Here is a 65,018-nt window from a genome sequence, read left to right on the forward strand (position 1 = left end):
ACATAATTGTTAGAGTGCATTCACACTCTGCATATCTGTCAGTGAAATTATTGTTTCTGTCCCTTTCATCTGAATGGGGCTTGCAGAAATCCATGCACATGTTGCATAATTATTTTTTTACTTGAATGGGAGCGGAGCTGCAGCACCCTGGCATGGCCACTACACAGTAGATTCTGCTTCCAGCTCCGTTCACTGTATACTTCCTGTGTCACGGTGGGGAGTGGGGGAAACCCCCCACCGTGCAGTGTCAAAGGATAAAAGGGGATCAGCCTGGCCAAAAGGAGTAATAAGGGAGCAGGTCACCTCCTACAGCGTCCCTAATCCTCTCCCTGACTCCTCACTGTATGAGCGGACCCCGATGGTAGGATGACTCATACTCAGGATTCCTAGAGACCCTAAGTCGCCCTGGTAATCCCTCACCAAGGAGCAGGGAAGAGACGACCTGTTCATCCCAGTCATGGAGGAACAGGAGTCTCTATCTGGGGCCAGGCTGCAAGGAGAGGGGAACACATACAGCATATGGAGATGGACGGTAAGCGACACCCATAACACACATACCTGCCACAGACACAGTGACTGGAACCTGTGCAACAGTGCTGCTGTCCACACCAACATTAAAAGGACACAGCACCACCACAAACCACACAGGACCCAAGACACCCATAGTGCAATAAACATAAGACAGGGGAATGTCTAGCAAACATGACACCAAACACCACCAGACATGTAACGCCAAACTAGACATACAAACACCCTGAACTTAACCCACTCCATACAAATAGGGACAGGAAGGGAAGGAGACACCGCGATAACATTGATCACCACAAGGGTGGCCCTCACTGGACAGATTGCACACCCTGGACTGGAGCAGAGCTCCAGCACCAACCACAGCTGAAGTACCACTGACTCCAGCCAGGAAACCACAGAAGATATAAGCCAAGTGACCACACCCAGTCAGGGAGTTAACCCTTACAGCACCAGACAGAGGGAGGCTACAACTTAAAGGGGAAGAGCACACACAAGCATACCAAACACGTTACCACCGGCAACAGCATGCGTGGCAACCATGTCATGGCAATCACCCAGAAGGCCAAGACACTGCCAACACATGCTCTCACAGCAACACATTGCCGCGGGCAACCGCAAGTGTGGCAACAGTGTCACGGCATACACCATAGGCCGTGATATCCTGCTGCTGGTGGCTGCCCGAAACAGCCGATCGGCCGGGGTCCCCGATGTCAGACCCTCCATCGATTCAATATTGATGACCTATTTTGAGGTCAGGTTGTAACAGCTACCTCTGTGCGGTGCTGTTCCCCCACTCATCACTGTGGTCCCGGCGCTGTGATCTCTACTTCCAGCCTCTACTGTACAGACGTGGACAAAATTGTTGGTACCCTTTGGTCAATGAAAGAAAAAGTCACAATGGTCACAGAAATAACTTTAATCTGACAAAAGTAATAATAAATTAAAATTCTATAAATGTTAACCAATGAAAGTCAGACATTGTTTTTCAACCATGCTTCAACAGAATTATGTAAAAAAATAAACTCATGAAACAGGCATGGACAAAAATGATGGTACCCCTAACTTAATATTTTGTTGCGCAACCTTTTGAGGCAATCACTGCAATCAAACGCTTCCTGTAACTGTCAATGAGACATCTGCACCTCTCAGCAGGTATTTTGGCCCACTCCTCATGAGCAAACTGCTCCAGTTGTGTCCGGTTTGAAGGGTGCCTTTTCCAGACTGCATGTTTCAGCTCCTTCCAAAGATGCTCAATAGGATTGAGGTCAGGGCTCATAGAAGGCCACTTTAGAATAGTCCAATTTTTTCCTCTTAGCCATTCTTGGGTGTTTTTAGCGGTGTGTTTTGGGTCATTGTCCTGTTGCAAGACCCATGACCTGCGACTGAGACCAAGCTTTCTGACACTGGCTAGTACATTTCTCTCTAGAATTCCTTGATAGTCTTGAGATTTCATTGTACCCTGCACAGATTCAAGACACCCTGTGCCAGACGCAGCAAAGCAGCCCCAGAACATAACAGAGCCTCCTCCATGTTTCACAGTAGGGACAGTGTTCTTTTCTTGATATGCTTCATTTTTTCGTCTGTGAACATACAGCTGATGTGCCTTGGCAAAAACTTCGATTTTTGTCTCATCTGTCCACAGGACATTCTCCCAGAAGCTTTGTGGCTTGTCAACATGTAGTTTGGCATATTCCAGTCTTGCTTTTTTATGATTCGTTTTCAACAATGGTGTCCTCCTTGGTCGTCTCCCATGTAGTCCACTTTGGCTCAAACAACGACGGATGGTGCGATCTGACACTGATGTTCCTTGAGCATGAAGTTCACCTTGAATCTCTTTAGAAGTCTTTCTAGGCTCTTTTGTTACCATTCGGATTATCCGTCTCTTAGATTTGTCATCAATTTTCCTCCTGCGGCCACGTCCAGGGAGGTTGGCTACAGTCCCATGGATCTTAAACTTATGAATAATATGTGCAACTGTACTCACAGGAACATCTAGTTGCTTGGAGATGGTCTTATAGCCTTTACCTTTAACATGCTTGTCTATAATTTTCTTTCTGATCTCTTGAGACAGCTCTTTCCTTTGCTTCCTCTGGTCCATGTCGAGTGTGGTACACACCATATCACCAAACAACACAGTGATTACCTGGAGCCATATATATAGGCCCAATGGCTGATTACAAGGTTGTAGACACCTGTGATGCTAATTAGTGGACACACCTTGAATTAACATGTCCCTTTGGTCACATTATGTTCTGTGTTTTCTAGGGGTACCATCATTTTTGTCCATGCCTGTTTCATGAGTTTATTTTTTTACATAATTCTGTTGAAGCATGGTTGAAAAACAATGTCTGACTTTCATTGGTTAACATTTATAGAATTTTAATTTATTATTACTTTTGTCAGATTAAAGTTATTTCTGTGACCATTGTGACTTTTTCTTTCATTGACCAAAGGGTACCAACAATTTTGTCCACGTCTGTAGCTCTGGACTCTGCCTGTGCGGTTGGTATTACTTATGTGGATTCCGCTCCACAACTTCCATTTAACCTTGACACTGCTTATACTGGCTACGTCTCTGCCTCTTCCTCCGGTTCCTGTCTTGTTGCTCCTGGTAACGACCCTGCCTGTCTGACCACGTCTGTACTGTCTGGACCATCTGCCACTGACTGGTTTATGCTCTGGAGTAGCCCCTTGCAATTACCGACGGTCAAGCCTATCCTCACCATCTGAGGCTCTAGTGAAATCCAGGTAGTTGCTTAGTTACTCCCCTCCAGAGTATTGCTAGTCAGTGGCACAGTGGGTTCACATCTGCTGATCCGTGACACAGGTCTTTCATATCTGTAACCTGGAAAATACTTTGTGTCATTAGATTATACAGTAGCAATCCTTATCTTTAAAAGTAATGAGGTTGTCCCAAGTGTCTGACCTCTGGGGCCCCCACTGATCACTAAAATGGAGGCCTGTGTTCCCCTGTTTGAATGGAATAACATGCATGTGTGACGTGATATCACAGTGAATGTTAGACCTGCCCCATCCTGTAGATCAGTTTAACCATTAATGAATCTTGTCTTTCAGTGTCATTTTGGAGTGTGAATCTCAGCAAGTCATTCAAAGATTCAACTTCAAGGTAATAAGTGTCCTTATGTACTTGGCAGTGTCTGATGTGACATTGTTTTTCTCTCAGCCAAGCATATTCATCCTGCATATTAAGGCATGGATGTTAATCTGTGGGGCGTTAATCACATGCACAGGACTGTAAATTGTTAAGGCTTAGACCTTTCACACTTCAAGCTTACAGACTTATGATGTGTGAAATAGAGCAGTATTGAATATCATTCTACTTCACAAAGTCTTGGATTGGTTAGCACAGTTGTGTTTTCCAGCGGAGCTGAAACCAAGCTAAAACCAAGGAAAAGACTTTAATCCAAAGAAAACCTCCCAGACTACATACAGTACGCCAGGCATACAATAAGGCAGTTTTCCACAGGGTTTCACTTATCACCTTCAATACTGAGTGGGTGTCAAGTGGTGCATGGTAGACAACTAGACACAGGTCCAACACTTTAGTCCCAAGTCTCTTGTCCAGTCTTTCGCAGTGGTGACCATTTCACATGACACTCCAGTTAAATGACATGCTGAGACAGTAATGCATATTATATAAAAGTTTAAAAGATTACATTTGGGATCCCAAACTCTCCCGCCCGATCCAGGGTTTTGCCTCCAAAACGGCTTCCTTAAGAGTGTGCCCCAGAAAAAGACATTTTGGAGGCAAAACCCTGGCTCAGGTGATGTAGTTTGACTTCATGCTGTAGTCTGTCATACTACCTAAAAATTGTGCGGCTATGGGCAGGGTTTTGTTTGCGTATGGCTGCAGCAATGGTACATTACAGCCTTAGGCCTCTTTCACACTACAGTATGTTGAATTCAGTGTTTTGCGTTCCGTTTTTCACGGATCCGTTGTTCCGTTTTTTGCTTCCGTTGTGGTTCCGTTTCCGTTCCGTTGTTCCGTTCCGTTTTTCCGTATGGCATATACAGTATACAGTAATTACATAGAAAAAATTGGGCTGGGCATAAAATTTTCAATTGATGGTTCCGCAAAAAACAGAACGGATACGGAAGACATACGGATGCATTTCCGTATGTGTTCTGTTTTTTTTGCGGACCCATTGACTTGAATGGAGCCACGGACCGTGATTTGCGGCCAAATATAGGACATGTTCTATCTTTTCCACGGAACGGAAATACGGAAACGGAATGCATACGGAACACATTCCGTTTTTTTGCGGAACCATTGAAATGAATGGTTCCGTATACGGACCGTATACGGAACGCAAAAAACGGACCGCAAAATGGAAAAAAAAAACGGTAGTGTGAAAGAGGCCTTAAAGAGGACCTTTCATCAATATAATTTTATTTAAATGACCCCCCTACCTAATAGTCCGGCATCCACTGATGTTCCCCCTTATTTTTTTTTTTCAAATCGACCCCCGAATCTTGAAATAACAGCCTTTTTCTTCTGCTGCAGCGTCTGTCAATCAGACGCTTTTTTGTAGGGGGCGTTGCTCAAGTCTTTTCTTTTCTATTCTCCTTGGCTGAGAGCGCAGCCAATCGCAGCGCTCTCTCTCAGCCAGGGAGAAGGAGCTCAAGTTCTCGCGAGAATCGCGAGAACTTGAGCTTCCTAACATCCGGTTCCAGCGCCATCTTGGATTCCCCTGACGAGGATCGCGGCGGGTGAGGAAGCAGCGCAACGAGCGGCAGGGTAAGTATTAGAATATACCCCTTTTGCTCGATGTCTAGGGGTATATTCTAATACTTACCCTGCCGCTCGTTGCGCTGCTTCCTCACCCGCCGCGATCCTCGTCAGGGGAATCCAAGATGGCGCTGGAACCGGATGTTAGGAAGCTCAAGTTCTCGCGATTCTCGCGAGAACTTGAGCTCCTTCTCCCTGGCTGAGAGAGAGCGCTGCGATTGGCTGCGCTCTCAGCCAAGGAGAATAGCAAAGAAAAGACTTGAGCAACGCCCCCTACAAAAAAGCGTCTGATTGACAGACGCTGCAGCAGAAGAAAAAGGCTGTTATTTCAAGATTCGGGGGTCGATTTGAAAAAAAAAAAAAAGGGGGAACATCAGTGGATGCCGGACTATTAGGTAGGGGGGTCATTTAAATAAAATTATATTGATGAAAGGTCCTCTTTAAGGGGGTTTTCTGAGACTTTTCTACCGATGTCCTATCCTCTGAATAGGTCATCAATATCTTTTCCATTGCTCAGCCTAGGCTAAGCTGCGAGAAGATCGTGGCACTACTGCGAGCACCTGTGCCTTCTCAAACCGCTAATTGTCGGGGGTCCTGGGTGTCGCCCCCCCCCCCTCCCCCCCCCGCCGATCTATTCCAGAGCATAAGTCATCAGTATAAAAGTCTTGGAACCCCTTTTAAAGCCTATGGACGCCTTCAAGGCAATTTTTTAATGATTGTATTTACTCATTTTGGGCTAAAAATAATTTTTTCAATTGGTCTTTATTTAAAAAAAATCTGCAGTTTTTGTGATACATGTGGTTAAAAATCAGTGTATTTGCTGACATTCCTGAGTTCTGAGCTGACAGCTCATATTAAGCCTTAAGGCCTCATGCACACGACCGTTGTGTGCATCCGTGGCCGTTGTTCCGTTTTCAGGTTTTTTTTTGCGGACCCATTGACTTTCAATGGGTCCGTGGAAAAATCGGAAAATGCACCGTTTTGCAGCCGAGGCCGTGATCCGTGTATCCTGTCCGTCAAAAAAATATGACCTGTCCTATTTTTTTGATGGACAACGGTTCACGGACCCATTCAAGTCAATGGGTCCGTGAAAGAACACTGATGCACACAAGATTGGCATCCATGTCCGTGATCCGTGGCCGTAGGTTGCTTTCATACAGACGGATCCGAGGATCCGTCTGCATAAAAGCTTTTTCAGATCTAAGTTTTCACTTCGTGAAAACTCATATCCGACAGTATATTCTAACACAGAGGCGTTCCCATGGTGATGGGGACGCTTCTAGTTAGAATACACTACAAACTGTGTACAAGACTGCCCCCAGCTGCCTGGCAGCACCCGATCTCTTACAGGGGGCCATGATCAGCACAATTAACCCCTTCAGGTGCGGCACATGAAGGGGTTAATTGTACTATCATATCCCCCTGTAAGAGATCAGGGCTGCCAGGCAGCAGGGGGCAGACCCCCCCCTCCCCAGTTTGAATATCATTGGTGGCCAGTGCGGCCCCCCCCCCTCCCTCCCTCTATTGTAATAATAGCTTGGTGGCCAGTGTGCGCCCCCCATCGGGCCCCCCCCTTCCTCCCTCTATTGTAATAAATCGTTGGTGGCACAGTGTGTGCCCCCCATCGGCCCCCCCTCCCTCTATTGTAATAAATTGTTGGTGGCACAGTGTGCGCCCCCATCGGCCCCCCTCCCTCTATAGCAGTAACAACATTGGTGGCCAGTGTGCGGCCTCCCATCTCCCCCCCCCTCCCCCTTCCCGATCATTGGTGGCAGCGGAGTTCCGATCGGAGTCCCAGGTTAATCGCTGGGGCTCCGATCGGTAACCATGGCAACCAGGACGCTACTGCAGTCCTGGTTGCCATGGTTGCTTAGCAATAGTACAATAGTAGAAGATTCATAGTTACCTGCTTGCTGCTGCGATGTTCGTGTCCGGCCGGGAGCTCCACCTACTGGTAAGTGACAGGTCTGTGCGGCGCATTGCTAAATGAACTGTCACTTACCAGTAGGAGGAGCTCCCGGCCGGTCACAGACATCGCAGCAGCAAGCAGGCAAGTATGAATCTTCTACTATTGTACTATTGCTAAGTAACCATGGCAACCAGGGCTGCAGTAGCTTCCTGGTTGCCATGGTTACCGATCGGAGCCCCAGCGATTAAACTGGGACTCCGATCGGAACTACGCTGCCACCAATGATCGGGGGGGGGGGGGGGGGGAGGCCGCACACTGGCCACCAATGTTGTTACTGCTATAGAGGAAGGGGGGCCGATGGGGGGCGCACACTGTGCCACCAACGATTTATTACAATAGAGGGAGGGGGGGGGGCGATGGGGGGCGCACACTGTGCCACCAACGATTTATTACAATAGAGGGAGGGAGGGGGCCGATGGGGGGCGCACACTGTGCCACCAACGATTTATTACAATAGAGGGAGGGAAGGGGGGGGCGATGGGGGCGCACACTGTGCCACCAACGATTTATTACAATAGAGGGAGGGAGGGGGGGCGATGGGGGGCGCACACTGTGCCACCAACGATTTATTACAATAGAGGGAGGGAGGGGGGGGGGGGCCGCACTGGCCACCAATGATATTCAAACTGGGGAGGGGGGCGGGGGTCTGCCCCCTGCTGCCTGGCAGCCCTGATCTCTTACAGGGGGATATGATAGTACAATTAACCCCTTCAGGTGCGGCACCTGAGGAGTTAATTGTGCTGATCACGGCCCCCTGTAAGAGATCGGGTGCTGCCAGGCAGCAGGGGGCAGTCATGTACACAGTTTTTTAGTATATTCTAACCTCAAGCGTCCCCATCACCATGGGAACGCCTCTGTGTTAGAATATACTGTCGGATCTGAGTTTCACGATGTAGCTCATATCCGACAGTATATTCTAACATAGAGGCATTCCCATGGTGATGGGGACGCTTCAAGTTATGTTCGGGTGTCCGCCTGGCCGTGCGGAGGCAAGCGGATCCGTCCAGACTTACAATGTAAGTCAATGGGGACGGATCCGTTTGAAGATGACACACTGTGGCTCAATTTTCAAACGGATCCGTCCCCCATTGACTTTCAATGTAAAGTCTGGACGGATCCGTCTGAGGCTACTTTCACACTTAGAAATGTTTTAACAATATAATGCAGACAGATCCGCTCTGAACGGAGCCACCGTCTGCATTATATGAACGCAAGTGTGAAAGTAAAGGGACTCCTGACTTTACATTGAAAGTCAATGGGGACGGATCCGTTTGCAATTGCACCATATTGTGTCAACGTCAAACGGATCCGTCCCCATTGACTTGCATTGTAATTCAGGACGGATCCGTTTGGCTCCGCACGGCCAAGCGGACACCAAAACGACTTTTTTTTCATGTCCGTGGATCCTCCAAAAATCAAGGAAGACCCACGGACGAAAAAACGGTCATGGATCACGGACCTACGGACCCCGTTTTTGCGGGCCGTGAAAAAAAACTGTCGTGTGCATGAGGCCTAACTCTGATCTCCTGACTCCATAAATACTCATTTTAGGCCACATGCACATGACCGTATGTGTTTTGACGTCCACAAAAGGAAGATCTGCAGAACACAGATACCGGCCATGTTTCCTGCATTTTCCCCTCCCGCATTATTGTAAAAATGTCTATTCTTGTCCGCAAAACAGATGAGAATAGGACATGTTCTACCTTATTTGCGTTCTGCCTGATTTTTGCAGCCCCATAGAAAATAGTGGCTCTGCGTTCCCTCCCTAAAAAAAAGCAGATAGGACCAAATATATGGTTGTGTGCATGAGACCTAAGCCATATTCTTATCAGTTTGAGTTTATCTATAACTAGTTTTTTTGAGGTCAGGAGATCAGAGATAAGGCTTCACATGAGCTGATGAAACCCAGGAGGGACAGTCTGCAAATACACTGACTTTTAACCACAGGTATCACAAAAGATGCAGAATTTTTTTTATAAAGACCAATTGAAGAAATTATTTTTAGCCAAAGTGATTAAAATGCAATAATTAAACAATTCCCTGAAGGTGTCCATAGCCTTTATTAACATTGCTGATAATTACTAAAAGTAGTAACAAATGACACCACATCAGCATTGTAATCTTCCATTTTTACTAAAGAAGCCACACTTTTTTCCTATAGACCACACTTCTGGACAGCAGGGATTTTAGATAAATATTTGAACATTTGTCCAATGTGAGACTGCAACTTTTTTAAGCCAGAATTTTGGCGTTCAGGGCTTAACTAATGCCACCCAAACTTTCTATTTCTTACATAATTGATTGCTTTATTACAGATGGTGTCAGAACAAGCATTCGGCTTCGTGCTGTTTGATTACATCACAGGTAGCAATGAGCAAAGGGAATGCCAGAAGAGAACGGCATTAGAGTGATTGATCGACATTATTGACCCCAGAATGATGACGCGAGGAGTCATTTCACTGTCCACACACACACTAACTAAGAAACCATGTGCCTCATATATAAAAAAGTATCATGTCGAAGTGTCCCCCATAGAAAACAATCAGTTCTGATTGGTTCCTGTTAGCAACTTCTCCGGCCTTTTATCTATATGACTAATATTAATAATGGAGGTGGGCACTGCAAAATATAGGAAGCGGGGTGCTAATCATGCGGTATGCACAAATGTGTAGAAGAAAGAAGGCCACATGTAGAACAAAATAGACCCAAAATATGAACAATATGCATCAAATTTTATTCACTTCATCACAAAATATGAACCAACAACTGACACATTTGGTACATTTTCTGCATATTTTGGGTGTGTTTTTTTTTGTTATACATGTGGCCTTTTCATCTTTCTTCCACATTTGGTCTATATGGCTGCGCAATGTGCCATAGCTGTAATTTTGTACGTGAGGCTTATTTTTGCGCTGTCACAACTGCTCTCATCATGAAGTTTGGAAATTATATATCACAAGGTCACACACTTATCTGAATGCATTATTCAGTTATGTATCTTTCTTTTTTTAATACAGTTATTTACAACGTACAATTTATATAATCATTTTTCTGCTTAAAAATGTTATGACATGAATTAGATAACCATGATCGGCAGAAGCTTGACTGCTGGAACTGTAACTATATATATATTGTGTGTGTATATATAATCATATATTGCATTTGATTTATTATTCATTTAATAGATTTATCTGCATCATTTTGTTTAGTGTTCTGTAGATCCAATCACATACGCAAGAGCAGCTATAATGTGATAATGCAATATATAAATACTTCCATCAAACTCAGTTTTTCCGAGTGTGTGTGTTTTTTTTTTTCCCCCCTCAGTGTCTATTCATTCATAGTCCTCTACTGCCATCTAGTGTTTAGTATGGGAACTACTTAATATTAACCCTATAAAAGCCATATATGGCTATAGTACAACAGTATACATATTGGAACAATTTAAACATTATTAACCCTATAAAAAGTATACCATTTAAATGGAAAATATTCAGCAGATTGTGGTTAGAGGCCTATTAGGCCAGTCTATGGTGGGCTGAGAATGGACAGCCATGGCAGTTTTTAAATTCTGCAGCCATCTGGACAGCTCTAATTCTTGAATGGAGCATGTCTGCTAATGTAAGTAATCAGAGATGGATATAACAATATGCAGCTCCACAAAAGAACACTAATTCAGTTAACTGGGTGTGAACGGGGCCCATATGTGCACTACAGTACAGGGGCATAGCTATAGGCTCATTCATGGGCCCTGGTGCAAGAGTTCCATTTGGGTCCCCCCCACCCTCAATACCGTTTCCTAACACTATCAGACCCCTGCACGTCCACCATGACCAATGGCGGAACTAAAATCTCACGAGAAAATACATTTTAATCCAATATATGCATAAGGATGCCATCTATATACTATCATACCCATCAATATAGTCACAGGCATGGAAAGGCAGAGTGTTAGCTCCGCAGCCAAGGGAGGGCTATATATTGTCATTCCCATCAATATAGGCACAGACATGGAGAGGGAGAGTCAGCTCTGCAGCCAAAGAAGGGCATAAACCTATGCACTATATCCTATCAGTACAGCTGTAAAAATGTCAGCTCTGCAGCCAATATAATCCCAGCTCACACCCATCAACTCTGAAGACAAGAGGACATAACTAGTATGTTATTAACCCTTCTCTGCCCATCATAACAGCATGAGCATAAGACCCTCTGACCCCAGGAGATAGTGCTGCCTCTTCACAGCAGAGTGTGCTAAACGATCAGCTCAGCAGCTGGGCAATGCCTGCCGTACCAGTGCCCTACCATGCAAATAAACACAGCCACCAGCCTGCTGCCAGATACTGGTCGCCCCTGCCCTGTCATACTGAGGGTGGTTGGAAGGGGTGGTCCTCATATCTGAAGCCTGGGCACTGAGGACTGGCATGCAGGGGCGTTGCTAGGCTAAAACTTTCGGGGCCTGGGACCTGTGATGACATGACAGGTCACGTGATCAGTGCAGAAGGCAGGGGTTGAGAAGGACCTGCGATGATGTTACCATCATGTGACCAGTGCAGGAGAGGCCCACAGTCAAGAGGAGAAGTCCTGGGGAACAAGCTGTGGTGATGTCTGCTACATGAGGAGAGGTAAGTGAAGGTAGAGGCAGAGCAATGCTGGGAGTTGTGGTTATTTAACTGGGACTTTTAAATGGGCTGTTAGGGCTGAAGGGAGGGATGTTATTTAAATGGGACTGTATATTGATGGTGGCTGGGGGAGGGAGAGATGTTATTTACATGGAACTGTATATTGATGGTGGCTGGGGGAGGGAGTGAGGTCATTTACATGAGGCTGTATGTTGAAGGCGGCTGTGGGAGGGGGTGATGTTATTTACATGGGACTGTATGTTGAAGGCGGCTGTGGGAGGGAGTGATGTTATTTACATGGGACTGTATATTGATGGTAGCTGGGGGAGGGAGTGATGTTATTTAAATGGGACTGTATGTTGGAGGAGGCTGGGAAGGGGGCGAGGGTTTGGTGTTATTTACATGGGACTGTATATTGGGGGGCTGTAGACAGAGAGGGATGTTATTTACATGTGACTATATATTGGAGGGGGCTGGAGAGAGGATGTGATGTTATTTACATGGGACTGTAGGTTGATGGTGGCTGGAGAGGGGGTGGTGTTATTTACATGGGACTCTATGGTGGAGGGAGGGAAATAGTGTTATTTACATGGGACTGTATGGTGGAGGGGCTGAGGAATTATAATTTCTTTTATTTTTTTAAACAATCTTTTTTATTAAGTTTTGCAACGTAACAGTCAGTACAAAAGAGAGCATCATAAAATGCAAGATGATACAGATACAGCTTATAAGACTGACATGGGTATGAATACAAGAAACACAACAACCCCCCCTCCCCTTCCCCCCAACAGTTTGTGCAATGACTATAAAAAATCTGCTGCTGATGCACCCCACTACACCGGCGTCACGGACAAGGGAACACGTCCGTGGAGTGTTTCGTACATATACCAGGTGGTGTTTTCAAAGTGAGTGATGAGTTTGGATGTCATGGAAGGTGATAGAGTATGCATAAATAAAGACCACTTTTCAAAGAAACGTTTGGTTAGTTTTTCTTTTTCAGACAGAGTAAAGATCCAGTCCATCTGGAAGAGAAAGTGTACCTTGGTCAATATAAAAGGAATAGTAGGAACATTGGGGTCCAGCCACAGGTGCAAAATGCTTTTCCTTGTAGCTGCAGCCCAAGTATGGAGCATGGCTTTCTTCCCTCTGGAAAGACCACGGTCCTCTTCTGCAAGGATATTGAAGATGGCCCATTGGGGAACTACATGAAATGAAATGTTATAGGTGGATAGCATGTGAGCTTTGACCTGGTCCCACAGATCTTTAACCTTAGTACAATCCCACAGATGATGAAAAAGATCTGTGTTGGGACTGCCACACTTGGAGCATGAGTAGCTGCCATCCCCCGACATTTTATTTTTAAGGTATGGAGTTATATAGGCCCTATGTTATATTATAGGGATATTATAGGAATTATAATTTCTGAGGACACTAAGAGGAGGAATATAACTACAGGGGGCACTTCAGGGGAGAGCATTATAACAGGAGGGGGCAATATAAATACTGGGGGCACTTTGTGGGAATTTTAAATCCAGGGACCATTAGGCATTCTTATTACTACTGGGGGCTCTATAGGAGGGACTTATAGATCCACCTTATTTCTACAAAGAGCACTATGGGGGCCTTATTACTACTGAGGGGTCTGTAAGGGCATTATTAATACTGGAGGCACTCTTGGGGAGCACTATCACTGTTGGGGGCACTGTAGGGGCAGTATTATGGGGCGGAGTTGCGGTGGAGGCACGGCAGTGCACGGCGAGAGGCTGTGGGAATAAATGTTTGGACATATCATAGTTTTATTCCGGCAGCCTCTCTACGTGCGCTGCCGTACCTCCGCTGCAACTCTGCCCCCACCCCCATTATAGTCAAAGGGGACGGAGCGGCAGTCCGGGGCACACGTTCACTAACGACAGGATGGATCCGACACGACAGGCTGTTCACCCGATGGAACAGCCTGCCGGAGGTCCGTGCCGCTAGTGTGAAAGTAGCCTAAATCTTCAGTAGCCTAAAATTCCGTCAGAGATGAGAGAAAAAAGTTATGCGTGGAGGGCCCCTGACTGCTATAGCAACTGATCATCATCTTGTTATTGTGTCTCAGGTTTGACAGGTGGAGGACATAGAGAGCTCCCTTCCTCTGTCTACCTACTCAGTTACCTCTGATCCCAGCCGCTGCAGGTGGATGTCATCTGTGTAAAAGAACGGGCACTCGCCATATATGGAGCAGGCACAGCCTATGATGCCTGAAAATGTTAAATATGAATTATGAAGGTGTAAACACAGCCTTAGGATCCATACACAAGCATATAACTATTTCCTGCAGGAGCCAAGGACAGGATTAGATTCCATCCTGTAGGATGTGTAAAGCCCAAGGCCCCATGCACTGTAAGCTTATTAGGATCCTGTAGGCACACCATGTACAGCTGTATGGTGTCTCAGTGAGATACCTTTGTAATATAGCACATTTTTTTCTCATAGATTCCATATAAATCCATGAGATTGAGGGAGGGAAAACACCATGGGCCAGATTTATCAGATTTATGATCGGCCCTTTAAGACTGTAATAAATGTGGTTTGACGGTAGCAGTTTATCCGTCAGTAAGCAGCTTTACAAAAAAGTCGCACGTTTTTATGAAAAAAGTCGCACGTTTTTATGAAAAAAGTCGCATGTTCTATTAAAAAGTCTCATAAGATAAGCATGGTCCTCACTGGAGTGAAATAGTCCCAATAGAAAATCTGTCTAGAGATTCATTTACATAAGAAAACACGCCCACTTTCAGAAAACTGGCGAGCATAGTGCAGAGCAGAAAAAAATCGCAAATTTGTGCGCAGTTTTAGCGTTTGGGACTTTTTTGGGGACTTTTTCACTCCATTATTCTGACCTGAGCTAATGATAAATCTGGCCCCATGTGCCTTTCATTTTATATGGAGGGAGTCGTATAGAGGCACTTTTATGCAGATCCAGATAAGGATACATAACATGTGTATGAAGCCTTATACAGTATATACAATATATCTGCGTATATATCCATACGCAGTGGTGTAGCTATTGTGGTAACAGTTGCAACCAGGTCCAAAAACAGAGCCTGGAAACTATAGGCCGGTAAGTTTAACATCTGTTGTGGGTAAACTGTTTGAAGGTTTTCTAAGAGATGCTATCTTAGAGCATCTCAACGGAAATAAGCAAATAACGCAATATCGGCATGGCTTTGTGAGGGATCGGTCATGTCAAACAAATTTAATCAGCTTCTATGAGGAGATAAGTTCTAGACTTGACAGCGGCGAATCAATGGATGTCGTGTATCTGGACTTCTCCAAAGCATTTGACACTGTTCCGCATGAAAGGTTAGTATATAAAATGAGAATGCTCGGACTGGGAGAAAACATCTGTATGTGGGTAAGTAACTGGCTCAGTGATAGAAAACAGAGGGTGGTTATTAGTGGTACACACTCAGATTGGGTCACTGTCACTAGTGGGGTACCTCAGGGGTCAGTATTGGCCTTATTCTCTTCAATATATTTATTAATGATCTTGTAGAAGGCTTGCATAGTAATATATCAATTATTGCAGATGACACTAAACTGTGTAAAGTAATTAACACGGAAGAGGACACTATACTGCTACAGAGCGATCTGGATAGATTGGAGGCTTGGGCAGAGAAGGTTTAACACTGACAAATGTAAGGTTATACTCATGGGAAGGAATAATGCAAGTCACCCGTACATACTAAATGGTAAAACACTTGGTAACACTGACATGGAAAAGGATCTAGGAAATTTAATAAACAGCAAACTAAGCTGCAAAAACCAGTGTCAGGCAGCTGCTGCCAAGGGCAATAAGATAATGGTTTGCATCAAAAGGGGCATAGATGCCCGTGATAAGAACATAGTCCTACCACTTTACAAATCGCTAGTCAGACCACACATGGAGTACTGTGTACAGTTCTGGGCTCCTGTGAACAAGGCAGACATAGCAGAGCTGGAGAGGGTCCAGAGGAGGGCAACTAAAGTAATAACTGGAATGGGGGGACTACAGTACCCTGAAAGATTATCAACATTACGGTTATTCACTTTAGAAAAAAGACGACTGAGGGGAGATCTAATTACTATGTATAAATATATCAGGGGTCAGTACAGAGATCTATCCCATCATCTATTTATCCCCAGGACTGTGACTGTGACGAGGGGACATCCTCTGCGTCTGGAGGAAAGAAGGTTTGTACACAAACATAGAAGAGGATTCTTTACGGTAAGAGCAGTGAGACTATGGAACTCTCTGCCTGAGGAGGTGGTGATGGTGAGTACAATAAAGGAATTCAAGAGGGGCCTGGATGTATTTCTGGAGCGTAATAATATTACAGGCTATAGCTACTAGAGAGGGGTCGCTGATCCAGGGAGTTATTCTGATTGCCTGATTGGAGTCTGGAAGGAATTTTTTATTCCCCCTAAAGTGGGGAAAATTGGCTTCTACCTCACAGTTTTTTTTTTGCCTTCCTCTGGATCAACTTGCAGGATGACAGGCCGAACTGGATGGACAAATGTCTTTTTTTGGCCTTATGTACTATGTTACTATGTTACGTCCGTAGTGTATTGCGGATCCGCAATACACCCGGCCGGCACCCCCATAGAACTGCCTATTCTTATCCGCAATTGCGGACAAGAATAGGACATGTTCTATTTTTTTCCGGAGCTGCGGACCGGAAGACCGGGGCCGCGTTCCGGAAATGCACATGCGGAGAGCACATATTGTGCTGTCCGCATCTATTCCTGCCCCATTGAGAATGAATAGGTCCACACCCGTTCCGGATATTGCAGAACGGATGTGGACCCATTCCACAGATGTGTGAATGGACCCTAAGACCCATCATCAAACACTGACTTTCACCAAGCCTGGAAAGATGAGTAACCACTGGACTCCAGGGATGCAGCATTAACACATCCACTACCCTCCAACACAGATATTAATCCTTTCACTGCCCTAGAATGCCATGAAAGCTTAGATTAACTTCTTCAATGCCATAGACCCCCAGGGATACTGAAATTAACACCATCGCTGCCCTAGGCAACTAGATATACTGACATTAAAGGGGTATTCTCATCACAGACAATGGGGGCATATCACTAGGATAGGTGACCTCTGGGACCCGCACCTACGCCAAGAACGGAGCGGGGAGACTGGTGGCTGGATTCCTGGGGTCCGGCTACCGCCAAGCTATCTGCCCATACAAGTGAATGGGAGTGCACCGTGCTCGCATGGCCACTGCTCCCATTCATTTCTATGGGGCCGATGGAAAATAGTCAAGCCAGCGCTTGCCTATTTTCGGCGGCCCCATAGAAATGAATGGAGGGTGGCTGCGCATGTGCAGTGTGTCCTCTACCACCTTTCCTGCTCGGTTCTCAGTTGGGACCTGCACCTATCAGACAATGGGGGCAAATCCTAACGGTATGCCCCCATTGTCTGTGATGGAAAATCCCCTTTAACCCCTTCACTGCCCTAGAATACCAGGGATCATTACATTAAACTCTTCACTGCCCAAGACTAATAGAGATCCTGAATTTAACTGCCCTAGATCACCAAGTATGCTGATATTAACCCTTTCATTTTCACAGACCACCAAGAACACAGATAATAACCTTCATTCCACGAGAGTTAGATACTGTTTAGTGCTATTTACTTGGATGCTAGTTGACCCATCTTCTCCGGCAGACATGTCGTAGTTTTATTCCGGCCGCCTCTCGGCATGTTTGCCGTGCTGCCGCCAGAACTCCGGCTCGCCCCCATTATAGCCAATGGGGCAGGAGCAGACCACCGACGGCACGCGTGCACTAGCGGCTGCACAGAGATGGCTGCCGCTAGTGTGAAAGTAGCCCAAAGCCAGCTATATGCTTTAAATGGCAGCTACTATTACTCCTGACTCCACCATGAACATGCAGGCTCCTCTGGTCTGAGTATGCATGTTTTTTGTGTTTTTTTCAATGAGAATGGGGAATAAGCTGAACTCAACACCTCCCTCATGGGAACAAGGGACTGGAATAACACGCCCTATCCTTCTCTCCCCCAATATCTGCCAGTAGGGAAGAAGAAGTTTGGAAGGATTAGGCGAGATAGTCTGAGAGTGCCGGAGTGAACTTGCCTCTATATGTATTGATTCAGGAATCCCCCATGCACATCAGAGACTCTGACAATCCCGCTCAAATCTGTGGGTTCAACTCAAATTTATTTTAAGGGGTTTTCCCATAAGCAACACAATATTCACAGTGTAGCCGATCAATTGATTGTCGGGGGTCGGATCACTTATCACCGATCAAAAAAAAAGGGGGCCTAAGTCCCTTGTGTTGACAGAGCATGCATATCAGACCAACACTCCTTTGGATTTGTGTTGCGCACCCTGTGGCATAAATAATGCGGCACTTTTCTATGGCTCGTAACAATTTCCACATTACCAAATAAGTTTCATTTTTTTAAGCCTAACTGCTTTTGCACAATATTATATTGTGATCTTCTGATGGCTGATATGTTTTGATATACTCAGTATACCAAAGCCTGTCATGGCACAGCCTAATAGGCATACAGCCATGACAGATCCGGAGGCAACCCAGAGGTGTCTATTAGAGATGAGCGAATCAAAGTTGACGAAGTGGAATTCAATCCGAATTTCAGGAAAAATTTGATTCGCTCAAAATTTCATTACGCTTCATGGTAACGAACATGTTTGGACATGGAGCAAGTAACTCTGGGAACGAACGATCACCCACAATGCCATGCATGCAGCTAAACAGCAGCCAGCCAGCCCTGTCATTTGTCAGTCCTATAAATAGCCTCAGACATCTTGGATTCAGCCATTTTCCAGTGTACTTAGTGCAGGGAGAGACGTCAGCAGGTGCTAGAGACAGTGGTAGAAAACTTTAAAACTTTTATTTTGCTGTATAGAAGTTCAGGGAAAAGATAAGGAGGAATCATTCCACAGTATTGAAGCAGAACAGGGTTCAATAGGGGAGTTTACAGCCTGGGTAATAGGAACAATCCTATTACACCTTGCTGCACTGACTGCGGATCCAAATTGCCATTATACAGCTCTGTAATTCCAGCAAACCGTTCTTCTTATTGGGGTGCAAGTGCTGTTTGATACAGCCTTTCACAGGGTTTATTACAAGGAAATATTTCTACGTCTAATTTGCCCTTGTGAGGTGCAGTTATATGTTCGAAAGCATTTTTGCCTTGTATTAGTGGGAAAAAGGCTTATTTGCTGTGTGGTGAAGTGAGAAAATTAGTCCTTTTTGGCATGTATTAGTGGCAAAAAATATATATTATTTGTCATTCAGCGGTGTAGTTATATGTTCTAAAGCCCTTTTTAGTGTGTATTAGTGGCAAAAAATATATTTGCCGTTCAGCGGTGCAGTTATATGTTCTAAAGCCCTTTTTGGCATGTATTAGTGGCAAAAATACATGTAATGTGTAGCGAAATGGGTGTTTTTTTTTTTTTACACAGGAGAGGACGAGCAGGAGCAGCCAGAGGAGCTACAGGGCGATGAGGAAGACGAGGCAGAGGACATAGACACACTGTGGCACTATGCAGTGGAGATGGAGGCAGGGAGTCTCTCCGAGTCACTTGCACAAATGACCGGATGCATGCTCACTTGCTTGCGTAGTGACAGCCGAATTGTCACCATTCGTCAGATGGATGACTTCTGGCTCTCCACCTTGTTGGACCCTCGTTACTGGTCCAAAATGGGGGCCTTTTTTACACCCGCTGAGAGGGAGGACAAACTGAACTACTATAGAGACATCCTATGTAGTCAGTTGGCCGCTGCCTATCTGCGCCATCGTCCATCCTCTGGCAAGTCTGACCGGGGGGACCCTCTGCGCTCATGTTCCTCTGCCATGGTGCTGTGGCAGGGGGGGGGGGGGGTAGGAGAGACCGGTTTCTTCTGGCTACCTGCCTCAGCTACTATTCTGATGCTGCCACCCGCCTGATGCCACACATCTGATGCCAAGTGCTCCTTCTTTCACTCATCTTCAGCTGGTACTGGTAGTGCCACCCATCTCCCCACTCTGTTACAGGGTCACTCTGTGGTCTCCTGATGCTGCTGCCACCCCCACACTCGTATTGTGCCTCTCTGTGGCCTCCTGATGCTGCTGCCACCTCCACACTCTCATTGTGCCTCTCTGTGACCTCCTGATGCTGCTGCCACATCCACACTGTCATTGTGCCACCCTGTAGCCTCCTCCTGATGCTGCCACCACCTGCAGACTCTGTGCCACTCTGTTGTCTCCTGATGCGGCTGCCACCTCTACACTGTCATTGTGCCACCCTGTGGCCTCCTCATGATGCTGCCACCACCTCCACTCTCTGTCATTGTGCCACTCTGTGGCCTCCTGATGCTGCTGCCACCTCCACACTGTCATTGTGCCACTCTGTGGCCTCCTCCTGATGCTGCTGCCACCTCCAGACTCTGTAATTGAGCCACTCTCTGGTCTCCTCATGCTGCTTCCATCTCACCACTATGTCATAGGGCCACTCTGTGGACTTCTCATGCTGTTCCCACCCTCCCCACTTCATGACTGGGCCACTATTTTGCCTTTTGGCCTGGCTGACATAATTATTTATTTGACCCTTCTTCTAAACTGTCAGATTTGGTAGCCAAATGCAAGAGTGGGTACAAAACACAGAAGACATGCAAATATTCCATTCACATGCCATCTCTGTTTTGGATCCATGTTTTTTTGGCTTTAGCAATACTGATGGATTACTGACCAAATGCTGACCGAGTGAAGGCGGATGCTCCACAGACAGCATCCGTTTTTTTGGGGTTATTGTTCTGACGGATCAGAGAAAGGGCAAAATAATCAGTGACGTCAACACAAACTTACTGCTGAGACCCTCTCCACTCTGTCAGGGAGGCTCTACTTGTATAAACGTTTAATAGAACAGGTTCTGTAGACATCTATGTGGAATCAGCTGCCGACCGTGTAAAAGAAGTGCACTGCTTCTTTATGCTTACATCGACCTGTAAGGCTGAGTTCAAATTTTAGTTATTTGGTCAGTTTTGGCCCCGTAATTGCCCAAAAAAGTGAAGTGTGCAGTGATTCTAATAGGGACGCCTGTCATCTGTTTCACTACCACAGCAGACTTCCTATGCGTGTTACTGCAAGGCACAGTGTTCTACACCACTATAAAGGCTCTCTGCAGCCAGGAAATATAAGTTTTTTTTACAAGATTCGCCGCAAATAAATTTGGATCAAAAATTCAGCGAACCGGCCAAATTGAATTTTTGAGAAACTCGCTCATCTCTAGTGTCCATGTTTGCATCTGCGGACTGCTGATGAGTGAGAGACCGAGGCTTCTCCGTCTAACTACCTAGATGCCGCAGTCACTACTGAGTTGGGAATCTAGGGAGTTTAATAGCAGAAAGCTATTTCTGATCGCAGCAGAATGTAGGCTGGATAGAACAGTTGGCACCTGCAGCTGATGTGTGTGCACAGCTTCTTGTTTAAACTGATGATCTATCCTCTGGATAGATCATCAGCATCTGATCGGCGGGGGTCCGACACCCGGGGCCCCCACCAATCAGCTGTTTACTGCAGGCCCAGTGACATCACGACTAGTATCAACTGGCCTGGGTGCGGCTAAGCTCTGTTCAGTTGAATAGGGCTTAGCCGCGCCCAGGCCAGTTGATACTAGTCGTGACGTGACTGGGCCTGCTGTAAACAGTGAGAAGGCCGCGGCGCTCCTGGAGCGCCGCTGAATTCTCAAACAGGTGATCGGCGGGGGTCCCGGGTGTCGGACCCCCGCCGATCAGATGCTGATGATCCCTCCAGAGCATAGATCATAAGTTTAAACAAAGTTCAGAACCCGTTTAACTGTATGCCCTTATACGGAAACGTTTTTGCAGCTCGGATGCGGACCCATTCACTTCAATGGGGCCGCAAAAGATGCGGACAGCACTCCGTGTGCTGTTCGCATCCGTTGCTCCGTTCCGAGGCCCCGCCAAAAAAATATAGCATGTCCTATTCTTGTCCGTTTTGTGGACAAGAATAGGCATTTCTACAATGGGCCACCCGTTCCGTTCCGCAAATTGCGGAAGGCACACGGACTGCTTCCGTATTTTGCGGATCCGCGCTTTGCGGACTGCAAAAAACGGCACGGTCGTGTGCATGAGGCCTAAATGTGTAATGGGTTAATGGGGGGGGGGGGGGAATTCAGGTTTAGTGCCAGTAATCCTTTACTTTTTTGCACTAAAAGTAAGGCTACTTTCACACTAGCGTTTTTACTGGATCCGGCAGGGTTCACTAAAAACTCTTCCGTTACTGATAATACAACCGCATGCATCTGTTATGAACGGATCCGGTTGTATTATCTTTAACATTGCCAAGACGCATCCGTCATGAACTCCATTGAAAGTCAATGGGGGACGGATCCGTTTTCTATTGTGTCCGAGAAAACGGATCCGTCCCTATTGACTCTGCATCCCAGGATGGAAAGCAAACTACAACATGTTGCGGTTTGTTCTCCGGTCTGGGAATGCAACTAAACGGAACAGAATGCATTTTGGAGCATTCCATTCTGTTCGGTTCAGTTTTTTCCTCATTGACAATGAATGGGGACAAAAGTGAAGCGTTTTTTTCCGGTATTGAGGCCCTATGACGGATCTCAATACTGAAAAACTAAAATGCTAGTGTGAAAGTAGCCTTAGCTAGTAAGTTTTGTTTTTTTGAATAAAAAAAAACTATAAAATATATTTACAAATATATAGACAAATTTAAATACAATTTTCTTTAAAACTGTAATAATGCATATTTTTATGTACGGTACATATTGTATACATTTCTAATTTATTTTGACAGCAAAGCATTTGATGCATTGTACAATTTAATTCAAGCAGGAAATTACCCCATTTTAAGAAACTACATGGCACATGGCAGCTACATCAGGCAGAGGATTGGGTGTATTCAGGGCCGTTTGAAGGAATTTGGGGGCCCCAAGCAAAATAGACATGGAGGCCCCCCCCCCCCCCCCCCCCCCCTCCACACCTTACGCACGCAAAGCCTACAGGAACCACAGTATAGCCATACAGTTTAAGTTCACCCACACTTTATACAGGGAGTGCAGAATTATTAGGCAAGTTGTATTTTTGAGGATTAATTTTATTATTGAACAACAACCATGTTCTCAATGAACCCAAAAAAACTCATTAATATCAAAGCTGAATATTTTTGGAAGTAGTTTTTAGTTTGTTTTTAGTTTTAGCTATTTTAGGGGGATATCTGTGTGTGCAGGTGACTATTACTGTGCATAATTATTAGGCAACTTAACAAAAAACAAATATATACCCATTTCAATTATTTATTTTTACCAGTGAAACCAATATAACATCTCAACATTCACAAATATACATTTCTGACATTAAAAAACAAAACAAAAACAAATCAGTGACCAATATAGCCACCTTTCTTTGCAAGGACACTCAAAAGCCTGCCATCCATGGATTCTGTCAGTGTTTTGATCTGTTCACCATCAACATTGCGTGCAGCAGCAACCACAGCCTCCCAGACACTGTTCAGAGAGGTGTACTGTTTTCCCTCCTTGTAAATCTCACATTTGATGATGGACCACAGGTTCTCAATGGGGTTCAGATCAGGTGAACAAGGAGGCCATGTCATTAGATTTTCTTCTTTTATACCCTTTCTTGCCAGCCACGCTGTGGAGTACTTGGACGCGTGTGATGGAGCATTGTCCTGCATGAAAATCATGTTTTTCTTGAAGGATGCAGACTTCTTCCTGTACCACTGCTTGAAGAAGGTGTCTTCCAGAAACTGGCAGTAGGACTGGGAGTTGAGCTTGACTCCATCCTCAACCCGAAAAGGCCCCACAAGCTTATCTTTGATGATACCAGCCCAAACCAGTACTCCACCTCCACCTTGCTGGCGTCTGAGTCGGACTGGAGCTCTCTGCCCTTTACCAATCCAGCCACGGGCCCATCCATCTGGCCCATCAAGACTCACTCTCATTTCATCAGTCCATAAAACCTTAGAAAAATCAGTCTTGAGATATTTCTTGGCCCAGTCTTGACGTTTCAGCTTGTGTGTCTTGTTCAGTGGTGGTCGTCTTTCAGCCTTTCTTATCTTGGCCATGTCTCTGAGTATTGCACACCTTGTGCTTTTGGGCACTCCAGTGATGTTGCAGAAATATGAAATATTGCCAAACTGGTGGCAAGTGGCATCTTGGCAGCTGCACGCTTGACTTTTCTCAGTTCATGGGCAGTTATTTTGCGCCTTGGTTTTTCCACACGCTTCTTGCGACCCTGTTGACTATTTTGAATGAAATGCTTGATTGTTCGATGATCACGCTTCAGAAGCTTTGCAATTTTAAGAGTGCTGCATCCCTCTGCAAGATATCTCACTATTTTTGACTTTTCTGAGCCTGTCAAGTCCTTCTTTTGACCCATTTTGCCAAAGGAAAGGAAGTTGCCTAATAATTATGCACACCTGATATAGGGTGTTGATGTCATTAGACCACACCCCTTCTCATTACAGAGATGCACATCACCTAATATGCTTAATTGGTAGTAGGCTTTCGAGCCTATACAGCTTGGAGTAAGACAACATGCATAAAGAGGATGATGTGGTCAAAATACTCATTTGCCTAATAATTCTGCACTCACTGTATAAATAAAAAAGGAGGTTTACAGTGCAAATACTGCTGTTGCATTTAATGTGCATGAAATTTGAACAGTGCCATCCACAGATCCCCCTCCCCTAAACAGTGCCATCCACAGATCCCCCCCTAAAAACAGTGCCATCCACAGATCTCCCCCCTAAACAGTGCCATCCACAGATCCCCCCTAAACAGTGCCATCCACAGATCCCCCCTCCCCTAAACAGTGCCATCCACAGATCACCCCTAAACAGTGCCATCCACAGATCCCCCCTCCCCTAAACAGTGCCATCCACAGATCTCCCCCTAAACAGTGCCATCCACAGATCCCCCCTAAACAATGTCATCCACAGATTCCCCCTAAACAGTGCCTTCCACAGATCCCCCCTCCCCTAAACAGTGCCATCCACAGATCTCCCCCCTAAACAGTGCCATCCACAGATCCCTCCTCCCCTAAACAGTGCCATCCACAGATCCCCCCTCCCCTAAACAATGCCATCCACAGATCTCCCCCCTAAACAGTGCCATCCACAGATCCCCCATAAACAATGCCATCCACAGATCCCCCCTAAACAGTGCCATCCACAGATCCCCCCTCCCCTTAAACAGTGCCATCCACAGATCTCCCCCCTAAACAGTGCCATCCACAGATCCCTCCTCCCCTAAACAGTGCCATCCACAGATCCCCCCCTCCCCTAAACAGTGCCATCCACAGATCTCCCCCCTAAACAGTGCCATCCACAGATCCCCTCTAAACAATGCCATCCACAAATCCCCCCTAAACAGTGCCTTCCACAGATCCCCCCTCCCCTAAACAGTGCCATGATGGGGGGATCTGTGGATGGCACTGTTTAGGGGGGATCTGTGGATGGCACTGTTTAGGGGAGGGGGGATCTGTGGATGGCACTGTTTAGGGGGGATCTGTGGATGAAACTGTTTAGGGGGGATCTGTGGATGGCACTGTTTAGGGGAGGGGGGATCTGTGGATGGCACTGTAGGGGGATCTGTGGATGGCACTGTTTAGGGGAGGGGGGATCTGTGGATGGCACTGTTTAGGGGAGGGGGGATCTGTGGATGGCACTGCCATCCACAGATCCCCCTACAGTGCCATCCACAAATCTCCCTCCCTGACGCTCACAGCAGTATATTTATAAACTAATCAGTAACTACTTTAACTTTAATCATTGCTCATTGCTGAGCTCTTTACTTGGATTATTTGGATATCTTACTTTGTCTTATCTCCGGTAACAGCAGGTAGTGCAGGCGGCGCTCACTCACTGACGTCACGCGCCTGCGCCGCCTAGTGGGAGGAGCAGGCACGTGATGTCAGTGAGTGAGCGCCGCCTGCACTGCCTGCTATTACCGTAGCTAAGACAAAGTAAGATATCCAAATAATCCAAGTAAAGAGCTCAGCAATGAGCAATGATTAAAGTTAAAGTAGTTACTGATTAGTTTATAAATATACTGCTGTGAGCGGCGTGGCCCTGTATATTCTAACCCCCAGGCAAGCGTCCCCGTCACCATGGGAACGCCTGGGGGTTAGAATATACCATCGGATTTGAGTTTTTACGATCTCACTGAGCTCGTAAAACTCAGATCCGATGGTATATTCTAACCCGCAGGCAAGCGTCCCCGTCACCATGGGAACGCCTGGGGGTTAGAATATACCATCGGATCTTCTGAGTTACTCAGCTCTGCTTGGCCCCGGGCCAGCTCGGGGCCCCAAGCAATTGCTTGTTTTGCCTGTTGGGTAGCGACGGGCCTGGGTGTATTTGACCCTGTTTAAAAAATGACCTCATACAGAAAAACGACATCCCTCAAGACATTCAACAGGGAAGTAGTCAGTATTTTAGCTCTTTTTTTGGGGGGGCATGGATTAATTCAAAGTAGGTATGAAAAATTAAAGATGTTAGTTCTTTCGCAAATGCATCATGTATAGGAAGTAATTTTTTTTTGCACACAACAAATAAGGAAATGCAATTCAACATGTATTGCCCTGTTTCTCTTGTGTTCACAAAACCAGTAGTTAGGCTGTAGTCTGTTGGCTAGCCACATGGTGGGGCTCAAAAGTAAGGGAGCACACTGTGGCAGTCGGGAAATAATTTTAGGAACTACAGGCCCCACTCTTTGCTTGCAGAGGGTTTCAGCTGTTAGAATGAATTAACACTGCCAGAAATCCACACTTCCAAAGATATTTGTCTAAGGGTGTATTTTTAAAGGAATTATCACACAAAAGTATTTTTAGCTTAACCTCCTAACAGTCTGTTAAAACTGGAAAAAGCCTTCCAAAAATTTCACTTTTTTTATTGTAGATTTTTACTGTGTGCCTACAGTAAATCTTGTTATTGCATAACTCAGGGGACACTATTGCATTTTTAACCCCTTAGTGACATAATTCATTTTAGCCTTAAGGACCAATAATATCTTCCCCCTTTGTATTCTAACAGTCATAGCTTTTAAATTTTTTCTTCTATATTTTTTTTTATTTTGCGGGATTAGTTGTAGGGTTTTTTAGGAACCATTTTGGGGTATATATAGTTAGTGTATTAAATAACTTTTATTATTTTATTTTTAGGGGGAAAGATAAACAGCAATTTTTACATTATTTTGTGGAATTATTTTTCGATGTTCACTGAATGGTAAAAACATCATTTTATTATGTGGTACCGTACATTATTATACCACATTTCTATATTATAATTTTTTTTTACTTTTTCTTTTCCTTCTGCAGCAGTCAGCTCTGAAACTACTCCCTCATTCTTCTCCAGACTTACAGGGAGGGGGGGGGGGGGGGGGATGCTTTAGCTGCTCATATCTCTGGTTTGTTACCAGCTAGAGATATTATAGTGTCTGACATTATAAGCTTTCAAACAATGCAAACAGCAATTTCTTCATTACATGGGAAGATATCACAATTAAAAATCGGGATGCTGTGAATGCTGCTAAAAGTGAAAGTAAAAGCAGGTTTCACCCGCGATTATTCCTGACTCGATTTCTAACAGTAATATCTTCTCTGTTCCTTGTACTTTAGCTGTCATTTTGGTCTTGTATGACAGCCTGGAATGTCAGCTTTCAAACAAGATCAGCAGGCTGCTACCATTGAGAAAATATCAGCAGCCAAAGCAGCCTTCCCACTTCCACTTCTGCCGAAGCTCAGCTCGGGCAGAACAGTTAACTACTTTTCCCACAGCTGGAACTCAGCTCGGGCACAACAGTTAGGTGGTTAAAAGGGTATTCTGTTTTCATGAAATTGATGACCTATGCTTGGTAAAGGTCATCAATTTCAGATTAGTGAAAGTCCAACGCTCAGCACCCTCACCGATCAGCTGTTTGAAGGGGCTGCAGTGCTAGTGTCAGAGCTGCATTCTATTCAGTGTTTACCTGCACGCCGTCTACATTGTAAGGCCTCTTTCACACGACAGTATGTCCATTTCAGTGTTTTGCGGTCCGTTTTTCACGGATCCGTTGTTCCGTTTTTTGCTTCCGTTGTGGTTCCGTTTCCGTTCCGTTGTTCCGTTCCGTTTTTCCGTATGGCAAATACAGTATACAGTAATTTCATATAAAAAATTGGGCTGGGCATAACATTTTCAATAGATGGTTCCGCAAAAAACGGAACGGATACGGAAGACATACGGATGCATTTCCGTATGCATTCCGTTTTTTTGCGGACCCATAGACTTTGATGGAGTCACGGAACGTGATTTGCGGCCAAATATAGGACATGTTCTATCTTTAAACGGAACGGAAAAACGGAAATACGGAAACGGAATGCATACGGAACACATTCCGTTTTTTTTGCGGAACCATTGAAATGAATGGTTCCGTATACGGACCGTATACGGACCGCAAAAAACGGCCCGCAAAACGGAAAAAAAAAAACGGTCGTGTGAAAGAGGCCTAATGGTGGGACATAATAATTTGAGTTCACTGTCCTCACCCTGTACTCTGAATACCCTGGCCCAATCCAAGATAATGATATAATCAAAGCTACTCAGTGCTTTGCCATGTGGTGCTGCAAGACTTACTTATACTGCCAGACTTACAGTATATTTATACATGTTTTGGCAGGCCTTGTTTTGCTAAAAGGGTGTCTTAGGGACCATTCACACGTCCGTTTTTTGTATTCCGCATCCGTTCCGCATAAAAGCGGAACGTTATGCGGATCCATTCATTTTCAATGGCTTCCGCAAATATGCGGACAGCACTCAAGGTGCTCTCCGCATCCGTGATTCCGTTCCGTGGGTTCCGTGCATGCGGATCCTGATAAAAAATATACCTTATCCTACTATTTGTCCGAATTTCCGTTCCGTCATCCCATTGTAGTCAATGGATCCGCGGAAGACATGCTGAAAGCATCCTCATGTCATCCAGATTTTCGGATCCGTTGACAGGAAAAAAAAAAAAAAAGCCCAGCCCCCATGTGCTTTCAGCACCAGGGAAAGCTGTATCCTGTCTGCTCTGCTGACTGTCTCATCTCAGTGAAAAGTTTGTCAAAAAAATGGCATATGAAGTGGAACGTTTGATCCTCATGATCCAGGAGCGGCCATCCTTGTGGGATACGAGGAAGGAACAATATCAAGACATGCATTGAAGGACCGCTGTTGGGAGGAGATCGCAACAGAATTGATGACTGCGGCCTGGGAGTCGGCTAATATCGCCAAACGTGATAAAATTAGTGAGTATTATAATATGTAATGTGTAATTTTTGTGTACAGATTCGATATTAGGTCCGTTTTTTGTGTCCTATCCGTCCTGGAACAGCATAGAAAGTGTACTTTTGAGTGTCAGTGATATTTGGGGGCTCATTAGAACATTTTCTATGCTGCTTCTGGACATGGACAATCACAGCGATTTGTAGATCAGAGATGTTTAACCTGCGGACCTCCAGCAGTTGTAAAACTACTACTCCCAGCATGGCCTTCTGTAGGCTGATAGCTGCTGGGTATCTGGCAATGATGGGAGTAGTAGTTTTGCAAAAGCTGGAGGAACACAGGTTGAGCATCCCTGGTTTAGATTTTATTGTACTAGGCCTAGTCTTTATTGCTTTGCATACATTGTTTTTTCCTTTTGTGCAATGCATTAAAACCTGAAGTTGCATAGCAACCGTGGTTTAAATTATTTGCAAATCCATTAACTCCTTCATATAGCATACATCTAAAATTTTTGGTATAAAATTTAATGTAAATATAGTCACTTTTCTGGATTTATATAGAATGATGTGTGTGATAGGATTGGTTATTACTGGCCAACATGCAGCTATCCAGCAGTTGTAAAACTACTACTCCCAGCATGCCCTTCTGTAGGCTGATAGCTGTAGGGTATCCGGAAATGATGGGAGTAGTAGTTTCTCACCAGCAGGATAGCCGCAGGTTGGACATATGTAGTGTAGGCGCTGATAGGGTCATATGGATTTTGTTCTTTATTCAGATGGCTCATGGATGCATTATAGCAAAATTGGTTTTTAATTGATTGTGGCAGCTGCAAGGATTGTGCTAGTCTCTTTTTTTTTTACAGTAAAAGACTTAAAAAAACAGTGGTACTCGTGCCGGGACCAATATCGCAGTGAACAAAATCTCAAGCTTCGTAGTGGTGATGGGTCTTCAAAGGGTTTCTACCACCACATTTTGACCTAATTAGCTGTCAGACACTAGCGATCTGCTAGTGTCTGCTGTACCTAACCATGCTATTGTAATCCCTTTCTCTGCAGCAGTTACCCTAAAAAACGAACTTTTACTGCTATGCAAATGAGCCTCTAGGTGCTATGGGGGCGTCTTTTCAGCACCTAGAGGCTCCGTCTACTCACCATGTCTGCCGCCCAGCTCGTCCCTCCAGCCCGCCCATCTCTAGATTGACAGCCTCCATCACAGCCGAATTCTCGCGCCTGCGCCGCGTGCGTCTGTATTCGGCGCAGGCGCAGTGACTGTCGGACCGCTCACTGCGCCGGCATCTCCACTGCGCCTGCGCCGATGACGTCAGAGTGCTCCCAGGAACAGACAACGCCCGGCCTCAAGCAGTGGAGATGCGCAGTGAGCGGTCTGACAGTCACTGCGCCTGCACCGAATACAGACGCACATGGCGCAGGCGCGAGAATTCAGCCGTGATGGAGGCTGTCAATCTAGAGATGGGCGGGCTGGAGGGACGAGCTGGGCGGCAGACATGGTGAGTAGACGGAGCCTCTAGGTGCTGAAAAGACGCCCCCATAGCACCTAGAGGCTCATTTGCATAGCAGTAAAAGTTCGTTTTTTAGGGTAAACGCTGCAGAGAAAGGGATTACAATAGCATGGTAAGGTACAGCAGACACTAGCAGATCGCTAGCATCAGACAGCTAATTAGGTCAAAATGTGGTGGTAGAAACCCTTTAAAGAAAAAAACATATTTATATACCTGTCAGCTGGATTTTTTTAAACCAATTATGGATTTAAGGAGGTAAGAGTTTTTATTTTTAATTATATATCCAATGTAATAAAATTTCTGTGTGATAGCGCTGTGTCCCTGTGTGTGTACCCAGTTTTGCACTGGTCATGCATGGCCGACGACCTATATGGACATAGCGCTTCAGACAGGCCTTGTTCAGACGTCATTAAATTGATTATTTATTTTCCACTTTTTTTGTGAGCCAAAACCTGAAGTGGAGGCTACTCAGAGATTAGGAATAATAAAAATAACTGCACCAGGTTTTGAGTTTTTGACCCACAACTGGTTTTGGCTCAATATAGAAATAAGTGATCAAAAAAACTGATATGTGAACAGGGCCACACAAGTTCAATAGCAGGGGGTCAGCAGCCTGACTACCCGTATATATAAACAAGCCCCTATAGCAGTCATGTCCAACCGGCGCCACTCCAACTGCAGCAAAACTACAACTCCAAGCATGCCCTAGTAGCTGTAAGCAATCTATGAAAGCTGGGAGTTGTAGTTTTACTGTAGGGCTGCAGGTTGGACATGACTGCCCTATAGCAAGATCACTGCTGCAGATTGGCAGAAAAATTTTAATAATAGAGCTTCACTGTTATTTACATCATTTTAAAATTTTTAATTTTAAGTTTCGCATCTTTTTTTTTCCCAGGTTTCTTAAGTTTGTTTAGATTATTTCATTGTGCACGTGCTATGCACTGTCCAGTCAAGTAGCGGTTCTACTACTGTTCAATTTTAGCACGTTATTTAAAATGATTTATATGTATATTTATATAGAATTAAAATAATTTTTTTTAATTTAAAGAATGGTTGATAATCTGTCATCGGATTCAACTCCAAATCCGGAAGCAACAGGGAATCTTTCACAAGAGGTCTCTCAAGCACCACTAGAAGAAACCAGAGAAGAAATTCCTGAAAATACTAGTGAACCGATGATTTTATAACAAGACACGGAGGCTCCTATTGCTTTAACCTTTCTTTACTTCTACCATAGCAGCAAAGAGAGAAAATGGTATACAAAAAAGAAACCATGGTAACAGACTCCTCCCCCTTATCCCAGTATATCCTTCCTTGTCTGTCTGAGCTCTTCCTCTTTCTTTGCTGCTACCAGGCAGATAAGTACTCTCCAGCTCTGTGGCATTGCTCAGGGTCTGGTATATTTGTATTTTTATGTGCTTGGATTATCGGTTCGTTCGGTTTCTTTATTAGATTCTGATTAGACTCTTATCGTAGATACATATTTCTCTCCTGTATATATATATATTTATTTATCTAGGGTACGTATATATATGTATATGTTTTTTCGTTCAGGTACTTCTGTGGCCGTTCTGCCTAGGGGTTTGTCCTTATAACAGTTTTTGCGGCTTCCCCGCTTTCCCCCCGTGTGATCCGTTTCTCTGCCCTGTCATCCTTGTCCCTCGTTACCTCAGACTGCGCCGCCATTGCGCGCGCTTTCTGCTTCTTCTTCCTCTCCTTCTCGCCCGAAGTCTCGCGAGTTCGAGATTTCGCGCGCGTTTTTTCGCATATTTTCGCATTTTCGCATTTTTTCGCATTCGGCTGCTACTGACGGCGAGATCTCGCGAGATTTCGCCGTCCCTGTGCGTTTCCCCGCTCTGCACACACCGGACATCCCGCTCTGCACAGCGCATCTCCTGGCGGTCTTTTTCCACTGCTCTTGAGCCTTGTAAGTTCTGTTTTATTCCATTTCGTCTACCCACTAGCTGGCTATGATTCCTGGCTTCATTATCCCCTTTTCTCTTTTTCTCCTCTAGTGCTATTTTTGCTGCTCCGGTCGGGGTGACTAACCCCTGCCTTTTGCTACTTCACCATGTCTGTCAGAAAGAATTCCGTTGCCTCTGTGGCCCCTAGTGAAGCCCCCCAAGTAGATCAAGGTTCCCCTGCGCAGGATAGGAGGTCCGAGGTGATCCACCCGGACGACCATGAGGTGGCACTGCAAAGATCCATATCTAATGCCATTATAACCGCCATGGGTTCGATGTCATCTGCATTGACCCAGTCTATATCTCAGGCCCTTATGGCGCGCCCTGCTACTACTACCCAGGTTTTGGTCCCACCTCCAGGACCACCTCCTATTGTCTCCAGAACACCTCAGATTGATGGGCCATCCCCATCCCAAGACAACGCGCTTCAGTCGCGTAAACGAGCTTGTACCCGCCAGGCAGAAAAAACGCGGGCATGGAAGACTGCCAGGTCTCTACCTGAGCCTAGGTCAGACTCTGATAGGGAGTCAGAGGAGGAGACTCATGACAACGTCTATGAATTGACGGATGAGGTGGAGGACGATTTGGCGGATATTGCTGTGGATCCGGTTCGTAATCTAGACCCGGAAGCCCCGTTACTACAACAGGGATCAGCAGAGGATCTCTTATTGGATCCGTCTGGGGAACCGCTGTTTAACCCCGAGGAGCTGCATCATCCCCGCTCCGCGGAATGGATGCCCGCCACACATGTGGCGCAGTATATGGAGGCTCGCATACGCAATCCGCTTAGTAAGGAATCGCGTAATAAGTTGCGGGCGGAGTGCCCTCGTCCTTTAATACCACACAAAGTGTGCGAGACGCCATCAGTGGATCCAAAGATGGTCCAGTTTCTGGCGAAGACGGGGTTTAACCCCCGTAAAGGGCTAGACGCGGCCTTGAAGGCTGTCCAAGACAAGCTACTGGACATTACAGGTCCTTTAGCAAAGATTTTCGATTTGGCTGAGTCCGCTATCGCGGCAGGTAGCCAGGTAGACCCTATAGAATTGAGAGGTTGGGCCCAGCGAGCCATATGCGTAGCGGGTAATACCAATACCTCGCTCGCCATTGAAAGGCGGAAGGCAATACTAATTAAGATCGAGCCAAAGCTCTCGAACTTAGCATTGACTGAAGCGGGCAAGGACGCCCAGGGGTTGCTCTTTGGCGACTCTTTTATTAAAGAGCTAGGGAAATATGTAGGAGCTTTTACGGCTCTTGATAAAGCCCAGACTTCGATGCGTCGAGTCTTTCAAGGGCGTTTTTCCAACAGGGCCGGCAGTGCTAGGGGCCGACTGTCCGGCCGTTCCAACTTTCATGCCAGAGGTTCCGGCAGAGGATCCTTTAATTATAGAGCATCCCTCCAGGATCAGAGACTTCAGCCGTCCTTTTTTCCCTCACGAGGCGCTCCCTTCAGGTCACGAGGTTTCCGAGGGAATCCAGGCTCCCGTCGACCATTCGGTAAGTTATGTTCTTCGTCCCCCTCCTTTTTTAGACCATTTAGTCGGGGGCAGACTCCGATTCTTTTCTCATGTGTGGTCAGGCATAACCTCAGACCAATGGGTCCTTTCTACTGTGCAGGGGTTCACAATAGATCTGATTGCCGATCCGAGCTCCATCCCAGCCCCCCCTACGGTACCACTGTCCTATGCGGCACGGTCCCAATTTCAGAGGGAATTGTCGGATCTTCTGCAGAAAGGCGCGATCGAACGCGCACCGGAGAATCGTGGGGGTGTCATCAGCAGTATTTTCCTGGTGCAAAAGAAAGGGGGCCAGATGCGCCCGGTGATCAATTTGAAAGCCCTGAACAATTTTGTACAATACCGACATTTCAAGATGGAGGGCATCCATCTTTTGAGGGATCTGCTCCTTCCAGGCGATTGGTTGGCCAAGATAGATCTCCAAGACGCCTATCTCACGGTCCCAGTGTCCCCCTCTTCAAGAGACCTGCTGCGGTTCCTGTGGAACGGTCAGGCCTGGCGCTTCACCTGCCTTCCGTTCGGCCTGTCCTCCGCCCCCTGGTGCTTTACCAAGATCATGCGCCCAGTGGTGGCTTGGCTTCGCAGCAGAGGTGTTCGTCTGATCGTCTACCTGGACGATATCTTGATCATGGCCCAATCACGGGCTCTCTTGTTGAGACACCTCCACTTGACGGTGACGCTCGTTTCCGACTTGGGGTTCATTGTCAACCAGGAGAAATCCTGTTTGACCCCCTCCAGATCCATAGAGTTCTTGGGTTTCCAGGTGAACTCGGAAGAATTATCCCTCAGTCTTCCACTCTCGAAAGTCAAGGCTATCCGCAAGGAGTTGAAGCATGCTCTACGCCTACCTCAGATGTCGTTGCGGCATTTGGCAAGGATAATCGGACTTCTGGCCTCCTCAATACAGGCCATTTTCCCAGCCCCCCTCCATTATCGTGCGTTGCAGCGCCTCAAAATTGCTCACCTTCGGTCGGGGGCCTCTTACGCAGATTTGGTCTCATTAGATGCCGAGACGACGGACGAGATGAGATGGTGGATCCACAACCTGTCAGTGTGGAATGGCAGAGCGATCGTGGGTCCCCAACCGGATCTGATCATAGAATCCGATGCGAGCCTGCACGGATGGGGAGCACATTGCAGTGGTGTGTCCACGGGCGGTCCATGGTCTCCAGAAGAATCCCATCTTCACATCAACGCCCTGGAACTCCTAGCAGGGTCGTTTGCCATTCGCAGTTTTGCCAATGGTGTGGTCAGCTCAGCCATCAGGCTCCGCATGGACGATATATCTGCGGTCAGGTACGTCAATTGTATGGGTGGCACACGGTCGGTGGTTCTGACCCATTTGGCGAAGGATTTTTGGGAATTCTGTCTCGACAGGAACATCTCTGTGGTGGCCGAGTACCTTCCAGGCCTTCACAACACTCTGGCGGACTGGAGTTCTCGCTACATATCGGACTCCAGCGACTGGAAGTTAGACGAGACGGTTTTTTCTGCTATTTCTTCTCTGTGGGGTCCCTTTGCAGTCGACCTCTTCGCTTCGCGTTTGAATACCCAACTGCCCAGGTTTTTCAGCTGGAGGCCGGATCCCTTGGCGGAGGCAGTGGACGCTCTGCTTCAACATTGGGGAGGAGCGTTGATGTACGCATTCCCTCCCTTCGCGCTCATTCCACGAGTGCTCCTTCAGGTTCGTCAGCAGTTGGCGAACCTGGTTCTGATTGTTCCGTTTTGGAGAACCCAGTCCTGGTTCCCTCAGATCCTGGAACTTCTAGTGGACTTTCCGTTTCTCCTTCCCACTCAGGTGTCACTACTCCAAGGGCCTGCAGGAGAAGTTCACCCACTCCTGCAGAACGGGTCGCTACGCCTCCTAGCTTGCAAGATATCGGGAGTCCAGGAGGAGGCGCTGGACTTTCAGGAACAGCTAGGTTCTTATTGGACTGCGCTTGGGCGCCCGGGACGAGACGGGCTTATCGAGCCGCCTGGGGTTCTTGGTCTCGCTGGTGCGTCGACCGGACTCTGGATCCCGTTACGGCCCCTGTCAATTCCATCTTAGCCTTTTTATCCTCACTTTTTGAGGCAGGGAAGGCTTACCGCACCATCAATGTCTTTAGGTCAGCAATTTCCTCCAGACACAACGGTGTCGACGGCCGTCCAGCGGGTCAACACCCCCTGGTCTGTCGTTTACTCAAGGGTTCACGTTTGGCCCGACCACCTCGGCCACGGTTTTCGTCTACCTGGGATGTGTCGGATGTCTTGCAATTTCTAGTCAGTTGGCCCTCAAATGAGCTATTGTCGTTACGTCAGTTATCGGCCAAATTGGTCACTTTATTCTGTTTAATCTCCTGTAAGAGAGTTTCGGATGTGCGTGCTTTGGATTGGGACGCCAGATCCTTCACCCCGGAGGGGGTCCACTTTAACATTTCCCGTCGCACGAAAACCAGTATCCGGTCGGTCTCTTACCCCCGTTTTCCGACTTCTCCACAGCTACGTCCTGTAGCGTGCTTACGCGAGTATGAGGACAGAACCCGTCCACTGCGGTCTCTTTCTCTCCCCCACTTATTCATTTCGTTTCGCAGCCCGTTTGCTCCGGTTACCAGTGTTACGTTATCTCGCTGGGTCAAGTGGATTCTATCCCTTTCCGGGATTGATACGTCTATCTTCACGGCACATTCGGTCCGCAGTGCGACAGCTACGTCCATGACGTTATCTGGGGCTCGTTTGGAGGATGTTATGAGATTGGCGGATTGGTCCAGATCTTCCACTTTCCGGGAGTTTTATTTCCGACCGGCTTCGCATGCTTTTGATTCTATAGTGGCTCAGCTTTAAACAAGCAATAGGAGCCTCCGTGTCTTGTTATAAAATTATGGGATTTTACTAAAGTATGACGTAAAGTCATGATTTTATTAAAGACACGGAGGCGAGTATTGCCCTCCCTGGACCCACCCCTTGGGGTTTTTGACGTAAGTATGTTTTGTTGATTTACCGTATGGTCAGAATTTTAAAGTTGTTACTGTGTTTCCAACTGGTGGATCCTATGTTTCTAATGCACTGGATTATGCTCTTAGAAGGTTTTTCTCTTATTTCCTTTTTTCCTAGGTTGAGAGGCTTACGGCTTCATGTTTTAGAGTTACACAGTTCCGGTCGGAGGTCCAGTTGTGGCGGTCCAAGCCGACGAGTTCAAGGGGTTTTTTCGTTACCCGGTGGTTTCGGCGTCTGTTGTTCCGGTTGACCAGCGCTGTTTGAGACACAAAGAAAGAGGAAGAGCTCAGACAGACAAGGAAGGATATACTGGGATAAGGGGGAGGAGTCTGTTACCATGGTTTCTTTTTTGTATACCATTTTCTCTCTTTGCTGCTATGGTAGAAGTAAAGAAAGGTTAAAGCAATACTCGCCTCCGTGTCTTTAATAAAATCATGACTTTACGTCATACTTTAGTAAAATCCCATAATTACATCTCCTGAAATTTCGGCAAATGTGCTTACTACTCCAGTTCAAGAGCGACCTGTTCGCCCTTCTTCAGGCAGACGACGGCGCAGACACGCGGCTGATTCCGATTTAGAGGTTAGGAACTTGATTGATGCTCGGGTTCTACAATTTCTAAATCAGAATCGGTCGGGCAGTATAGAAGAGAGAACAATAAGAAGTCTGGCATCAAGTCTCGCTCGTGTGCCTGATAGACACAGTGAACCATTTGATATAGTACATCGAATGGAGCTTTTAAGAGATCAGCATCTCAATATCGAAACGCCAGTATACAGGTTAAATAGGCCAGAACCTCCTGATAGGCCCCATGATCTATACCAGTGTATTACTGTACTGTGCCGGCAGCAGGGAGCGCACGGCGTCATAGCAACCAGTGACGCCGTGCGCTCCTGCTCTCAGGAGGGATCCAGGCCGCGGTTCCACGGCCCGCACACGGCTGTGAAACACAGCCGTGTGCATGGGGCCTTATACATACACCGGGCCCTTTTACCAGGGAATTATTTGATATATAAAAAATTGTTTTATTAAAAAATACTTTATATTTCCAGATAATTTTATTACATTAAAATAATATATTGTTAACGTTAAATGTTAATTAAAATTTTTTTACAATGATATGGAACGTCTTTTTTAAAGAAAAAAAAAAATATAACTTTCACAATGGCGTGAGCAGGATCCGTGTTCCTGCGGGGGATCAGCCTTCACGATCCATTAAGGTAGATCAATGTGGTGTTATATTTCTGCATTGGCCCCATTCACTCGTGCACAATTCCATTATACAGTGAATGGGGCTGGAGCAGAAAACTAGCAGAACAGTTGTATTTATTAAGCACGGAATTGGCTGGCTGTTTCAAAAACGGAACATGCAGATGTTTTTTGTTTGTTTTTTTAAATTTAGGAATACATTTTATATTAATGAACTACTATTTGTGTAGGTCAGTAACATAAAATGAAATATACATTTTTTAATTTCTGCTTTAAATTAGACAGTACATGATGGCTTGCATTGTTTAAATCACTAGAATGCATGTAAAGAATGTAGCGTTACTACAAACAATAAAAAACATAATGTGCTGTCCCCTTTAAATTCTGATGTTCTATACTTACTGTGGATGGCACTGTTTAGGGAAGGGGGATCTGTGGATGGCACTGTTTAGGGGAGGGGGATCTGTGGATGGCACTGTTTAGGGGAGTGGGATCTGTGGATGGCACTGTTTAGGGGAGGGGGATCCGTGGATGGCACTGTTTAGGCGAGGGGGATCTGTGGATGGCACATAGGAAGGGGTGGGGTTTAGAGGGAAAGGGGTTTGGCCTTGACAGGAAGAGGTGGGTCAAATTTATATTAGGGGGGTGCCCGAGTTTAGTCTCGCCTAGTGCAGCACAAAACCAAGATACACCACTGGGTAAAATTAATTACAATAAATTGCCTATAATAATCATAGTTTTTTTTATTTTCTTAATGTTTTATTGGTTTTAACAAAAAAAAAATCAACAGTTAGAACAACAAGGGAGGTAAAGTACGGAGAAGGAAGTAAGAAGGGAGAAATATCTATAGCCATTCAAAAATGCGATGACTCAAGACCAGAGGAATCATATTCCTGTCAGTACAATAAGGCCTCTTTCAGACGGGCGTTGCAGGAAAAGGTGTGGGTGCGTTGCGGGAACATGCACGATTTTTCCGCGCGAGTGCAAAACATTGTAATGCGTTTTGCACACGTGTGAGAAAAATTGGCATGTTTGGTACCCAAACCTGAACTTCCTCACAGAAGTTCCAGGCTTGGGATCGGTGTTCTGTAGATTGTATTATTTTCACTTATAACATTGTTATAAGGGAAAATAATAGCATTCTGAATTCAGAATGCATAGTACAATAGCGCTGGAGGGGTTAAAAAAAAATAACTCCCCTTAATCCACTTGATCACGCAGCCCGGCTTCTCTTCTGTCTTCTTTTTCTGCTGTGTGCAGGAAAAGGACCTGTGGTGACGTCACTCCGGTCATCACATGATCCATCACCATGGTAAAAGATCATGTGACGGACCATGTGATGACCGGAGTGATGTCACCACAGGTCCTTTTCCTGCACACAGCAAAAAAGAAGAGAAGCCGGGCTGCGCGATCAAGTGGATTAAGGTGAGTTTAATTATTTTATTTTAACCCCTCCAGCGTTATTGTACTATGCATTCTGTATTCAGAATGCTATTATTTTCCCTTATAACCATGTTATAAGGGAAAATAATAATGATCGGGTCTCTATCCCGATCGTCTCCTAGCAACCGTGCGTGAAAATCGCACCGCATCGGCACTTGCTTGCGGATGCTTGCGATTTTCACGCAACCCCATTCACTTCTATGGAGCCTGTGTTACGTGAAAAACGCACAAAGAGGAGCATCCTGCAATTTTCATGCAACGCACAAGTGATGCGTAAAAATCACTGCTCGTGTGCACAGCCCCATATAAATGAATGGGTCAGGATTCAGTGCGGGTGCAATGCGTTCAACTCACGCATCGCATCCACGCGGAATACTCACCCGTGTGAAAGTGGCCTAAGTGTTACATCATTTAACAAATATATGTCCAGGAAGGATATGTAAGGACAGCATATCAACACTGGTAGCAACATGTAAAAATAAAAGGAAGGGAGGCGGGAAGATGGGACACCAAGACAACACCGTAGCACTAGTCTGAGTCACATTGCTTTAGCTGTATGCCTAGAGATAGTAGAATGGATATCATCCCACTATATCATATTTGAGGTATAGTTTCTTAAATGTGTAAACCCATTTCCTAGGAATATCCATCAAGTGTTGAATGTGTGTGAGGCCCTTTGTGTGCCAAAAGGGCAAATACTGCAGGTGGTTTGCCATTCTGGAAATTAGGATTACCTTGAAAGAGGTAAAGGCCCTCCAAAAGTATGGAGGATTGAGTTTAAGTAGCTAAGAGTCTTATACACTGACTTTTTATTAACAGGTTAGTAGGCTTGAAATGGCCCTGTTGATGGTGAACCCCTGGCTCTCAAAGAGTCATCCTTCCACACTCAGGTGAGAGAAAATACATAGTGCAGGAAACCTCTATGGAACCATGGCTGAAGGACTGCCTTTGCACTGGGCTCGGATGTAGTAAGCCAGCATAAGACAAAAGGCAGCTGTAGCAGAATATCCATTTTTTCTGTAATTAGATCTAAATGCGTGAAGTCCGGTAAATGACCAATATATTGTGAAGCACAGAGTCTGCACCTTCTGATGCAGCAGATACCTCAGTTATTCAGTTAATATATCTAACAGCAGAAAGTCTGGTAAAGGTCATGTCCTTTATTGAGAGCACAGACTGAGTCCGGAATCTGCTTCTTGATGCAGCAGATAACTTACTTGTTCTGTGAACACATCTCCCTGTGGAAAGTTCGATAAATGTCTGAGAACAGAGACCAAGCCTGGAATCTGCCTTTTGATGCTCTAGATAAATATCCAGTGCTGTCCAGATATTTTTGGTTGTCTTAATGGCATTTAACACCCTAGTTCTTAACCTTACATTTTATTAGAGGTTTTCAGAGTCCCGGGTCTCTTTCCTAGGGCTGATGGAGACCCTTTTTTGGGACACCATTACAGACAAATGCTGAGAAAAAAGCTTTATAAAGTAGCCTTCTACAATATGTTATGTATGGATTTCATTGTAGAAACTTTCTGCAGCACTTAGATGGGATTTTTAAAATTTTCATCCACTTTCCTCGTTTTGCCACATTTGGCTGTGCCCTAATATAATACTATAATGTATTTGTCCCTTTTATGACAACAAAAAATACTTACTTCTTACCCACAGATGTAGAAAATGACAGTGCAAGCAATTTTATGGAGTCCCGCAGATCAAGTCCTGATGGGTAATATGTCCCATGAATTGGTCAGATATACTGTATTTTTTGCTTTATAAGACGCACCTGTTGATTAAACACACCCCAGGTTTTAAAGGAGTAAAATAAGAAAAAAATATTTTTCATCAGACCTCATATCTGATCGTCAGATCAGACCCCCATATCAAATTCTCTGACCCCCAGGACATTACATCACAGTCCCATAACAGGATATCACATTAGACTCCCATATCAGAACATTACATGAGACCCCCATATCAGGACATTACATGAGACCTTTATATCAGCCCTCCATGTCAGACCCCCATACTAGACCCCCATCAGACCTCCATCAGACCTCCCTCAGATCAGAGCTTAAAATAAAAAAAACTTCTCTTACCTCTCCTGCGCCACGGCTCCGCTCTGGGTCCAGCGGTCTCTTTAGAAGTAGCACTCCCCTGTCTTCTCTGGCCGACGCTGCACAGTCACCTGACTGTATGCAGCGTCGGGTCATAGTGCGCACACTATGTCCTGACGCTGTATACGGTCAGGACAATCCATCACCGGCCCCAGGAAGGAAGACCAAGGAGGGTAAGTATCGGAAGCACTCGCAGCGCTTCACTCCCCTCTCCCGGCACCTAATGCATACTAGAGAGCGCTTCCATAATTTAAGTGCTCACTAGTATTCGCTTTGTAAGATGCACAGGCATTTTCTCCCCAATTTTTTGGGGGGAGAGTGTCTTATAAAGGGAAAAAGACGGTATATTCAAGCATCCAAACCTCCATACAACACTAAAAGACTAAGGGTATAGCCTAATGTGTAGAATTTGAGCAGATTTTGCAACTGTAGATTTGTCACAGATATTGCTGATAATTTTCAGCAGATTTCACAATTTGGCAAAGGGTGAAATCTGTGTTGGAGTCCACAGCATAAATTCACACGTTAAGCATTTAAAATCCACACCACAGGTCAATTCACACTGCAAACTGTTTATGCAGCCTGTGGATGAGATTTCTTAAACTGTCATCCACTTTGCTGGTACTCTACAATGCTGCAAATTTGCTGCAAAGAAATCTACAGCATATCCGTCCTATGTGGATGTAGCCTAAAATGTCACAAGCTTTTGGCTTGGTCAGCTGTGGTAAGGTAAGTGCCTTGTTCCCTCACTTGGCACACAAAGCACAGTCTAGATTCTGTCTAGATGTTTAGTCATTTGCATGTGACAGCAGCACTGGGACTGTAGAAAGGGAGATGTGAGCTCACTAAACACCACACAGAGGAAGAGAGACAGTGATAAATAAGGGTCAATTCACCTGGAGACTGCAATGAGAATTAAATCAGAAAGGAAGGAATCATATTGTCATGCATCATACATCATTTACACTGATGTCTTATGGATGCTACAATCAGATGTAGGTTGCTCAAGGAAGATCCAACAACATAATAGAACTTGTCAAAGCATAGCCTGCCTATTGTATGTCTACCCATCCTTTTATTATTTCTATATTCATTCTATATTCGTAATACGCCACTGGAAAATGGAAAAAGAACACCTATAAGGAATTAAGATGAAAAGTATAGTTTATAATATGGCAATGCTGGAAAGTGTTACATGTAGTGATCAAAGTTCCAAGATCTTTATTTAACATATACACGTTCCACAAACTTTTGTTGTCTGACAGAACTGTTGTTGCCTTTTGTCTGACAGCACTACTGTTGCCTTTTGTCTGACAGCACTACTGTTGCCTTTTGTCTGACATCACTACTGTTGCCTTTTGTCTGACAGAACTGTTGTTGCCTTTTGTCTGACATCACTACTGTTGCCTTTTGTCTGACAGCACTACTGTTGCCTTTTGTCTGACAGCACTGTTGTTGCCTTTTGTCTGACATCACTACTGTTGCCTTTTGTCTGACAGCACTACTGTTGCCTTTTGTCTGACAGCACTGTTGTTGCCTTTTGTCTGACATCACTACTGTTGCCTTTTGTCTGACAGCACTACTGTTGCCTTTTGTCTGACAGCACTGTTGTTGCCTTTTGTCTGACATCACTACTGTTGCCTTTTGTCTGATGTAATGTCCTGATATGGGGGTCTCATGTAATGTTCTGATATGGGAGTCTAATGTGATATCCTGTTATGGGACTGTGATGTAATTTCTTGGGGGTCAGAGGATTTGATATGGGGGTCTGATCTGACGATCAGATATGAGGAGTGATGAAAAATATTTTTTTCTTATTTTACTCCTTTAAAACCTGGGGGGTGTTTAATCAACAGGTGCGTCTTATAAAGCAAAAAATACAGTATATCTGTGCACTACTGTTGCCTTTTCTCTGACATCACTACTGTTGCCTTTTGTCCGACATCACTACTGTTGCCTTTTGTCTGACAGCACTGTTGTTGCCTTTTGTCTGACAGCACTGTTGTTGCTTTTTGTCTGACAGCATTGGTGTCCCTTTTTGTCTGACAGCATTGTTGTCCCTTTTTGTCTGACAGTACTGTTGTCTTCTCTTACTGGACTGTTGATTGGGTGTTGTTGAAGTTTTCTCTGTGCCTGCTAGAAGAAGGTGTGCAACATTTGTGCATTTAATGGGCAAGGGTGAAAAGGGCAAAAATGTTTGACTTTGAGAAGCAGGATGGTCCGTCCATGAAATTTCTTTCGGAAAGAGATGTATGAGAACTTTCTGTAGTGCATCAGTGGTGTTGACAATGGTCAGAGGAGGGCACTGACACACAAAGGGGTCTGAATGGTCAAGATAGATTACCTTATAAGGCCTCATTCACATGGCCATGTGAGGGCTGTTTTTGCGTTTTTGTAACAGCTGTCACATGACCATTTGTAGAACCAATTAAAGTCTATAAAGCTATTCACATGGTAATTTTTTTTAACGACCAGTAAACAGTGGCCATCAAAAAATAGGACATGTCCTATTTTTTTCCCTTTTTCATGGCCAGATGGACCCCACTGAAATCAATTGGCCCGTTTTTAACAGTCTTGTAGACAGGAGTGTACCCGACTAACGGCTGTTAAAATTGGCTACAAAGGCTTTTTATAGGTCCACTTGAACGCACAGGAAGATATGCTCCTCGAACCCTCGTTCCACACGATATGCATAAGGACCTGCACTCCCAACATAATGACATCACATGATCACACTGGGAGGGCAGGTTCTGCAGCATCCAGTGAGGAGTGAGTGTTTCAACATGTTCAAGTGCATGAGTTTTTTTTTGGTTTGCACTATAGTGGGTTTGGGGCTAAAAAGGGCATTTTATTATACTGGGGGGCACTATAGGGGGTCATTATTTATACGTTAGGGCACAAAGAGGCCATTATCTATATTAGCGGGCACTATCAGGGTCATTAACTATACTGGGGGGACTATACTGGGGGGCACTATAGGAGCCATTATGTATATTGATGGGCACAAAGGGGGCCATTATCTATATTGGGGGGGGGGGGGGGCGCTAATAATATCTCCCATAGAGAAAAATCTCCCACAGAGCAGCCATGTGGCTGCTCTGAAAGAACAGGAAGCACCCAAGATGTACAGTTATGTTCGGAAGCACAAAGGGGTTAATGTAGCAGATTTTTTGTGGCCTTTCTTCCTAAGGATTGAAAACCTATTCAGTGTGAAGATAACTCATGTAGAAAGAGGTCTTCTTACCTCTTCGTGCTCTTAGGTCCCCCCATCCCGAATGGTGCGTTGTAGTTTATGTTTAATAATGTCTCATCAGTACAGTGAATGTATATTACCAATTTCTTTGCTTATCCCTTCAGACAGCATGCCATCTCGTTAAAATGTACCTTGGGTTATTGTGACTCTCAGACATTTAATAAAAATATATTGAACTAGAACCTGTTCAGTTTTAGATTCCCAGATATTCTGAATTATGTAACATTTTCAAAGGTGCAATTTATGTAATCCATCATATTTGGCAATCTGGCACTAAACATGCCTCATTGATGCTGAATTAAGGGAGCAATATGGTTGATAATAAATATACAGTATACAATTTGAGAAAATACATTTTAGTATCCACCCAGATGAAAATCTTTTTCTGTTCACAGACATACCAATGTACAGTATTGACTATGAAACCTGATTAAATGTACATGAGGATAAACTAATGTTCTTGAGGCAAGATGGTGAGCAGTATGTCATTACATATTACATAAGTCACTTATAATGGCAGCACTGGAAACCTAGATGAATGAGTTCCTTGTTACAAATCACTTTCTGGAAGAGGACATTTATAATCCATGTCCATATAATTGCCAGTCTAGCAGATACATTGACATCCAAGTCATTGGGAATTTGCACAGGGGATTATCCACTAGGGCTCTTTATTTTTATTATGGGTTTAATAGTGTGTCCCTCAGTGGGTTAATCACCCTAATTCAATGAGCACAAACTTTACCAACCTCTTCGGATTCCCGTTCCAAATTAGGACCAGCCATTTTCATGAAAGCTGTGTAGGATAATGGACATGAAGGGTTTGGAAATGTACAAGAAAATTTTGCAGAATTCTCAAAAGGTTCTGTAAGGAAGACATCGAAAATAAAACAGTTTTCAAAAAAGTTGATAGGATTGTTCCTCCTATCTTTTCAGGAACACCAGTAAGATGGACAATTATCAAGGTCATGCACTTTATTCCACAAAGCAGACACACTAGAGGAGACCCTCTTAACATCATGGCCGAGTGGCTTCAGTGTCTCCTCTACTGTCACCTCTCTCTTCTCTGCTATAGACAGTCTTCTCTGACCTTTTCAAGATAATGTCTAATGAAGGAAACATTTGCCTTCACAGCACCCATATTCATATAGGTATTCAGAGTGATCAGAGCAATGCTACACTTACAGCTATTAAAACATCATTCAGAGTGGGTTCCTCAGTAGAGTCTTTTTGGGGAGTATCTACTGTAATAGATGTGGTATCCAAAACAGCTTCCCTCATGTGGACTGCCACAGGCACCACTTCAGCACCAATACCAGGCCTCTCCTCAGCTTGCAGGCAGTTCAAGGAGTCTGCAGTTTCCCTCAGCTTGTATAACAGACAATTGGGGTGGAGCCACTGTGCAAACTAACTGGTTTGGCTTAGGAATAGACCTAAGGGCATTGTCCTGACTGTCCTTGTTATTCACCTCTTGAAATAGTCCCAGTGTAGTTGGCAATTGACCCATCAGGGTCAGAGACAATGGCGTAAAGCACCAAGGGATCAGACAATACTTGTAGTCAGTAAACAAGCCGAAGTCAAGGCAGCCAGAGTTTGTGCCCGAGAAACAAGTCCAGGTCAGTTGGGTCAGGCAGATTCTGACAGTCAAAACAATAAACAAGCAGTAGTCAGGATAGGCAGCAGAGGGTCAGAATCTGTAAACAGGCAGAGTCCCCCCACCATTTTCCTCGGTACCTTTGAGAAAGCTTCTGGGTTTTATGGCAGAGTTTTCTGAGCTTCCAATGCTAATAGTGGGAGACTTTAATAACGTGCTCAATAGCTCGCTTGATAGATGCCAGGTCACGCCTAGTGATGGTAGTACTGGTGAAACTCAGTTCGCGAGACTACTGAGGGAAGTAGGTCTGACGGACGTATGGAGGGAGACCCACCCCTTGGACAGGAAGTACTCGTGTTGCTCCTCGACCTATGGCTCCCTGTCGCGTATAGATATGGGTTTGGTGAATGCTCCCATGTTTCCACTTGTACGGAACTCAGAGTATCTTGCCAGGACCTTATCGGACCACTCCATATTTAGTGTCGCCCTTGAAATTTCTGAGACAGCCAGACCGGGGGCAAAATACCGACGTTTGAACGCTTTCTGGTTAACACTGATGGGTGATACGTCTGATACGCTTTAATCCCTTAGGGAATATTTCCGCATAAATGAAGGAACTGCATCTCCGATAGTTGTTTGGGAGGCGATGAAGGCCTTCCTCAGGGGCTCCCTAATTAAATCAGTCAGTCGGATTAAATCTAAATCTAGAGAGCTCGATTTACAAAAACATGTGAATATGAAGCTTGCGGAGGAAGCCTTTGTGCTGACCCCATCTAACCTAACAAGTAATGCTTTAAAGGCTAGGCAGGAGGAGCTGAGATGTCACCTCTTGGAGGTAGCGGAGAGGAAACGGCTCTTTTACAAGCAACAATTTTTTACAGAAGGGGAAAGTGTCGGTCATATGCTCTCGATTATAGCGAAAGCTCAGCAAGGTTCGGAATGTATTACTGGCCTGATAGATTCCAATGATATCTTGAGGCATGATACTGAGAACATCTTAAATATACTAAATCATTTTAATTCCTCTCTGTATACTTCTAAGGTGTCATGTTCAGATAAGGAAATCGACGCCTTTTTGAATACATTGGATCTTCCTAAGTTGTCAAGGGAGGACAGTATGCGGTTGGAGGAGCCGATTGAGTTGGAAGAAATGAGGGCGGCATTGGGTGCTATGGCTAATGACAAAGCGCCAGGTTTAGATGGGCTTCCAGCGGAAGTATATAAAACCTTTGCGGAAGTACTGCTCCCGGAACTTTTGAAGGTACTTAATTATTCCAAGGAAAGGGGGGTGTTACCTCCGTCTATGCAGGAGGCGCTCATAGTCGTCATTCCTAAGCCGGACAAGGATCACTCTCTCCCTGACTCATATAGACCGATCTCTTTGCTCTCCACTGACGTTAAGTTGCTTGCAAAGGTATTGGCCGCGCGTCTATCTAAAGTAATTTTGTCTATCATACACTCTGACCAGACTGGCTTCATGCCTCAGAAATCTATGTCAATCAATATAAGAAGAGTGTTTGCCAGTATTCAACTCCCAGCTGAAAATGTTGGAGATAGAGCAATCTCTAAATTGTTTATCATGTGCTTGCTAATGTGACTTATTCATGACCATCTATGTGCATGTCATGTTGCTTTGTTTTCTTGTTGAAAATTGGAAAATAAAGAATATATAAAGGAGATAGAGCAATCCTTTCTTTAGACGCGGCCAAGGCCTTTGACAGCATTGAATGGCAGTTCCTGTGGATAGTTTTGGTGCATATGGGATTTGGAGATGAGTACATATCCTGGGTCCGGGTGCTATATTCTAGTCCAAAAGCATGTATTAGGGCGAATGGTGGGGTGTCCCCCAAGTTCTGTTTGGGCCGGGGCACTAGACAGGGGTGCCCGTTGTAGCCTCTGCTATTTGCAGTTGCGATTGAGCCTCTAGCTGCTGCGATTCGCAGGTCTTTAGACATTTGGGGGTTCCAATATGGGACAGTTAACAATAAAGTGGCGATGTATGCAGACGACACTTTGCTCTTTTTAGGGGACACTGGTCCATCCCTGGCAGCGGCTATGACAATTATTGACCGCTTCGGTGCCCTGTCGGGTCTGACTATAAATTGGGGTACCGTTGATACCGAGGAAATCTCTTGCATTCAGTTCTTAGCGGGTCTCGATAGTGAAAGTGTTCAGCCTTTGGAGCCTCTAGTGCCTTTTTCAGGTGGCATCAGGTCCACCTTTCTTCCCCCTATGCCGGCGGGCTCGGCGATCGACCTCTTTTACAAGAGAGTAATTAGGGATGTACGTGCACTGATATACCCGGTGGCACCCCCTAATATCACCAAAGAGGAAAAAGCAGCGTTACGCTGGCTTACAGGCCTTCAAGATGTAGTGATCAAGCCCGCCGACAAGGGGGGAAACGTGGTCCTGATGACCAGAGCCTTCTATTTGGAGGAAGCCTCTAGACATTTGGGAGATACCAATGTCTATGAGAAACTAGGCGACAATCCTGTTCCACGGATACTTACTAGGATATGTTCCCTTCTCTCCAAGTACATAGAGATACAATTTCTCCCTGCAACCATCCTGGATAAGTTAGTCCCCAAGTTTCCCAAGAATCCAGTCTGGTATTTCGTGCCGAAGGTACATAAATCGCTGTCCCATCCCCCGGGACGACCGATCGTCTCCGGTATGGGATCAGCAACCGAACCACTTTCGGGATACGTAGACTGGTTACTGAGGCCCCTTTTAAAAGGCACTCCCACGTATCTAAAGGACACCGGGGACTTCCTCCGTGCCCTTAATTCCCTTGAGTGGCAGGAGGAATTCCACCTTGTGTCCTTAGACGTGGAGAGCTTATATACCAGAATTCCACATGATGCAGGACTTAGAGCCATAGCGACGGTCCTCAGTAGCTCCAATAAGGGCAACACCTTCTCACAGTTTATTCAGGAGTCCCTTGACCTGATATTATCCAACAACGTCTTCCAATTTGGAAGTCAGTGGTACCGCCAGATACTAGGTACGGCGATGGGCACTCCGGTGTCGTGTACCTTCGCCAACCTGTATCTGGCGGTATTCGAAGAGACCTACGTCTTCTCTATACAGAACCCCTTTCTTAGATACATCCACCTTTACCTGCGGTACGTGGACGATGTGTTCCTGGTCTGGTCGGGCAGCGAAATTCAGTGTGTACAGTTTGTGGAATATATCAATGATATTAACCAGATGAATATGAAATTCACCCTCAACTTCAGAGGTGATAGTCTAGAATTTCTAGACGTCAAGGTCTCCGTGGTGGATGGTATCATACAGACGACAGGTTTCCGTAAGCCCACAGCCACCAATTCGCTGCTCCACCAGACCAGTTTCCATCCCCCTGCAGTTAAGGATGCTGTCCCGTACGGGCAGTTTATACGCCTCCGCAGGATAAACAGTACAGAGAAGGACTACTTCAGGCAGGCCCACCAACTCAGAGATAGGCTGCTTGAGAGAGGATATTCCAAGAGAGACGTCACCGATGCGATGTATCGAGCGGCCCTCCGCCCTAGACATAGCCTACTTAGTGACCAGATCCACAAGGACAATGAAGATAGGTTCACTTTTATCTTCAAGTTTAGTCCAGCGGCAGACATTGTCAAACGAGCGGTACTTAATAACTGGGACCTACTGAAGGGTGACCCTAGCATGGGAGACATAGCCTCCCAACGACCACTAGTTGCCTTTAGAAAATGTCACACCTTGAGAGATAGGTTAGTCCACAGTACATTAGGACGGTCCCGACAGCCTAACTGGCTTCAAAGTAGGAGACCTCAAGGCAATTTTAAGTGTGGGATGTGTTCTTTCTGCCTCCACAACTCACAGGCGAAATCTCTGTCTCTGGGAGGCATCACACATAGAGTGAATGACTTTATCACATGTCGCACCACCCATGTCGTTTACGTCATATCATGTACCTGTGGCAGGTTTTACATCGGTAAAACCATCAGGCCCCTATTTGAGCGCATACGGGAACACCTCGGCTCCATTAGGACAGGACATGGCTCTCCGCGCCTTGTTGACCACGTACGCTCAACCCACAAAGGTGATCCATCGGGCCTCTCCTTTGCTGGGATAGAGGCGGTGGGCCCCATCCCTAGGGGTGGGGACCGCCACCGCCTTCTGTTGCAGCGGGAGGCTCGATGGATCATTAAAACGGGAGCCATGGGACCACATGGTCTAAATGACAAAAACGACATGGCGGTCTTCCTTTGAAAATAATTTTTTATTTTTATTTTTCATACAGGTTAGGTAGCAATATGTTTTACCGTTTGTAAAGAATCTGCATATATACTACAACCTGATTATTAGCTTTTCCAGGCGTTTATTTCTAATCTCTCTTATTTTGTCCTCCTTGTGGAATTAGTTCCCAAACTACAGCTTAAGTGTGTGTCTCCCCTACTGCTGCACTCTTTGTTCTCTCTTCTATGCTAGTGTAATTTGTCCCCTCCTTTTGACATTAGGGTATGCCATAAAGTATCATGCTGCAATAATTTGCAGCTAGTTTGTATAACATTGTATTGATCCCCTTCTGTTTGTTTCATAGTGCGCACCTGGGGAGCGTCCATGGTCGTCATGGTGATGACCTGGGTCAGCCCTTAAAAAGCACGTCAGTGCACCGGCACATGAGCAGCGGTCCGAGGAAGCGCGACTTGCGCGAAACGGCCGTCACCGCCTGACACACCTGGACCTGTCCGCTCCCCAGCCAGTGCACACAAGTCTACTTTGCTGTACCGCAAATAAAGCATCTAATCGACCCTGGTGAGTGCCGCGTGTCTATTACCTACACTTCCGGTCTTGTATACTTGCATCACGCTGAGCACCACGTTGTCTGGGTCCTCACAGCCGCGGGTCGTAGGAGTTCCCGATTACAGGAGGTGCGAGGGTGTTGCTAGCGGGAGCAGTGCCGCTGTTTTCCTCTGCTTCCCTCCTCCCCATTTGCTATTAATTGGGGTAAGTCAGCAATTATGCTGCTTGATGGGCAAGCGCAGTCGCAGATTGTGCGAGAAAGGAATATTCTGTGCGTAGTATCCTTTAAGTACTTGGGTATACATGTATCCCCCAGACTTCGGGACTTTGAGCGCCTTAACTTTGACCCGCTGGTTATTAAGTTTAGGAGTAAAGTTAGGGCGTGGTGTAAACTATATCTATCGGTGGCGGGAAGAGCAAACCTTATTAAAATGGTGTTGATGCCCCAGTTACTTTATATTTTGCATAATTCCCTGGTCTGGCTGTCAAAGTCTAAATTTGATCAGATTAATGCTATTTTCAGGGAGCTCATCTGGCGCAAGGGGCAACCGAGAATTAAACTTGAAACGCTGCAATATCCTAAAACGGAAGGGGGCGTTGCAATACCAAACCCTTGGGTATATTTCCTAGCTGCACAATGCCAGCAAAGGGTGGACGGACCCGCAGCCGAGTGAGGTGACATGTCAGTTGTTTACTCATTGCTTGTCATCTAGTGACCTAATGTTGCTCCTGGAGACTAAAGGTGCCGGGAAAGGTGGTCCGATGGGGGATCTGGGGTATTTGATGCAGTCTACATGGAACAGGGTTAAGCAGCTAAGGGGAATTGTTGGCAATACAGAATACACTCCACTGTGGGGCAAGCCTGTGCTGCCGGAGTTCCTTTCTTTGTCTGATTTTGGAGCATGGAAAAGGAAGGGAATCCTGAGATTAGGCCACCTTCTGGAAGATAAAAATTTCATGTCCTTCTCCAGGCTGCAAGAAATATATGAACTACCTAGGACTCACTTCTATAAGTACCTCCAAGTGAGACACGCATACAATTCCACATTTAGGGGTCCGACTGTGATGGCTGGGAGGGATATTGCACTACATCAGATTCTGTCCAAAGGGGCGAAAAGAGGGATGATCTCCAGTGTATACAAGTTGCTACTAGATAAGTTTTTGCTATTACACCCGCTGGTGGCTAGGGGCAAGTGGGAAAAGGATGTAGGCGAACTAACGGATGATCAATGGTCTGACATACTAGAGGCAATACCTCTCTCTTCCTTGAGCGAGGGACGTCAACTCTCGCAACTGTTTATAGTCCACAGGGTCTACAAGACACCGTTTTTTTTGTAAATCTCTTTTTATTGTTTCAGAGCTTACAAGAACAAAAAATTACATTTCCATATTCTACACATAGAGTGAGTGAACATAAGAGTAGATTACATTATACATTTCAGCATAAATCTTTGTTCAAGTACATTTTCATTACAAATGTTTAACAATTACTGGGAAAAAGAGGGTAGGGGATAAGGGAAACACAACATAGAGAAAAGGGACAAAATAATATAGGGGTAAAAGAACAGGTTGGCTCTTCGACTTCAATTAGTTAATACTCTAGTACCTGTTAAATCACAGATAATGTATAAGGTTACATACTACCCATTATATTGCCACCATATAATGAGATAGGCTAGCTTATGAATGAACCCCACAATGGGACCTACACTTATTCGTGGGCCAGCGACATCTATGAGAGTCTCACACCCAGCTCGCCTAGAGCTTCCGCGTCTCTAGCCTCCTGAGATTGTTTCCAGGGAAGCCAAGTCTTTAAATATCTGGACCTACTACCATGAATCCATCCCACCATCTCCTCCATTCTGTGGAGTTGGTGCATTTTGTTGAACCACATTTTCAAATCTGGCGGGGAAGAGTCTCTCCACTTTATTGGGATAAGTAATTTTGCTGTAGCAATCATATGCGTTGTTAGGTCTGCTTTTGATGGCTTAAAGTTGGGGACAGGGATCCACAACAGCACCAGCTCGGGGGATAAAGTTATATCTGTTGAGCATATAGAATTTATAGTCTTTTTGACATCTTTCCAAAACGGTTTAACTCGGGGACAAGACCACCATATATGGATCATAGATCCTACCCCCGATTGGCATCTCCAACACTGATCTGTGGGGGAAAGGCCTATAGAGTGTAAATACTCAGGGGTTCTGTACCATCTGGTAATGGATTTATATGAGTTCTCCTGATAACGAATGCAAGAGGAAAAACCCTGCACATGGGATAGAATATATGCAGATTCAGTGTCTGAAAGGGTCTTGCCCAGGTCTCTCTCCCACTGATGTAGAAAATAAGGTTTGAGAATGTTAAGTTCAGTCAGTAGGTTATTATATGTAACCGAAAGTGACTTCTTTAAAATTGTGGGGAGGGCCGTGAAATTTTCGAGCCAGGTGGGTTCGAAAAACGAGTGACCTGATTCTTTCTCATATTTCTTGCATATGTTTTAATTACAATGTCTAATATTGTATTTTTGTACTTCTGTGCTACAGTGGGTCGGGGGGGGGGGGTGAAAATTAGAGTATTGCTGATTGTTTGGCAGCCTGACTGATGTCAGCATTATAAAAGTTATGTCTGTATATCATTTTTATTTATGATCTGTACAACAGTGTATTTACATTGTAAACGCTCAATAAAAAAGTTACACGGGCAAACAGAATAAGCCCACCTTTGCTTTGACTAGCAAACACTAGAATAACTAAAGCGCAAGTATCTTTCAATTGTAGAGGGCACCTAAAATATACACAAGTGGCCAGCCATGGGACTAGCAAACACTGAATACCTAAAGCTCAGGCACCTTTCACCTGGGGAAGGTGCCTTAAATACACACTTGGCCAGCCATAGACTAAAACAGATTAGGGTTCCCTAAAGAAAGGAAGGGGGACCTTTGAAACAGGTGCATGCCTCGGCATGCAAAGAAGGCACATGGAACACCAGAGCCTGGGCCAGCTACCAGCAGCACAGGAACGCAGACAGAAAAGAGTGGGACCTGGCAGTTGATGCAGCACCCATGCTGTCCTGGAGGAGCATGGACTGTCAGCACAACAATATACTTCTCTGCCAAAGGGTGCTGAGCCTACCGCTCTAGTTGTCATGGCCACTTCCGTGGCTTTACTGAGAACTTTATCAGCTTTAGCAGATGCTCTAGATCCAGCCATGGTGCCATCTTGGATGGTATTGTTTGCAGGCCCCAGCAATTTATGCTGCTTTTTCTCTTTGCAGGCCATTATTACCACACCGAAAGTGGATTCATTAGTGCAGAGTAAATGATCCAAGACTAAAATGTCCCTCTCACAACCACCAAAACAGGTTAGGAAAGGATATATGATACCAGGATAGACTGCAGGAGTTCAGCCTCATGTATATTCTCACATTCTCAGCCCATGAACAACCCCTTTAACTTGAATGGAGCAAAGCTACAATACCAGACACCGAGATGGACAACAGTGGCACCCAACACATTATGGTGAAAAACATAATTTGATTGCTTTTTCTTGTTACTTTAAAGTGGACTATGTGTGACCCAATGTGCATTTGACAGAACAGCCACTTGCAAATTGCAGTTGTATGGCAATTTCAGTTCTATAGAAACTTTGTTTCACCAACAGTACAACAAGATGAAGACATAAGGTACTCAACCAACCATATGATGAGGCCACATGGTTCCTCCATACAACAATGCCATACTAGACAGGTAAAATGTATGTGTCACTTCAATTCAAAGAGCTCCTTCCTTATTCTCATTGAACGGAACATAGATTATACCCTGCTTCAGAGTCTTCTATTATCAGCTCAGGGAAGTAACAGGAACCTGAATGTATTCAGCACCCTGTAAGATGGACACATCACTCTAGTAGACACTAGATGTCTGGTATCATTAACTTTTTCACAACTCTAGACCACCAGCCATGCTGATATTAACCTTTTTTGCCCTAGACCACCCAACTTTCTTCAAGAACACCCCAAATGTGTTAACAAAAGACTAATGTCACTACTTTTAATCCCAAGCTGTTTTCAGTGTTCCCCCTGCAGTACTTTGGGAAGTTTTCAATGCAAGTCTGACAAACCTTTTAACACCTTTTAGCCACTTATGGATTCTGTTATTTACCCCATCCGTTCCCTAGACCACCAGGGATATTGCCATTGTCCTCTTCAATACACTACACAAACGAAGGGTTAAAAAGTTATCCCCTATCCACAGTGATTAACCAATTGCTGCACTTGGCAGCCCCATACTGAATGAACAGAGTGCTAGGGTGCATGCTTGGCCTGCTGCTCCATGCCTTAAAGAGGGAGCCCCCTCCCTCTAAACCACTTAGATGCCGCGGTCACTACTGACTGTGCCATCTAAGGGGTTAAGCGGCCCAAGTCTGCGCTTCTGCTGACCTGGGCTGTTAGAGCCAGAGCCTGGCTTTCATGTGAAAAGGCAGCGGCCTAGCTGAGGGCCTGTTAGTGACTACCGTAAAAAGGGGTATTGACGGTCTTTAATGGGTTATCCACTATCCACAGGGGATGAATGACGTGCCAGGGTGCAGCTGCCCCATGAATCCGTGGATAGGGGAGAACTTTAATATTTGGCACAACCTCTTTCAGTCACAGGGGTCACAAGATGGATGTCGGAGGACTGTTCTTGAGATAGAAGTATGTCTATTGAACATTTTTGTCATATTGTGTGGATTTGACATAAATGTCTGAGATGGTAATAACTCTCTAAGTGCTCCATATTACTATTATACAAAATAATAAAACAATTTCTGGGAGTGGCTCTTTAATATTTTTTTTTCCCAGTGGGGATCATCTGATCTTCTGATTGCTCATATAATATAGTGCCTGTATAAGGCTACTTTCACACTAGTGTTAATATATTCCGGTATTGAGATCCGTCATAGGGTCTCAATACCGTAAATAAAAAGCTTCCGTTTTGTCCCCATTCATTGTCAATAGGAACAAAACGTAACTGAACAGAACGGAATGCTCCAAAATGCATTCCGTTCCGTTTGGTTGCGTTCCCATAGTGGATGCGGAGCAAAACGAATCCGTCATGACCCACAATGCAAGTCAATGGGGACGGATCCGTTTTCTCTGACACAATAGAAAACGGATCCATCCTCCATTGACTTTCAGTGGAGTTCATGACGGATCCGTCTTGGCAATGTTAAAGATAATACAACCAGATCCGTTCATAACGGATGCAGATAGTTGTATTATCAGTAATGGAAGCGTTTTTGCTGAACCCAGACGGATCCAGCAAAAACGCTAGTGTGAAAGTAGCCTAACACAGCATTTCTGCTAATCTTTCCGAAACTCCCATTCATGTAAGGCCGCGTTGACATATACACTGGCAGAGTAGCAGAGCTGGAGTTCACTGTATCTGGCATAGTTGTATACCAACATGCACTGCCATATCCCCATTCACTATAATTCATTTTCCGGCATATATGTCGTCATTCGGCCAGACAGAAAATACTGTGTGTAGTAGTTTTTGTCCAGCCAAAAGCTGGCATATATGCCGTATACAGTGACCAGATAAGAGCGCCATTTACAACGCAGATGTGAAAACTGCCTTAATGCAACAATGCATATTACAGGTTATCTGTTCCGACCTTTGAACACTTGTCATTTTTCATGACCACACTTTGGGGGACATTTTTCAATAATGGCGTATTTTGCGCCAGAAAATTCATGATACATCACGAATCAAAAATAGTGATTTGTTTCATCTAATTTATCAAAAGGGTCTTTAGTAACTGTAAGCTAATAATCTGTCATTTTATAAACAAATGCATTTTTTTTTAGGCCTAAGTGTTAAAATGAGACATTTCATTGTATTTGCGACAATGCATCTGTGCTCAACTGATTTTGAATGTGCGACTCCTTTAAGGCCAATATGCGACATTTAATTGCTAAAATTGCGTCTTTTTGAATAAAAGTCGCATTTATCTGATCTGCCATGCGTCTTTTTAACAATTTACACTAGCACAGAAGCAAGCTTAATCTACTGTTACATTTTGCACCTTTTAAGCTGTACATAAGTTGATAAATTAGGCGTAATATTCGCCAATTCGACAGTCCTGCCCACTGTGATATTTAAAACACTTTTGTGGCGTGCTTCATTCTTTCTGGCGAAAAATAAGAAGAAAATAGTTAATATATTTGGCACAAATCAAAGCGGCATTATTTTTGGCGCATTTTACACAATCATTCTGGCGCAACATGATGAGTAAATGCCCCCCTCTGTGTTTCCACAGCATCCAGATATGATATTGTAAAAATCTAATTTACATTTTCCCTTTGAAGGGTGCACATTATTTAAAAATAACATCCCATAATTCCTTTTAGTTTAGAAGTTTGTTGGCCAAAAGCAATATGGCCACCAGGGGGCACAATATTGCCATTGTGTTCTACAGCATGGAGCTCAAAAAGAGCAACAGGGTCTACTGAGAAACCTTTTTTTAATTAATCATAAAGAAGCTTGCATGGAGGAGCCTAGATCCCGCACTTTGAAAGGCATTAAAATATAGTTAGCTTAGATATACCGTAATATGGATTATGTACATTTGAAAAGAAAGGACCAGCAGCGAGGAAGCATTGCATAATCTGTAGGGTTTTTATTTATATAATCCCTTCAAGATTTATAGAAGAAAATACAAATTCCAAGGTACATAATATACAAGAAGCAATAAAGTGTTAATATCATTGCTGTTAAAAAAAAAAAAAAAAAAAAAAAAAAAAGATTTTTTTTCTGGGATTCCAATATTGATGGCCTATTCTTAGGATAGACTATCATCAATATGAGGCAGGTGGAGGTCCGACTACTGACACCCCTACCAGTCAGCTTTATGATGGGGCCGTAGCACTCAGACGGATGCTGAGGACTCTTCATTGCGCCGTACATCTGCATGCTGTATATTTAGTGGAGGTTGCGCTGGGTATTCAAGAGAATGCTACAAAGCTGTGACACCAAGAACAGACTACTAAAAATATGGCATTGCGCTTTACTGCCAATGTAAACAATGAAGAGGCCACAGCACTTGCTCACAAGCACCTTTTAAACAGCTGAATGGTGTAGATGCTGAGAGTGGGACACCCAGCTATCTGATACTGGTAGACTATGCTAAGAATAGGCCATCAATATTGTAATCCTGGAAAATCCCTTTAACATACATTGAAATCTAGTTACATCATCAGCTCATATCCACCACTGCCCTGCTATTTAGGGCAGGCACAGGCAATACCCCCACTAACCCTGTGACATTAACAAGGGTTAATGTCCTCCTTGGCCCTGTGCGCTGCTGATGCTAGGCTATTTGCAATTTGTTATTCGCTTCTCCGATATATATGCTGGGCTGTTTCTCTTACTTGCCTGAGCAATTAGGTTCATATTTTACTACTTTCTTGCAAAGGTGTTTGTTCTCTTTTGTCTCCCGTGTGCCGACCTCTGCCTTTTTTTTTGCATTCTGGCCCTCCACTGCCTGAGCTGGCCTGTGCCTGTTTACCTCAGTGACTCTCTGCGGCCAGTCCTGACCTTCAATCTGTTCCACATATTCACATAAAATCTGCCTGCTCCACAACCCGTTACTGACTTCAGGTTTTGCCTAATCCTTCAGTGCTCAGCACCAGTATCTCTAACCTCCACGGGTCAGCTGTCAACCACACAAAACTACTCCAAAAGGCAGGGGCCTGGAGGCTCCCCTGTAACAAAGTCCAGATCCCTGTACAGTGATTAAAGGGTGAATGCCTGGAGACTTCCAGAATAATGCCCTTGCCCAAAATCAAACCAGTTGGTTGACACAGTGGTTCCCCACCCACTGCTGTAAAATATATACCTATTTGTAAAGATATGGCACAACGAACACTTCATTGGCATTTGGATATCAGATACTGTGGATATGCAATGAATGCTTGAGATAGGAAAACTCCTTTAAGGAAATCCTAAAAAATATGACCTGTTCAGCCACGAGTATGGGAGTCGAGAAGCACTGCCCTCTAGATGACTTCAAGTACTACTACGCCTTATGTTATAAAGATATAAGAATTTACCATATTTAGCCCAGGACTCTGCAGCAGCTAATGTGATTAATGTGATTGCACCTATAGTATCCCTATAGGGTCCTATCAAATGCCATACATATTGATTGTAAAATAGTCAAGGCTGCATTGACAGGTTTCCCCATACACTTCTATAAAACTAGCATGTAATACTGTGATACTGTCATCCTATCCTTTCAACTTTCAAAAAGCATGCAGAAAATCACATTCAAAGTCCTGTCTGTGATCTTCCACCACCTGATGATATTACCTGTTTATTACATGACATAACACCTTCTTTTGCATGTCTCCTTTGGTTGTTTTTATGTTCAGTCTTCTGCTATTACCTTGCACTCCTCACCATGATCCCCGGCTCCCCCCTCCTCTTCTATATCACAGCATAGAGCCAGCATCATTATCATCCTGCTGCATTCTCATTGGTGGCAGCACACGCTGCCCTAAGCTGATTGGTCTGTGCTGTCAAGAGGCCATTGTGTGATTGGCTGCAGTGTGTATAGGGCGGAGGCTGGGATGGTCTGGCACACTGCACAGAAAACTCCCCGCAGGGATAGTGACTATCAGAGTGGTGGTGGGTGGGCTGAGGGTGTGTATTGTGCTGCACACTCAGATTCTAAGAGCAAACGTGTGCAAGGTCAGTAAAGTGTGAAAATGATCACAAATTCACCCTAATGAGTTTGCCACAGCCAAAAACGTATCAAAGTGTCTCAGAGCGTCGTGTCCTTTATTTTAAAACGGAATAATGGTTATGACCCATTTAAAGGGATTATCCAGTTCTACCTAATTCTATGTCTAATCACTGTATAATAAAAAAAAGTTCTGGAACTCTCTGACATACAATTACTCACCATTTCAAAGATTGCTGTCAGTGAATGGGAACATGTTGTTTATATCCTGAGGCTGAAAAATCATACAGGTTTCCTCTCAGTTGAGAACTGGATACAATGAAATCCAGGTCATTGACTACACAAGATTTGGGCACTGTGACACCTTTTATGTGATATTTGTTATGTTATTTTTTTGTATTTTCTGTGCTCAGATGTTACTTCAAAGTCTATAAGTTGGTTTGGTTCTGGTGTTTTTGTGGGGCAATGGAGTTTTTACCCACAGCAAGCTCTGGGTAGGTTTTTTTTTTACTGGCATTTTTTTCTTCATAGGCTTCTCTATGGGACTTGAAAAGACATGGCATGTTTACATGCAAAAAAAACCAACTGAAAAAATAGTTTAAAGGACCCCCATTCCCCAGGGTGTATAACATTTTGAATCTGCTGGACTTCTTGCTTTGATGCGCAGGACTCTGTAGCTTTGACAGATTCTTTAAAGATAAAAGAATAAACAAATACAAATATCTATCTAATCTATCCCCCACATGCAGAAGACCATTCCCTTATCCAGATCAGCTTTTCAGTTCCACTATTTATTGTGCATACTGACCCTCTTCTTTGAGAGAATACCAATGCAATTTCGGGTGGTTGTCTCAAAGAGGTTTCATTGTATAGTCTGCAGACCTCATAAGTGAATACAGTTACTCACAGATGTCTTCCAATAGGCCCCTTTCACAGGGGCGAGTTTTCCGTGTGGGTGCAATGCGTGAGTTGAACGCATTGCACCCGCACTGAATCCTGACCCATTCATTTCTATGGGGCTGTGCACATGAGCGGTGATATTCACGCATCACTTGTGCGTTGCGTGAAAATTGCAGCATGCTCTATATTCTGCGTTTATCACGCAACGCAGGCCCCAGAGAAGTGAATGTGGCTGCGTGAAAATCGCAAGCATCCGAGATGATCGGGATGGGGAACCGATCATCATTATTTTCCCTTGGGAAAATAATAGCATTCTTAATACAGAATGCATAGTACAATAGCGCTGGAGGGGTTAAAAAAAAGAAATAACATTATTTAACTCACCTTAATCCACTTGTTCGCACAGCCCGGCTTCTCTTCTGTCTTCTTTGTGTACCCCCATTAATAGTGCCCCTTTAGCGCCCCAAACTTTACCTAAATCCATTCCAACAAGCATCTGGTTCCTCTCCTAGATGTTACTGGCAGGGCAGGGAGCCATCTTCATTTTCAATAGCATTTGCACCCTAAAAAGCCACCAGCGGCCCCCTTCCACTCTGGGTCCAGCCAGACTTTCTATGACCACAAGCATTACACCACTGATTGTATCAACCTTTTATGCCTCTGGATGTGTTTGCCAAATGACATGAAGCAGAGATCGTGACTAATATACCTCTGCATGTAAGAGAGAATGTTTTTGTCAGATGACAGCAAGCAGAGAACTTGAAAATTATGAGGGAAGACCTAAACAAGCCCTTTAAAATAGTTTTCAAATGCGAACGAGGCTTTACAAACGGATAAGACATCTGGTTGCTGCATTTCTTTTTTCACAGCAGGCTATGCTGTCAAACACCAACCGTGAGCCTTGCCTTAGATTGTAATATTATAATTTTTTTCACGGCATTACTTTATAAGCAGCCATGTACATTTATTTTTTTTTTTTTTACATCTAGTGGAATATTTATACACCCATCCTGTAAATACAGTATATCCTGATTTATGGCGCTCTGATCGTATACTGTGGTGCAGGCAATTATTGTATATTATTATATATGATAAGGCATGTTACACTGAAGAGAGGCTAACTGGAAGCCTGCAGTGCGCGGGAAAATATCCCCCCTCCCGTCAGCATATATTTGCATTTGAAATGTCTCCATTTGTAGAAGGTTCCAGAAGCAGCTCATTATAATTGCTGCTTACTTTACATTAGGTAAAGGGAATCTGAATATATCTTTAAATAAGACAGATTTTTCAATGTCACTATATACATTTTACAGGGACCAAATAAATCATGCGGTAAATACGGTAGTTTACTATTCACCTCGATGCTTCATCATTGCCATGTATCAAGCCTCATGCACACTGCTATATCACAGCTCGGTCTGGTACAAAGCCATAGTAGAGGAGCCTTTATTGTACCTGTGTATGCTTATGACTTCACTTCAGAATCGGTACGTATCCAAAAGAAAAAATATATAATGTTCCATTGGATGCCGTATGCTGTGTAGCTCCATATTAGAGAGCTGTATGACCTCTGTGCACATAATCCAGAGGAGAGCCTAAGCCATTAGCCTCACTTCTCTTTATAAAGCAGCCATGTCAGTTTTAGGGGGTCCGTTTTTAAATAGCAAATCCTCTAAGAATACTGCTTTAGGCTGAATTCCCACGTCCGTGGAACACGGTCCGTGAGATACCGGACTGGCATCCTGCTTAGTGCAGGAGCGCACAGCGTCTTTGGTTGCTAAGACGCCGTGCGCTTTGTGCTGCCGCTGCTGTATAGTGATGCACTCGTATAGATCATATAAGTGTATTACTGTACTGCGGCGGCACAAAGCGCACGGCGTCATAGCAACCAAAGATGCCATGCGCTCCTGCACTAAGCAGGGTGCCAGTCCGGTATCTCACGAGTGCAGGACAATAGCACCACGGGCGCCTGACCTCCACAGCATCAATGAAATCTATGATGCTGTGTACTCCCGTGCGCACGATCAATGCCCGCATGTCTCTGAGGGCATAAGATCGTGTGCAAGGGCCCTTAGGCTGTGTTGTTCTTGCTTGGAGGTTGGAGGGAAGGGGTTAGATGAAGAATTTGGCATGGGCTGTGTGTGTGTGTGTGTGTGTGAAGGGGGGGTTTGCCCTTTCAATTTTTGCCTCAGGCAGCATGAAGGCAATGTGCTTCCCTACCCCTGGCCACAAAGTACTAAGGGAAGGGGGCCGAAGTTGAACTCTTGCATCAGGGCCCATGAGCCTTTAACTATGACCCTGACCTGATTGGCTGCATTGACACTAGCTTAGAAACAGAGCCTTAGGCATACTTGTACAGATCACAAATTCCTGAAATGTCTTTATATTACACTATTAACCCCTGAATGCAATATGACGTATAGTGCTGTCCATAATTATTTATATCCCTTGCAAATTTGGACTTAAAGTTACTTGTATTCAACCAGCAAGCAATTTTTTGAAGGGAAATGACATAGGTGTCTCCCAAAAGATAATAAGACGATGTACATGAGGCATTATTGTGGAAAAAAAAACATTTCTCGGCTTTTATTTACATTTGAGCAAAAAGTGTCCAGTCCAAAATTATTCATACCCTTCTCAATAATCAATAGAAAAGCCTTTATTGGCTATTACAGCAATCAAACGCTTCCTATAATTGCAGACCAGCTTTTTGCATGTCTCCACAGGTATTAGCAATGAGCTCCAAATCTTTCAGGTTGGAGGGTCTTCTTGCCATCACCCTGATCTTTAGCTCCCTCCACAGATTCTCAATTGGATTCAAGTCTGGACTCTGGCTGGGCCACTCCAAAACGTTAAAGTTCTTCACCACTTTTGCTGTGTGTTTTGGGTCATTATCATGCTGAAATGTCCACTGGTGCCCAAGGCCAAGTTTCTCTGCAGACTGCCTGATGTTGTCGTTGAGAATCCTCATGTATTGCTCTTTTTTCATGGTGCCGTTTACTGTGATTAGGTTACCTGGTCCATTGGCTGGAAAAAAAAACAAAGCATTAGGTTCCCACCACCATGTTTGACAGTGGGGATGGTGTTCTTTGGGTTGAAGGCTTCTCCTTTTTTATGCCAAATGAAGGAAACATCATTGTGACCAAACAATTGAATTTTTGTTTCATCTGACCATAACACAGAAGACCAGAAGTCGTCTTCTTTGTCCAGATGATCTTTTGCAAAGGCCAAGCAAGCTTTTGTGTGCCTTATCTGGAGAAGTGGCGTCCTCCTTGGTCTGCATTGTGCAGTGTCCATTAGATTGTCTGCCTTGAGACATTGCCACCAGCAGAGCCCAGATTCACCAGGATGGCCTTGGTGGTGATCCTTGGATTCTTTTTCACCTCTCTAACTATCCTCCTGGCCAGCACAGGTGTCACTTTTGGCTTCCGACCACGCCCTCTGCCTCTGAGATTTTCCACAGTGCGGAACATCTTGTATTTTTTGCTTAAATCTAAATAAAAGCTGAGAAATGTTTTTTTTTTTCCACAATAATGCCTCTTCTACATCGTCTTAAGACACCTATGTCATTTCCCGTCAAAAAATTACTTGCTGGTTGAATGAAAGTAACTTTAAGTCAAAATTTGCCAGGGGTATGAATAATTATGGGCAGCACTGTACACGTAGGTAATGGAAAGCCTTAACGGGATCAGATGACCTCTGAGTCTGTGCTGAGATTGACAGCCGGGCTCGTGCTGCAACCACTGTTTAGTTCTGTAGCGACCACAGTCAGTCTAAAATGTTTGACAGAATGAGGATATTGCAACCTGTAGTACAAAAAACAAGGCCTCATGTTGAAAAAATGTTTTAAAAAAAGTTCTGCCGCAAC

The 65,018-nt window shown here is 44.9% G+C and overlaps 2 protein-coding genes across 3 annotated transcripts in view; both read left to right on the forward strand.

The window, feature by feature from the left end:
* The window catches only part of COPZ2 (COPI coat complex subunit zeta 2), a 46,829-nt gene extending 36,291 nt beyond the window's left edge, over positions 1 to 10,538 (forward strand). For both annotated transcript variants that reach the window (XM_044299940.1, XM_044299941.1), the window contains exons 7-8: positions 3,604 to 3,655; positions 9,566 to 10,538. In XM_044299940.1, the coding sequence (XP_044155875.1) occupies positions 3,604 to 3,655; positions 9,566 to 9,661 (148 nt within the window). In that variant the 3' untranslated portion in view covers positions 9,662 to 10,538. The remainder of the gene's footprint in view (positions 1 to 3,603; positions 3,656 to 9,565) is intronic.
* Positions 10,539 to 32,008: 21,470 nt separating this feature from the next.
* Positions 32,009 to 37,538, forward strand: LOC122941587. Its single transcript, XM_044298944.1, has 2 exons — positions 32,009 to 34,453; positions 34,496 to 37,538. The coding sequence occupies exons 1-2, from the start codon at positions 32,765 to 32,767 to the stop codon at positions 36,992 to 36,994; spliced, it is 4,188 nt and encodes a 1,395-aa protein (XP_044154879.1). The 5' UTR covers positions 32,009 to 32,764; the 3' UTR covers positions 36,995 to 37,538.
* Positions 37,539 to 65,018: the final 27,480 nt, after the last annotated feature.

The sequence above is a fragment of the Bufo gargarizans genome, chromosome 6 (genome assembly GCF_014858855.1).
Source record: "Bufo gargarizans isolate SCDJY-AF-19 chromosome 6, ASM1485885v1, whole genome shotgun sequence".
Classification (NCBI taxonomy): domain Eukaryota; kingdom Metazoa; phylum Chordata; class Amphibia; order Anura; family Bufonidae; genus Bufo; species Bufo gargarizans.

Coding starts and splice junctions, on each gene's coding strand:
- LOC122941587 (XM_044298944.1), top strand. CDS start 32,765: ATGTCTGTCAGAAAGAATTCCGTTGCCTCTGTGGCCCCTAGTGAAGCC. Junction 34,454..34,495: donor AGTATTTTCCTGGTGCAAAA/GAAAGGGGGCCA, acceptor TTTGAAAGCCCT/GAACAATTTTGTACAATACC.